The sequence below is a fragment of the Oncorhynchus keta genome, chromosome 16 (assembly GCF_023373465.1).
Source record: "Oncorhynchus keta strain PuntledgeMale-10-30-2019 chromosome 16, Oket_V2, whole genome shotgun sequence".
Classification (NCBI taxonomy): Eukaryota; Metazoa; Chordata; class Actinopteri; order Salmoniformes; family Salmonidae; genus Oncorhynchus; species Oncorhynchus keta.
Genome location: NC_068436.1, coordinates 4,571,072 through 4,643,160, shown reverse-complemented (window position 1 = coordinate 4,643,160; position 72,089 = coordinate 4,571,072). Strand labels below are relative to the sequence as shown.

The 72,089-nt window shown below is 42.1% G+C and overlaps 4 protein-coding genes and 2 long non-coding RNA genes across 10 annotated transcripts in view; 2 read left to right on the top strand and 4 right to left on the bottom strand.

Annotated features, from left to right (window-relative positions):
* Positions 1 to 809, bottom strand: part of LOC118395517 (hepatocyte cell adhesion molecule-like) — an 8,344-nt gene extending 7,535 nt beyond the window's left edge. Inside the window, exon 1 of the mRNA XM_052464336.1 lies at positions 794 to 809. Within this exon, the coding sequence (XP_052320296.1) occupies positions 794 to 809 (16 nt within the window). The remainder of the gene's footprint in view (positions 1 to 793) is intronic.
* Positions 810 to 25,929: 25,120 nt separating this feature from the next.
* Positions 25,930 to 31,203, bottom strand: LOC118395381 (uncharacterized). Of its 5 annotated transcripts, none has more exons than XR_008065536.1 (6): positions 30,708 to 31,203; positions 29,642 to 29,962; positions 29,098 to 29,400; positions 28,062 to 28,163; positions 27,920 to 27,970; positions 25,930 to 26,834 (listed from the first exon to the last, which is right to left on the bottom strand). XR_008065536.1 is itself a non-coding variant. In XM_035789147.2 (6 exons), the coding sequence occupies exons 1-5, from the start codon at positions 30,465 to 30,467 to the stop codon at positions 27,939 to 27,941; spliced, it is 801 nt and encodes a 266-aa protein (XP_035645040.2). In that variant the 5' UTR covers positions 30,468 to 30,686; the 3' UTR covers positions 25,930 to 26,830; positions 27,915 to 27,938. The 5 variants fall into 5 exon arrangements, 4 of the variants coding, with proteins under 4 accessions (XP_035645040.2, XP_035645038.2, XP_035645039.2 ...); XM_035789147.2 differs by lacking the exon at positions 30,708 to 31,203 and adding an exon at positions 30,425 to 30,686 and having other exon boundaries at positions 25,930 to 26,830; positions 27,915 to 27,970; XM_035789145.2 differs by lacking the exon at positions 30,708 to 31,203 and adding an exon at positions 30,425 to 30,685 and having other exon boundaries at positions 27,915 to 27,970.
* A 4,479-nt stretch (positions 31,204 to 35,682) lies between these two features.
* On the bottom strand, positions 35,683 to 36,706 carry LOC118395386 (uncharacterized). The gene is made up of 2 exons (XR_004827950.2): positions 36,436 to 36,706; positions 35,683 to 36,109 (listed from the first exon to the last, which is right to left on the bottom strand). It is a non-coding gene; the product is annotated as an uncharacterized LOC118395386 (long non-coding RNA).
* A 12-nt stretch (positions 36,707 to 36,718) lies between these two features.
* Positions 36,719 to 40,476, top strand: LOC127907916 (uncharacterized). The gene is made up of 2 exons (XR_008065537.1): positions 36,719 to 37,873; positions 38,289 to 40,476. It is a non-coding gene; the product is annotated as an uncharacterized LOC127907916 (long non-coding RNA).
* Positions 40,477 to 66,220: 25,744 nt separating this feature from the next.
* LOC118395375 (SLAM family member 5-like) overlaps positions 66,221 to 72,089 on the top strand; it is a 261,843-nt gene continuing 255,974 nt past the window's right edge. Inside the window, exon 1 of the mRNA XM_052464437.1 lies at positions 66,221 to 67,955. Coding sequence (XP_052320397.1) covers positions 67,883 to 67,955 — 73 coding nt within the window. The 5' untranslated portion in view covers positions 66,221 to 67,882. The remainder of the gene's footprint in view (positions 67,956 to 72,089) is intronic.
* LOC127905955 (uncharacterized) overlaps positions 68,418 to 72,089 on the bottom strand; it is an 8,878-nt gene continuing 5,206 nt past the window's right edge. The window contains exons 2-6 of the mRNA XM_035789141.2: positions 70,466 to 70,786; positions 69,881 to 70,183; positions 69,284 to 69,385; positions 69,118 to 69,173; positions 68,418 to 68,858 (exon numbers count right to left, since the gene is read on the bottom strand). Of these exons, the coding sequence (XP_035645034.1) occupies positions 68,727 to 68,858; positions 69,118 to 69,173; positions 69,284 to 69,385; positions 69,881 to 70,183; positions 70,466 to 70,786 (914 nt within the window). The 3' untranslated portion in view covers positions 68,418 to 68,726. The remainder of the gene's footprint in view (positions 68,859 to 69,117; positions 69,174 to 69,283; positions 69,386 to 69,880; positions 70,184 to 70,465; positions 70,787 to 72,089) is intronic.

Below are 72,089 nucleotides of genomic sequence, written 5' to 3'. Positions count from 1 at the left end.
AAAAACCTTCTCGCGGGCCGGATGTGGCCCGCGGGCCTTGACTCTGACATATGTGACGTAGATGCACAAGTGAACTGTAGTGGGTCAATTGCCACAACCTGGTCCCGGTTTCCCAAAAGCCAAAGAAAGGTATAACCTTCATAGGAACATCTTTAAATCTCTGCGTTGTTTCCCAAAGTAATCTTTATTAATGTTGCACTAGAAAAAGCTCGTAATCTAACACTGATATCTTCAAAGTCGACTACAAATAGTTACCACTATCTTTGCAATTGATACAAACCAGCAATATGTAAAAGTATGCTTCAAATTAAAACCGAGATGACTGCATTAAAATATAAATACAGTGGGCTAATAATATTGAAATACATTTCATGTTCAATCAATTTAGTTATATTTTGATACTTGTAGGCTCTGTAATTTGTCTCAATATATTACGTGATAATGTAATTATTATAGATTATTATAGAGTAAGCATTATAATAAGCCGCCTTAATATTTGAAGCCATACGTGATAATATCTTTCTTGGAGCATCGTTAAACCATTCTTAAGCATAAATTCCATCACTATCGGGAAACCGGGCCGTGTAGCTTTGAAGCTCAAGGCTAAACTCTCTGCTGTTTTGGTCCCGCAGCTACCACTTTTTTTTAGCAACCTGAAGCAATCCCTTGCACATGCGCAGATACCTGGTGAGAAAATAAGTGTTGCGTTGTGCTCATCTCAATGGGCGCGTTCGAGCTGATCCCTTTTGTCAAGTCTAAATGTTTTGCATTCTGGGGATACACATTTTCTGACTTGCATCTATCTCCATGTCAACTGCATGAACGTTACAAAAATCCTGTGATCAAATGTCATGAAGTTTTGACTGCAGTCGACCGCAAGTTTCTGCATTTGCTCTTTACAAACTTCATCCTGCAGGCATCACATTGTAGGTGGCTCTATTGTCACCCAATCATTAGGGTGCTTTAATTTGACCCATGCGAAACTTTGAATATATGCAAATAAACGTGATTTGAGTCTCTCTCACTAAGTGATTGTACAATGTAGCCTACGCACATTGGTCTTTTAGTTTGAGGGTATGTGCAGCCCAGCCTCACATTCAATTCGCGCATGTATGTACAAAATGTATTTCAGCAGATTTCGTGCGTTGTTGTGCATTTTTGTGTGGTTCAATTCGTTCGAAAAGACACGAATTTATGTGCTACTTAATTCGTGCGAAAAGACACGAATTTAACCAGTAGGCGACACACAAGCCTTTGCAACAACGTGTGTGATATGGGGGTTTAAATGCATGTTTATTTTGACATTTTAAATTACCTTTTATAAACAATGCCAACACTGTAATGTTGATCTGAGCCTTGCTGTTTGACAACTACTTTAATGTCCGGCTGTCGCAGATGCACCTCCCCTACTTACTTTTTCTATCCATTTAATAGTTTACATTTTTATTTATTAACACCAGATACAAACATACACATATGAACAATAACTTAGACACGCACAAACAACGACTACATCTCATCTGCCCTGACGCGCATGCTCACAACCCCATCCCTAGTGCCTGCATTGTTTGCCACATGGCCTAAAAGTGTAAAAGAAAAAAAAAATCTCAGTAGTCCATGAACCAATTCTGTTCATGATGGCTGACAGGTTGATTTCCACGTTTTTAGTATTGTTTTTTCAAGATGAGGGATGAGATAATTATCCAACCCTTCGAGTATCTCACCACACCCAAATATACCAGGTCTAGAAAGAGACAGACAGACGGATTACAAGTACGTTTACATTGTAATAGGCTACTTCTGACAGCCAACGTTCTGGTTCCGCTATTCATTTTTGGACTTTATAGCATTCCCAGAAAGCATGAATTATTGAGTCACTGTTAGCTTTACACTTAGGATATGTTTCTACCATTGTGCTGTATAATTAGTGAATGGTGTATCTTGTATAATACATTATGTACATTGTTTTATACTGTAAGCGTAGCCTACATTTTCGTTATCTAATTTTGTTAGTTATGTGCCGAGTCATGCTAGTAATTGTACAAAGCAGGGATGGAGAGTGCGCTAGTGAGGTAGGCTACAGTGGGTTTGCGGGTCAATACATATACTGAACATGTAACCACAGTAATGGTGGCCAGTAAATCAAGTAATAAATATGTAATATTGACAAATTTAATCAGAAATTGTAGACCATTAATCTTTTCCAACATGTCAACAGACACTTAACTTCAAATAAGTATGAAACATTTTCAGTGTTAACTTTCTCTTTATCAGAGCCCTTGTGTTGATATACATCTCAGAGCCTCTTCAGTGTGTGTTCTTTATACAGTTTGTTCTTTATGTTCTTTATACAGTGTGTGTTCTTTATACAGTGTGTGTTCTTTATACAGTGTGTGTTCTTTTACAGTGTGTGTTCTTTATACAGTGTGTGTTCTTTATACAGTGTGTGTTCTTTATACAGTTTGTGTTCTTTATACAGTGTGTGTTCTTTATACAGTGTGTGTTCTTTATACAGTTTGTGTTCTTTATACAGTGTGTGTTCTTTATACAGTGTGTGTTCTTTATACAGTGTGTGTTCTTTATACAGTGTGTTCTTTATACAGTTTGTGTTCTTTTATACAGTGTGTTCTTTATACAGTGTGTGTGTGTGTTCTTTATACAGTGTGTGTTCTTTATACAGTGTGTGTTCTTTATACAGTGTGTTCTTTATACAGTTTGTGTTCTTTATACAGTGTGTGTTCTTTATACAGTGTGTGTTCTTTATACAGTGTGTGTTCTTTATACAGTGTGTGTTCTTTATACAGTGTGTGTTCTTTATACAGTGTGTGTTCTTTATACAGTGTGTGTTCTTTATACAGTGTGTGTTCTTTATACAGTGTGTGTTCTTTATTTGTTCTTTATACAGTGTGTCTTTATACAGTGTTGTGTTCTTTATACAGTGTGTGTTCTTTATACAGTGTGTGTTCTTTATACAGTGTGTGTTCTTTATACAGTGTGTGTTCTTTATACAGTGTGTGTTCTTTATACAGTGTGTGTTCTTTATACAGTTCTTTATGTTCTTTATACAGTGTGTGTTCTTTATACAGTGTGTGTGTTCTTTATACAGTGTGTGTTCTTTATACAGTGTGTGTTCTTTATACAGTGTGTGTTCTTTATACAGTGTGTGTTCTTTATACAGTGTGTGTTCTTTATGTGTGTTCTTTATACAGTGTGTGTTCTTTATTTGTGTTCTTTATAGTGTGTGTTCAGTGTGTGTTCTTTATACAGTGTGTGTTCTTTATACAGTTTAACTATTTTGTCTTCACATGGAACCACCGCTGGCATGCAAAACATTCAATCTAAAACAAAACAAAGCATAACACGTTATAAATAATATAAAATATCAATGCAGTATGACAAATGACGAATTAGCCATCCATTGTGTTATATCACACATTGTCCTTACACGCCGTCACTGTTGTCAAAATATTATAAACATGTTAAATAAAGTTACTAACCCAGTCAGTCTTTGGGCCACATCCAGGTTCTTTATCAGTGGCACACATGAAGCAGTTATTGGCTTTGTTGAACTCTGAAATCATAGGTATGAACTGATCTGTCTGACAACTACATAAAAATAGAGAACCCCTGTTCAAGTCAAGAGCTACCCTTCCCCTTTCAGTCTGCTCTGCGCATGTCTGAAAGTGACAGAGCCAGCAGCCAAGAGTTTTTCAAAGTTTGTCATAAAAAATGATTACACTTCCAGTACAATGGAATAACTAAGACCTGAATTTGAATGCAGCGTGTTCGATTCCTCCTTCTCTTTCTGTCCAGCAGCGTCAACCAAAAACACTTGGCCTGATGGTTCATGCAGATACTGGGGAAGCAACATAGAAATGTATTGATCCCTTAAATGATTGTACTATTAAATGACCCATATCACAACCCTCATACCTCGTCACAAAAATGTACCTAAATACATTTTGGAAAAAGGATTTTACTCACAAAAGACATAGGAATGTATTTTTTCCAGTTAGAAATAGTAGGCCATGCATCAAATAACTATTTTCATTCGAAAAACAAACCCTCAAATGCACTATTGCATTTTGTAAGTTGTGTGCAGGTGGCTTGTTGTGAATGCACTCAAATATCAAGTCATTATCAGGTTATGGAAACTGCATTCTAATACTCAACATAGAAGGATTTGTCTTAATGTACAATATATGAAAGTGATGCTATGAAAATGATTATTTCACCTTATCAAGCTCACTCTGACTGACAATTTCCTGCCTGTTACTGTGATTGAAAAGAGCATTTGAAACAGTTTTCACGAGGCCTACCTGTGCCCCTTCCTTTAAGCACCTCTGTTCGAACACCTCTGAAAATGGATAAACCAAAGGGTGTGCAATGTGTAGGCCCATTCAGTGGACATTCTGAACCTCATTTGAAGTCACTAGGTCACATGACCAAGGAGCTATGGACATTTACGTTTTTAAAAACTAATGTAAAGTCTTGTGAGATGAAAATGGACAAACTAAAGGGTGTGCAATATCGAAGGGTAGTCAGTGGACATTCTGGACCTTGTTTGAGTCAAATAGGCCTCATGACCAATGAGCAATTGAAATTCGAATGTAAAAAAAAAGCTGGTACTTTGTTTACACTCCCTAACTAATTCAACTAGGAATACAAAATGCTGCTCACATTTCCACGTGTTTATTAGCTCTGGAAAGCAAATTAATGTCCAACTCAGGAAAATAAGACCTGTGCAATGTTGTGCGCAATTTTTCCAACATAATGACATTTATTTGGATTCTGTGTCTCAAGTGGTTTGAAAGCGCGAAAATCTGTTGAATATCCAACTTGAAACGGTCTTTACCTCAGTCGATATTCTTCCCTTCTGCACACACTTGACCACATCTTTTACATGCATGACACTGAAGAGGCTTGTGCACAAAAGCTCTTACAGGGTATCTCATGAATCCAAACGTTATATGATAAGGGAGAGACTCTTCATCAAAGAGTAGCATGGATGAAGCGAACTTGTCCACCATACAGGTCAATTGACCTTGCACCAAACATTCCACTCTGATCTTTTGAGTCTTTAAAACACGCTTCTTCTGCTCCGCAGACACACAAAACAAATTTAAATAGGACCAATTTCGTGATTGGAGACGATAAAGCCCGCTTGACCCTATCCCCTCCTCTCTTCTCCAGACCATTTCCGGAGACCTTCTCCCTTACCTCACACTGATCATCAACTCATCCCTGACCGCTGGCTACCTTTCCCTTCCAGCCTTCAAGTGAGCGAGAGTTGCACCCCTTCTGAAAAACATACAGCGATCCCTGATGTCAACAACTACAGACCAGTATCCTTCTCTCTTTCTCTCCAAAAATGGGAGCGTGCCGTCCTTGGCCAGCTCTACCGCTATCTCTCTCAGAATGACCTTCTAAATGATCCAAATCAGTCAGGTTTCAAGACTAGTCATTCAACTGAGACTGCTCTTAAATCTGTATCACGGAGGCGCTCCGCACTGAAAAAGCTAACTCTCTCTCCTCTGCTGTACATCCTTCTAGACCTATCGGCTGCCTTCGATTGGTGAACCATCAGATCCTCCTCTCCACCCTCTCCGAGTTGGGCATCTCCGGCGCGAGTACCCACGCTTGGATTGCGTCCTACCTGACAGGTCGCTCCTACCAGGTGGCGTGGCGGAGAATCTGTCTCCTCACCACGCGCTCTCACCACTGGTGTCCCCAGGGCTCTGTTCTAGATGACCCCCTCTTATTCTCGCTATACACCAAGTCACTTGGCTCTGTCATAACCTCACATGGTCTCTCCTATCATTGCTATGCAGACGACACACAATTAATCTCTCCTTTCCCCCTTCTGATGACCAGGTGGCTAATCGCATCTCTACATGTCTGGCAGACATATCAGTGTGGATGACGGATCACCACCTCAATTTTTTGCTGAACCTCAGCAAGACGGAGCTTTCTTCCTCCCGGGGAAGGACTGCCCGTTCCATGATCTCGCCATCACGGTTGACAACTCCATTGTGTCCTCCTCCCAGAGCGCTAAGAACCTTGGCGTGATCCTGGACAACACCCTGTCGTTCTCAACTAACATCAAGGCGTGTGTCCCGCTGCGGGTCATGTAGGTTCATGCTCTACAACATCCGCAGAGTACGACCCTGCCTCACACAGGAAGCGGTGCAGGTCCTAATCCAGGCACTTGTCATCTCCCATCTTGATTACTGCAAGCTGTTGGCTGGGCTTGCCTGTGCCATTAACCCCCATAGAACTCATCCAGAACGCAGCAGCCCGTCTGGTGTTCAACCTTCCCAAGTTGTCTGCAACGTCACCCCGCTCCTCCGCAAGGCTCTCCACTGGCTCCCAGTTGAAGTCATCCGCTACAAGACCATGGTGCTTGCCTATGGAGCTGTGAGGGGAACGGCACCTCAGTACCTCCAGGCTCTGATCAGGCCCTACACCCAAACAAGGGCACTGAGGTGCGTTCATCCACCTCTGGCCTGCTCGCCTCCCTACCACTGAGGAAGTACAGTTCCCGCTCAGCCCAGTCAAAACTGTTCGCTGCTCTGGCCCCCAATGGTGGAACAAACTCCTCACGACGCCAGGACAGCGGAGTCAATCACCACCTTCCGGAGACACCTGAAACCCCACCCTTCAAGGAATACCTAGGATATGAAAGGGTAAGTAATCCTTCTCACCCCCCCTAAAAGATTTAGATGCACTATTGTAAAGTGGCTGTTCCACTGGATGTCATAAGGTGTATGCACCAATTTGTAAGTCGCTCTGGATAAGAGCGTCTGCTAAATGACTTAAATGTAATGTAAATGTAAAGCAGGAAACCAATAGACAGGCGGAAGGCACAACACAAGTTGAGTTCTCGTTTCCCTTTTTCTTCGCCACTGTAACCAACTCATTCTCACTTCCTGTGAAAGGAGTCACAACTCGACTTCCAGCGCGTTCAAACAAAAGATCAGTTTCCGCCATATCTTCCTTCTATCCCCCACCTCCGTTCTCGCAGGTCCTCGGTTTGTTTTCTGAAAATTGGATTTGGGGCGAGGGTGAATATAATTGGAACCAATCATATTGGTGGTTGGATGGTTAGTTGAGACTGTCTCGCATTCCCATTGGCTGACATTGTCATTTCACTTAGTTGAGACAGAGACGGATGTCCTCCAGAGACCCAAATGTAAAGCAAGTGAAGAGACATTTAAAGTCCCAGCAGTAGACAACTGGAAAATGACAACGCTTCAATATTTGGGAATATCAGTACTTCTCATCATAAGTGAGTAGGCTATTCCTATAGAAGTTGTACTTCGCGTTGGCGTTTGTTACTGCTGTAATATACAGGCAGGTATAGACCTATGGTTATTAATGTATACCTTTAATTCAAATCAAAATCAAATCACATTTTATTGGTCACATACACATATTTAGCAGATGTTATTGCGGGTGTAGCGAAATGCTGGCGTTCCTAGCTCTGACAGCGCAGTAGTATCTAACAATTCACAACAATACACAAATCTAAAAGTAAAATAATGGAATTGAGAAATATATAAATATTAGGATGAGCAATGTCAGTGGCATTGACTAAATACAGTAGAATAGAACACAGTATATACATATTAGATGAGTAAATTAGTATGTAAACATTATTAAAGTGACTAGTGTTCCGTTATTTAAAGTGGCCAGTGATTCCATGTCTATAATATATGGGGAAGCAACCTCTATGGTGCAGGGTTGAGTAGCCGGGTGGTACCCTGTTAGTGATGGCTATTTAACAGTCTGATGACCTTGAGATAGAAGCTGTTTTTCAGTCTCTCGGGCCGAACTTTGATGAACCTGTACTGACCTAGCCTTTTGGATGACAGCGGGGTAACCCGGCCGTGGCTCGGGTGGTGGATGTCTTTGATGATCTTTTTAGCCTTCCTGTGACATTGGGTGCTGTAGGTGTCCTGGAGGGCAGGCAGTGTGCCCCCTGTGATGCGTTGGGCAGACCGTACCACCCTCTGGAGAGCCCTGCGAGACATAGGTGTCCGCGACGTGGCTGGTTTTCCCTTTGTAATCCGGAATTGGTTTTAGCTAGAGTGAGTTTGCTAGTTAGCTTCAGTGTTGTTAGCACCTGTTAGACATGGCAGCGAACATTCCCCCTCCCGCCGCTATGAAGTTCAGCGGAGATTGGAGCACGAACTGGGATACGTTTAGAGGTGAATGGGAGGACTATGCACTAGCCACGGGACTTCTGGAAAAGGACGGTGAGGTTGTGGCTGCCACTCTGAGGACTATAATGGGATCTGCATGCCGAAACGTATACAAACACAACCTGAACCTAACAGCAGCTCAGCAAGAAATCTTCTTCATGTGGTACCCTTCCTACAGGCTCATTTGGACATGACCCTCCATCTGCAGCAGTTTGGCACCACAGCAGCGTACAGCTTTAAGGCCACTCCATCCTCTCCTGCTGGTTCCAGCTCCGTGACAATGCAGTTGGACAGTGAAGATGATTTCCTTGCCAATCTATGATTCATCATATTTACAGTATGTATGCAAGGAGCATACTTTCTGGAACTTGCGGAGACACAGCTGATGGTGACAGTGTGCACTGCAGTGTCAACGAGAACAGTGGCAATATCTGGAGGAAACCATTAAGCAGCTAGCCAGCCAAGCAGCACAACAACCTGGAGAGAGCTGCCTAGCGCACACATCATTATTTGGGTTAAGTTGCTTGTTCAATAAGATAGCATATATACCTTGTTATTAGCTTGTACCTATAATTGTCGATCAGTTAGGCAGCATGTTAACTAACTACCAATAGACTGCTTCAAACTATAATTGTTCAGAGTGTGTCGGTTTACTAGTTAAAGAGAAAATACATCAAATGTAATTGTTCAATGTGTAATGTGTAAATGTTCAATAATTCAATGTGTTGTGTAAAAAATCTGATCATATAAAACGTGTTGTTCATTTGACTTTTACAAATAAAAATATGTGATAATAAACAAACAAATCTAAACTAACAAATACAAGTCATATTTTTCACGTAGATGGCCAGTCAATTTGAGTAACGTTATTGTGGATTCTACGTAATGACGCGGTTTTAGGTTATTAGGTAATGATGTCATCCCAATGTAATTTGGCTACTTTTAGCAACACATCGACCTGCCCCTAGCAACTTCCCCTGACAATTAGTTGGCAACACTGGGTCGCTAGTCTTTTCAGTTCGCTGCAGCTAGCGACTGGAACGAGCGACAAACACTCGAACTGGTCCGTTTTATCTCCACCTCTTCATTAAAAGACTCAATCATGGACACTATTACTGGCAGTTTTGGCTGCTTTGCGTGATATATTGTTGTCTCTATCGTCTTGCCCTCTGTGCTGTTGTCTGTGCCCAGTAATGTTTGTACCATGTTTTGTGCTGCTACCATGTTGTGTTGTCATGCGTTGTTGCCTTGCTATGTTGTTGTCTTAGGTCTCTCTTTATGTAGTGTTGTGTTGTCTCTCTTGTTGTGATGTGTGTTTTGTCCTATACTTATATTATTATTATTATTTTTTAAATCCCAGCCCCTGTCCCCACAGGAGGCCTTTTGGTAGGCAATCGTTGTAAATATGAATTTGTTCTTAATTAACTGACTTGCCTAGTTAAATAAAGGTTAACTAACTAACCAACTGATCATAACACAACAACTCTATCACCAAGTGATTTATTTAGGCCTAGCTATAATTTCCACGAATCCGACACTTAAAATTAAGCATAAAATAATGTCCGTCAGTCATGTAAAATGTTGACGTTGGCTTGAAATATGTGCTTGAAATACTTTACTCACATTCATAACATCACCCTGTTGTTTACACAGCACAAATCACTCAGGTACTGGCTTATCCACGTTACAGCAACGATTATATTTGGAATAGGCCTGAACAGAAAGACAGGTTAGGCAGTCTAAGTAAGAAAAAAGAAAAATAGTAATGATAATACTAATAATATCATGGTATGCTATTTATCACTCATATTCATAAATAGGCTACATATTTATTGTAATTGTTTTTATTGTATTAAAAATAATGATAATAGGCCTGTTGTTATTGTTAGGCTATCAACAGAAAGGCTTTCATTTCACACAAAAATCCTTCCAGCTAAGAATTAAGCAATTATAATGAATGATGATTTCTTAATTAGGTCGATGTAGGCCTATTTATATAAATAAAACAATTGTATTTCAGATAGGCTAATCGGATACTATTTATGTGAAAGGCCAAATCATAAATTGAGATGTACGCACAGCCATTTTGTAAAAAGTATATTGACGAAAATGTATCTCAGTTGTCGCCCTTCATAGGTGCAATGTTTATTTTCTATACTTATGATGTGAGGATCAAGTTTTCAACAATTGTATTGTCTCTCAATATGTAGACTATGACCTGTGTAGACTATGACTTGTCTATTGCCCTGTCATGATATAGGCCTACGGCATGTTTCTTTGTCTTTTGCTTATGACGCGCTTTGAGATTTCTATTTGAAAAGCGCTGTAGAAGCTTAATCAATTATTATTAATGTTATTATATGCTTTATCTGTCTGGGATCATTTGGCCCTCGTGACCAACTCCATTTGTTTGATAACCCACACGAAAAATAATTGCGCCTTGAGATGACAAACCGCAGAGGTAATACAATAAGAATATGTCTCGTAGGTTTAATATAATTTACTCATATATGTAAGTTTGCCCAGCAATAATATATTTAAAATAATCTGATCCTGACAGATAAACAATACTGAAACGATTACTCGACAGGAATGGCGAGAATAGACCTATAGGTTAATTGTTGTTGCAGTGTAGGGCTTCATGAATGTCATTATGCTATAACACAAAGTAAATACAAATGCTGAGTGCGTGTGTAAATCATGAAGCATACTCTTAATTGCTTCTTTAGACGCCTACATTTCAATATTGATAAATTGAAAATGACTAGGCTAATGGATGGCAATGTTTCGCTGACACATTGAAACCCGTGATAGTCTGCAGTGGGATAGCACATGGGGTTGACCGGCTGCGGAACTCCTTTTATGGTGGGGTAAGAGATCGGTTTCTGTGCGACTGCAGTAGCCTGCCTGGTGTCAGTCTGTCTGCTCTCTTGCCCATTTATGGAATTCGAGAGCTTGGGACTGACTATAAGGTCCGATCTACAAAAATATTATTCTGGGTTATTTAGCTATGAAGTTGCTAAGTCTCCTTGGTTTGAATGCTGAAAGCAATTTTTTATCTTGTTTTCTTTTTAATTTAACAACAGGAATTGATGGATTTTGCGTATTAAATAAGTAGAGAACATTGATTAGAAAAGCTACATTTGGACAACAATTCAGTTATAACCCTATACCCTTTAGAGACAGACGTTACCTTAAGTTGCCTGTGAAAAAAATAAAAAATAATCAGCCAATGTTTTTTTATAGCCCAATTCATAGTCCCATTTTTACCACGTTCTTCCCGGGGTAAGCCTTCTTCTATATCTCTTGTGGGAGTGCACATGCCGGTAAGTGTAGGAGGGGCAAAAGAGGGCAGATGTGGGTGGACGTGTATTTTAATAAATCAATTGAATATACAATGTCACAAATAAATCCAGTATTAATTCGTTTTAGTCAGGACCTAAGAAACATTATAACACTTTTTTTTCAAAGAATAGAATGGCATATTTTGAGTTAAATATGGTTACTGGTTTGTGCAGCCTATAAATAGCTGCGCCATGCACATGAAATCAAGTTATTTTGTTAATCAAACACACACTTAGACTACCCTGATCACAGTCAACACACACAGGGTATATTTACCCTGATCACAGTCAACACACACAGGGTATATTTTATAGTAGGCTAAGAATATAATGAAATAAAACAGAATAAAATACGAAGGATATTTTTCCCACACAACTTGTCCAGTTTCAACTGTTCTGCCTTATTATTATTCAACCATGCTGGTCATTTATGAACATTTGAATATCTTGGCCACGTTCTGTTATAATCTTCACCCGGCACAGCCAGAAGAGGACTGGCCACCCCACATAGCCTGGTTCCTCTCTAGGTTTCTTCCTAGGTTTTGGCCTTTCTAGGGAGTTTTTCCTAGCCACCGTGCTTCTACACCTGCATTGCTTGCTGTTTGGGGTTTTAGACTGGGTTTCTGTACAGCACTTTGAGATATCAGCTGATGTACGAAGGGCTATATAAATACATTTGATTTGATTTTGATTTGATGAACGTGTGAAACCGCTGTCATAATATATATATATATATTTTTTTTGAAACAGCCGAAGGCAAGCCCATGCCTTTTCGATCCACGTTTAATCTCGTTCCTACCCTCACTCTGCTTTGTTAGGGACCCGGCGTAGGGTCTAACATTGACAGTATCTTCATCATGATACCGATAATAGGAATCAATATTTTCAATAGCATTTGAGTCCCGTGTAAATATTTCAACCTCCATAGGCTTTTGGAGTTGCCTAATGCGACCGAGTAAAACTAATAGTCCTACTGTTGATTTAGGCTACATTAGCCTATTGCATGTGTAACAGTTGTTAAATTACTATGTGAATTTCACCAGGTTCATATAATCAATATGTTGTGTTGATTTGTTATGCATGCCTGCATCCTGGGAGAAGGGGAGTGTGTACTTACGTTTTGCCCGGCGTGCTCGTTCTAAAATAATTTTGATGCACTGAGAGATGCAGAGAGTCAGTTCTGCTTGATTAAAACTACCTGCTCTCCAAAGTCCACGTTTATAGTCTCAATCAACCACACACAACGCAGAGTTACAGCGGTGCAGTATAGCACCGGCTACATTGGTGCCTTCTAGACCCGGATTCATCGTTGATCGACGTCAGCTCAATCACCGCGGCGCTGCTGCTCTATAGACTAATTATATCATTGAGGTACTCTTGCCGCCTTGTGGCAAAAATCGGAACTACAGTCTTTTTTCCTGTTATTTTTTTCTTCTGACAACGATGTATTGAGAGCGCTGTTTATCGTTAACCAACATAGAAGTGTGTTCATCAACAGACATTTTAACGTAACTTTAGTGGCATGGCATCTTATAATGGTGATGAACCCAAATTCACTGCTGGGAGGGGGAGGTTTTTCTCATACTCTGATCAAACCCCTGTAAAGTGTGTAGGTGCAGGAGGTTCCCCCATGTTTTGCTCCACAAAAAAAATTGGATGTAAGCCCTTCATCTAGTGTTAATCCAAATGCCCCTGTAGATGGTCTAGCTGAGCTGGTCACTCAGCTAGCCCGGGAAATAGGGAGCTCTATTAGGGAAGAACTACAGAGTGGCAGGTCCAGTACTTATGAGCCACCAGTAAGTACAGAAAAGATAAGTGATCATCATTCAGAGTCAGTAGGATATGTAGATCTCAGTCAAATTAAGTTCATCATGCAATCAGACATAAAGGAACCTCCTACATATAGAGGAGATGGTACAGACAAATGCTCCATTCATGAATGGGAGGAGTTGATGAGAATATACTTGAGGAGGAAGGGAGGTCCTGTTGGGGAACAATCAGATGAGATGATTAGTCGATTATCTGGCAAAGCAAGAGACATGGTAAAGATATTTCAGCGAATTGGCCTATTCCCTTGGCTGATTTTTACAATACTAAACCTGTACCCGGAGAGGCTGTTATGGAGTACTGGGTTCGGTTGAACAAGGCCGTAGATGTCGCTGACGAGGGCCTTACGAGACAAGGTAAGAAGATTGACAGCTCCAACTCTGATGTCGTTAGGATGTTTGTAACATACTGCCCTGACCCCAAACTGGCAGCAGTATTCCAATACAAGTCTGCTGAGAAATGGACTGCGAGGGAAGTACAGGAGAGAATCTATGAACATGAACGCCGCAGGAAGGCCACCATGTGTCAATCTACCGCTGTATCCTCAAAGCAAGTAACAGTACATCCCCAGATAACTCCATGTGAAGGCGGGGTCAATGCTGGTGCGTGCAGTGACACTTCTCTCACATCAAGCGCCAAACAAGATGGGCAGAGTGCAAGTATCGAGAGACTCATTCACCTGCTTGAACGGACCTTAGAGAAGAGCATACCACTCGTTATGGTTTCACAGACACAGGCCAAGGCACCATCTTTCCCCACCCAGCCCTCCAGGCGTAGGGAATGCAGGGTTTGTGGCTCAACAGATCACTCCACTGTGATGCACTGTAGACATGAGAACCTGTGCCTCTGGTGCTTTTCCCCAGATCATTGGAAGTCAAATTGTCCTAAACCGGGGGAACGCTATGCCAATCCCGGTGGTGAGAGACGCCCACCACAACAGCAGAGAAACTCACCACCACAGCAGCAACCGTTAAACTGACACGCCCACAGGTGAAGAGGGAAAATGTGGGTGTTCAACTGTCTACCCCCAAGAAAGAATTTGATGATCTCGAGAAAACGTATGAGATTTTGTGCTCTGATGCGAAAGAAGGAGAGAAAAGTGTTATGTTAGGTTCACAAGAAGTTGAGGCTTTTTCAGATTTGTTTTACACCTCTGTGTCTGTACATGGGAAAGTGCAGCTTAAGGGCATGCTTGACACTGGGTCTATGGCCTGTACATTGAGTGAACATGCGGAGCAGAGACTTTTGGAAGCAGGTGCCCTTCCTCAGCATTATCAGCCTCCCACAGAGTTAGTATTAGTGGGGTGTGGGGGGGAAGAAGACCGCAACAAAGTGTTTCTATGATTTGGAGATGCAAATCTACGGGATTGATGTTAAAGTGCCCACTCTAGTTGTTCCTGGACATAGTGATGATCTCATCCTGGGATCGAATGTCATTAAGCATCTATTGCATGAGATGAAAGGCACTGACTAATACTGGAAGCTCGTCCTCAACATGGATGGCCAGTGTCACAAGATGGAAGGGACAGCAAGTCGATGGCAAGATTGGGACAGTGAAGCTCACTCAAGCTGTGACTCTTTCGCCCAAGACTGAACACTTAGTTTGGGGTAAACTTCCTAAAAATGTGGCTTTGTCTCCAGGCAGCACTGTAATAGTCGAACCTACCAGGTCAAAGGTCATGCCCAGAAACATACTCGTGGGTAGAGTTATTACACCCATGTGGGGAGATGGCTGGGTCCCTTTAAAGGTTCTGACAAACATCTCACCCTAAGACGTAACATGAAGTTGGCAGATGTGTCTACATGCTTGGCTGTTGAGGATGCAACAATCTTTCAGGGCCTTCGTGAAGTGAGGAAAACCCCAATGGAACAGAAGCAGGATGACAATGGCTGCCACAATCTGAAGCAAAGACTGTCTGATCTAGGATTAGTAGACATTGACATTGATGGATGCCAGGTCCAGTGGAAGGAAAAGCTTTTGAATACCATCACAAAATATGAAGACATCTTCTCGAGACATAATCTGGACTGCGGAGAAGCCAGGGGTTATGTTCACCGTATCCACCTGGTTGATGACAGACCCTTCCGGCTACCATACAGAAGAGTTCCGCTTGCTCATTACCTGAAGCTGAGGAAGGTATTGACAGATATGGAAGAAGTAGGTCTTATACGCAAGTCAGTTAGTGAGTATGCCTCCCTTTTAGTCATGGTATGGAAGAAAGACGGGAGTCTGAGGTTATGCACTGACTTCAGATGGATGAATGCACGAACGGTGAAGGACGCTCATCCCCTTCCTCATCAAGCAGATTGCCTCTCGCAGCCCTTGGTGGCAGTGCATTTTTCAGCACCATGGATTTGACCTCAGGATTTTATAACATTCCAGTTCACGAAGAGGACAAGAAGTACACAGCCTTTACCACACCAATGGAACTTTGAGTACAATCGCATGCCACAAGGTCTGTGTAACAGCCGGGCCTCTTTCATGAGAATGATGTTGAGTATATTTGGGGACCTAAACTTCTCAAATCTCCTTTGTTACCTAGATGACTTGTTGGTCTTTGCACCCATCGAGGAACAGGCTCTACAGCGACTTGAAGTTGTGTTTAGCCGTCTAAGAGCCAACAATCTCAAGCTAGCACCCAAAGAATGCCACTTTCTACGAAGAACAGTGAAATTCCTCTGACATTTCATTAAAGAGGACGGTGTGTCAGTAGATCCTGAGAAGGTGGAGGCCATTGCCAAGATGAGCCAAGCTCAGCTGATGGAGGCAGATGGATGCACTCCCTCTGCTCGGAGACTGAAATCCTTCTTGGGTATGGTATTATATTACCAGCACTTCATTCCTGACTGTTCTGCTATAGCCAGACCTTTGTTTGCACTCACTGGGGGTCAGAAGAGAAGCGGAAGAGATGGGAAGAAGGGCGACAGTGGGATTTTCCGGAAACTGACGCTATCGGATTGGACTGAGGAGTGTGTCGTTGCATTCCAGAAGCTGAAGGATGCTCTTTTTAATTGTGTCGTGCTAGCTCACCCTGATTTCGAGAGGCCGTTCATTCTCTTCACTGACGCTTCCTTGGATGGTCTTGGGGCTGTGCTTTGCCAAGTACCTGAAGGTGAAGATAAGGCAAGGCCCATAGCATTTGCGAGCAAGACCCTGAGTAAATCGCAGAGAAGGTATCCGGCACACAGCCTTGAATTTCTAGCACTGAAATGGAGTGTGTGTGAGAAATTCAGTCACTGGCTTAAGGGGCACGAGTTCACTGTCTGGACAGATAGTAACCCGTTAATGTACATCATGACAAAACCCAAGCTGGACGCTTGCGAGCAAAGATGCGTTGCCAAGCTGGCACCGTACAACTTTGATTTGAAGCGTATCCCAGGCAACAAGAATACAGTAGCAGATGCACTGAGCCGCGACCCCTTTGCAGTGACTGTCACGCAGAGACTGATGAGGGAGCCCTACCTAAGCACTTCTGTCTGAGGCTGTTGGGACGCTGAATGATGATGTCCAATATGCCTTCCGTTGGGCTTCTTATCCCCAGGAGATAACCTGTTTGACCACTGCTGAAGTGAAGGCCATATGTCAGCTCCATATCGACTGGGAATGTTCAACGGAGATGCAAGCAATCCAGCTTGGTTCCAACACCCAACGGCTGCTTTCTCCTGGTATTGACACTTTGCCTGAACTCTCGCACGAGGAACTTCGAGATCTCCAGCTGCAAGACTCTGTGACTTCCAAGGTCATCCCTTTCGTCTTCAATAAGAAACGGCCCACCAGACGAGATCGATACAATGCTTCTTCTAAAGTGTCGTTGCTGACGAAAACAGTGGGATTGCTTGATCCTAAGAGTAGGAGTTCTGTATCGAGTCACACAAACCGGAGAAAGTTCCAGTATGTCTTGCCAGAGGTGTTGAGACTCAAAGCGATGACTGGCATTCACGACCTTGCAGGACATCAAAGCCAAGCTAGAACTCTAGCTCTGGCCAGACAGAGATTTGTCTGGCCTGCAATGGAGAGAGACACCAAGGAGTATGTGCGCTGCTGCCAGAGATGCGTTCTAGCAAAGACTCCAGAGCCAGTGGCTAGAGCCCCGTTAGAGAGCATCAAAACCTGCTCTCCCATGGAGTTTGTGTGTTTGGATTTTTGGACAGCGGAAGACAGTAAGAAGAACTCAGTTGATGTTCTGGTGGTGACTGACCACTTCACTAAACTTGCCCATGCATGGCCATGCAGAAACCAGACAGCCAAGCAAGTAGCTCGTAAACTGTGGGATCATGTCTTCTGCGTCTATGGCTTTGCATCAAGGATCCATACTGATAGAGTCAATCCACCAGAAGGTGTAAGTTTAACATAGTACAGAGAGATGATTTTGTGACTGTCTTGGATGTCAAAGTGCTGGTGGTATTAATTTCAAGATACTTTAGGTTCAAGTTATACTTATACTACTTAGTCCTCTTCGTCCCGGGTGGGACATAAAAGCCTGCAAACAGTCTTCTACCCACTGGAGCCTTTGACCACAGCTTACGTATGATATTCTCCATAAACTCCATCATTATCTACTTTATCTACAGCTATGACATGGTGAAGTTTCTTGTCACACTGTCCCGGTGCAGACCACGTTTAGATCTCTCCTCCAGATCTGTTTTGCTTTGTCCCAAGAGCACCTATGCAATAGTACCATGTTTTCCATAAAGTAAACCGCCAGACTTCAACACCCTCTCTGGAAAAGAGAAAAGCTCTCCCATGATGGATTGTACCTGCTGAATGTCAGATTGGTAGAAATCACAAAGTACTGTGGTGCGAAGGAGAGACTCAAGATCAACCCGCTGTCTTAAATATCACAGTTGTTCTCTGATCACATAGCAATGTAGCAACTGAAAGTCCTGATGTGAAGGTTAGGAAACAAATGATAGGACTGGTAGCTCTATGAATATGTCTGTATACACACTGAAATTAAGCTCACATGGTAATAAAGATTACCTGAGCATATGGAGCTGGAGAAATGATGGGGCTGGAGAAATGAAATGGATGGGGCCGGAGAAATGAAACCACTGTCAAATTAGACATTAACATATCAGATAACCACATCATATGACATAGCAATTGATTCTCCTTGCCACGACACTAGCAATTATTGCAATACTGCCCTAACAAAAGGCCCATTTCAGGTTAAGGGGAATTTAGAGAATAAGGATGATGAGGTCACCTGCATCAGCAGATGTTAACAAGTCGTTTACATCTTAGAGCTCTACAGTAGATGGCGCCAAACTGCCATAAAAGTGTTGGTACAGTCCTGCAGAATCAAAGAAGCTAATGATTCAAAGAATCAAATATGCTGAAAAGCCTCTATATATTTATGACAGTGCTGTAAACAAACCTACCTCCAATGTAGGCCCCATCCTTTTCATTCTACAGAGGAAATATATAATATTCGTTGTTTATGTGTCCCAGTGGGCACTAATACACATTAAAGTGAACATAGAGAAGACTTGTAGATGAGATGTGATTCTCCCTTCCTCTTATACCACACATGCACTATACACACCGAGAAGACACAGAATAATTCAGCTTTTGCACCAGTTTTTTTTGTGGCGGGAATTAAAAAGGCCAAGAAGGTAAAGTCACGTTTGAGATAAAGAATATACAGAGGAAATATAAATACGTTTTCCATTTAGATATATATGGTGAGTGTGTTATTGTTTAAATATTATATTAAAAACACAGCAATTGTGTAGGTTTTAGTACTACACAATGACAACCTTGATGGTCATCCTACTCTGGTTGTTTTTGTATAGCTGCTTGTTTCTCTTGTTTTGCAGTTGGAGTCCCAGCCCCCTACATTAGGAGCCCAGGTCAGCTGTTAGTCCATCAGTATTGAAAGCTATTCAGTGGTGTGTTCTGTGGAGAACTGAAAAGACGTTACCCTGGCCTGGTACAGAGGAGAGGGAAGACTGGATAACACAAATAGTCACACACACACACACACACACACACACACACACACACACACAAATTTGTCTCTACCCTCTGGAGAAAAAAGAAGAGGATAATGAGTCGTGGCCAAAAGTTGAGTTTTACCACTCCTCATCTGCTGTTGTCTGACTAAGATTTCCTTTGATCTCTCAACAATTTCCCAAAGCGGACAAGATTACCGGTACATTCTTACTTGCCAAACCCACATCCTGACACAATGTCAACAGAGTGCTAATGTGTTAGTATTTTGCATCTGGCTGGTATAAGGCTAATCAAGGTAATTGTAAACACAGACATTATATCAGTCTTATTTCTATATATAATATTCAGGCTGCGGTACAAAATAGAAGCCCTACTGTATGAACAAAGCTTTCTCTCAGGTACTTGGCAGTCAGTTATCAGACTCGGAGTCAATAAGATTTCCAGACAAATGGGGCAGCAATATACAAGTCCATACGTGTTCATAAGATGAACAGGTTCAGCCAGTCAGTTGATGGCAGCTTTCTTTAAAAAGTAAATAAGCAATCTTGCTTTAGGGTGTGTATGTGTACATATTGTACATGTATAGTAGCTGCGAAATATCCCAAGGTTTAAAGTTCTGTTCCTCAGAAACCTGATTACAAGGCAAATTACAAGGCATACGGGGATTAGGTTCCATTCAGCCACAACAGCATTGTGTTGGGCGATTAGGCCTGACTGGCAGTCAACATTACAATTCATACCAAAGGTGTTCGATGGGGTTGAGGTCAGGGCTCTGTGCAGGCCAGTCAAGTTCTTCCACACCGATCTTGACAAACCATTTTTATATGGACCTTGCTTGCATTGCTTACGGGGGCATTGTCATGCTGAAACAGGAAAGGGCCTTCCCCGAACTGTTATCACAAAGTTGGAAGCATAGAATCATCTAGAATGTTATTGTATGCTGTAGCGTTCCCTTCACTGGAACTAAGGGGCCTAGTCCAAACCATGAAAAACAGCTCCAGACCATTATTCCTCCTCCACCAAACTTTACAGTTGGCACTATACATTCGAGCAGGTAGCGCTCTCCTGGCAATCGCCAAACCCAGGTTCATCCATCAGACTGCCAGATGTTGAAGCGTGATTCATCACTCCAGAGAACTCATTTCCACTGCTCTAGAGTCCAATGGGTGAGGAGCTTTACAACACTACAGCCAACACTTGGCATTATTCATGGTGATCTTAGGCTTGTGTGCGTGCGGCTGCTCGGCCATGGAAACCCATTTCATGAAACTCCCAACGAACAGTTCTTGTGCTGACATTGTTTCCAGGGGCAGTTTGGAACTTGGTACCGAGTGTTGCTAACGAGGACGGGCGATTTTTACGTGTTAAAATTGCAGCACTCAGCTGTCCCGTTCTGTGAGCTTTTGTGGCCTACCACTCTCCGGCTGAGCCATTGTTTTGCTTCTAGAATTCCCACTTCACAATAACAGCACTTACAGTTGGCCAGGGCATCTCTAGCAGGGCAGAACTATGAATAACTGACTTGTTGGAAATGTGGCATCCTATGCCATTCTACTAATGTTGTTATGGAGATTGCATGGCAATGTGCTCAATTTTATACACCTGTCAGCAACGGGTGAGGCTGAAATAGCCAAATACACTAATTTGAAGGTGTGTCCACATACTTTTGTATATATAGCGTACGTAGTGCACTTAAAAATACATGTTGTGGTTAATTACCATGTACCAAATTTTAAAAAACAAGTTAAATGTGTCGCATTTTAAATTCTAGGCCTACTTATGGTTTTGTGACAGAAAATGTTGCGTAGGTATAGCGACTGCTCTCTAGTATTGGCACATGCGCTCTAGCCAACAGCTAGCAGATAGTGCGGGTATAGCCTACATGATGAGAATATTATGGACAAAAGTGAGAGAATTTTTATTTGTCATGTTAAGCATCGTTCATCATGTGGCCAGAATAAGGCCCTCAATATTTATTAAAAAAAGGAGCATCAAGCTCATCACCTTAAACTTTCACCACCCTGTTAAATTCATTATATTTTATATATTCCGCAACCTAATAAACTGCATGCAAATTAATTACTTAAAAATCATACAATGTGATTTTCTGGATTTTTGTTTTAGATTGTCTCTCACAGTTGAAGTGTTAATTTTTTTTTTTTACAGACCTCTACATGCTTTGTAAGTAGGAAAACCTGCCAAATCGACAGTAATGTAACAAAATGTGGAAAACCTTAAGGGGTCTGAATACTTTCTGAAGGCACGATAGGTTTAGCCTCGTATATCCATCCTAATCTCATGAGCTTTAGAATGTGTTTTGCAATTTGTGTAGCAAAACACTTTGTAAGATCAGGAGGGTTATAGGAGGCTAGTATAGACCTTCTTAACATTATGAAATCGAATGTCTGGTATTAACTTACAAGTGGTTTGTTTAAGAAGTCCAGTGGTTATGTTGGCAAAGCATGCTTAGTGGAGTGAAGTTCTTCCCAACTTAGATTTCCCAACTTCATTGATTGTTCTACAATAGTTGGGTAACACAGGTTACACATATGTATTCTTGCAAATGAAAGAAGATAAATGTGTTTGACATCTTGGAATATAGAGTTGATTATAGAACCCATGGGTAGAAGATCACCAAAGGTGGCCAATCCATAGTCTTGCAAGGCTGAAGTTCTGTCACGATTGTCATATAGAGACCAAGGTGCAGCGTGATATGAATACATTCTTCTTTAATTAAAGGAAGACCACTAAACGAACGTGCCGCTATATCAACCGAGTGCTGACATGCAACTACACATAGACAATAACCCACAAAACCAAAATGGCAACCTAAAATAGGATCGCCAATCAGAGACAACGATAAACAGCTGCCTCTGATTGGGAACCAATTCAGGCCACCACATTACCTAGACATACAAAAACCCCATAGATATACAAAAACCCTAGACAGGACAAAAAAACACCTAGACAAAACAAAAAGTAAACCAACTACCCTCGTCACACCCTGACCTAACGAAAAATAATCAAGAAAACAAAGACACCTAAGGTCAGGGCGTGACAAGTTCATGCATGTTTTTGTTCCAGCTCAACCTGAATGAATGAATCATGGTTCTTTTGACTGAAGACCATAATAAGTGAATCAGTTTAATCAGTTTGTTTTATTAGTGCTTCACTGGAACAAAATCCTGCTGACTTCAGTCTTTTGGAGTAAGTTTGGCCACCCCTATTACAACCAGTTTATGTTTAATGCTGACTTGTCATAACATGATGCAGCCACCTCCATGCTTGAAAATATGAAGAGTGGTAATCAAGTGATGTGTTGTGTTGGATTTTCCCCAAACTTAACACTTTGTATTCAGGACATTGAGTTAGTTTCTTTGCCATATTTTTTTTGCAATTTGTCTGTAGTGCCATATTTTCAAACAGGATGTATGTTTTGGAATATTTTTATTCTGACAGGCTTCCTTCTTTTCACTGTGTCATTTAAGTTAGTATTGTGGAGTATCTATAATGTTCTTGACCCATCCTCAGTTTTCTATTATCACAGCCATTGGCCTCATGGTTGAAATCCCTGAGTGGTTTACATTTACATTACATTTAAGTCATTTAGCAGACGCTCTTATCCAGAGCGACTTACAAATTGGTGCATTCACCTTATGACATCCAGTGGAACAGCCACTTTACAATAGTGCATCTAAATATTTTAAGGGGGGGGGGTGAGAAGGATTACTTTATCCTATCCTAGGTATTCCTTAAAGAGGTGGGGTTTCAGGTGTCTCTCTCCGACAACTGAGTTAGGAATTTTGCATGTATCTTTATAGTAACTGTGTCTCTTGATTACATCATCCAAAGTGCAATTAATAACTTCACCATGCTCAAAGGGATATTTCTAAAAATATAATTACACTTTGACATTATGGGGTATTATGTGTAGGCCAGTGACACAAAATCGCAATTAAATACATTTTAAATTCAGGCTGTAACACAACAAAATGGGGAAAAAGTCAAGATGTGTGAATACTTTCTCAATGCACTGTAGATCTCAAGTCAGAATACCTACCACCCATTATGCACATACGGGTATTTGATAGTACCATTTAAAAAATGTTTTGCATGTGCCTTGTAATTTACAGTATGTACACTAAAAGGTAGTGTACTCTCCCTAAAGCAAACATTGCTCATTTACTTTCAAAAGACAGCAAACATCAACTAACTGCCTGATCCTGTTCATCTTATGAACAGGTATGGACTTGTTGAGTTGTTTCCCCAATCCTCTGAAAGTCTTACTGACCTGACCAGTCTGGTAACTGGCTACCAAAAGCTTGAGTGAAAGCTTTGTTAATTACAGCAGTGTTTCTATTTTGTACCACATACTGGATTGGACAGGATGTCATTATACTTACAAATTAGACAGAGTGATGTAATGGCTGCATGCTATTAAATAAGTTAGCCCTACACCAGGCAGATACAGAATACTAACCAACGAGCTCACGGTCACATGTCAGAATTAGACGTTCATCCATGTTTCTCAAACGTCAAATTTCGAAGTTGTTCCAAACGTCAAATTTCCTAATGTTTAAGGTTAAGTTTAGGCATTTAACTCTGAATTTATAAGGTTAGAGTGACGTTTAGGCATTAACTCTAAATTCGTATATTTTAGGCATAAAAATCAGAATGCTTAAGGTTAGGGTTGAGGTTTGGGATAGGCTTAATTAAAACAGAAATAACTTTCTATCGCTGGTTTCGAACATGCAACCTTTGGAACCAGAGGCAGATGAACCTACTTGAAGTTAACGGTTCTCTCTTTTATCCCTAGTGGCCGGTTTTTACATAATCTCCTGACATCCTCAAACATGGATGGATTTATATACAGTACCAGTCAAACGTTTGGACACACCTACTCATTCCAGGGTTTTTCTTCATTTTTACTATTTTCTACATTGTAGAATAATAGTGAAAACATCAACATTATGAAATAACACATAAGAAATCATGTCATAACCCAAAAAGTTTCTTCTTCAATGTAGCCACCCTTTGCCTTGATGACAGCTTTGCACACTCTTGGCATTCTCTCAACCAGCTTCATGAGGTAGTCACCTGGAATGCATTTCAATTAACAGGTGTGCCCTGTATAGAAGTTAATACATTTGAGACTATTTGTTGTGTTGTGTCAAGGTAGGGGTGGCATACAGAAGATAGCCCTATTTGGTAAAAGACCAAGTCCATATTATGGCAGGAACAGCTCAAATAAGCAAAGAGAAACAACAGTCCATCATTACATTAAGGCCAGCCAATGCGGAAAATTTCAAGAAAGGTGAAAGTTTCTTCAAGTGAAATCGCAAAAATCATCAAGCGCTATGATGCAACTGTCTCTCATGAAGACCGCCACAGGAAAGGAAGACCCAGCCCAAATAAATGCTTCACAGAGTTCAAAAAACAGACACATCTCAACATCGACTGTTCAGAGGAGACTGTGTGAATCAGACATTCATGGTCAAATTGCTGCAAAGAAAACACTACTAAACTACTAGACACCAATAAGAAGAATAGACTTGATTGGGCCAAGAAATACGAGCAATGTATATTAGACTAGTGGAAATCTAATGAGTCCAAATTTGAGATGTTTAGTTCCAACCGCCATGTCTTTGTGAGATGCAGAGTAGGTGAAAGGATGAACTCCACATGTGTGGTTCCCACCGTGAAGCACGGAGGAGAAGGTGTGATGGTGTGGGGGTGCTTTGCTGGTGACACTGTCATTGATTTATTTAGAATTCAAAGAACACTTAACAAGCATGGCTACCACAGCATTCTGCAGCAATATGCCATCACATCTGGTTTGCACTTAGTGGGACTGTCATTTGTTTTTCAACAGGACAATGACCCAACACACCTCCAGGCTGTGTAAGGGCTATTTGACAAAGAAGGAGAGTGTGCAGCATTCCATCAATCACCTGACCTCAATGCAATTGAGATGGTTTGGGATGGGCCGGACCACAGAGTGAAGAAAAAGCAGCCAAAAAGTGCTCAGGGTATGTCGGAACTCCTTCAACTGTTGGAAAAGCATTCCAGGTGAAGCTGGTTGAGAGAATGCCAAGAGTGTGCAAAGCTGTCATCAAGGCAAAGGGTGGCTACTTTGAAGAATCTAAAATCTAAAATATATTTTGATTTGTTTAACACTTTTTTGGTTACTACATGATTCTATGTTATTTCATAGTTTTGATGTCTTCAATATTATTTTACGATGTAGAAAATAGTAAAAATAAAGAAAAACCCTTGGATGAGTAGGTGTCCAAACTTTTGACTGGTACTGTATTTATGCTAACCCATGTCTTTTTCCCTGTCTTATCTCACCTGTAATGTGTACTTTTCCATTGTCTTATCACTACTCCTATCTGCTCATTTCCAAAGAGTTCTCTGTAATGTATAGAGTTGTACATTCCTCACTGCCAAACATCTTAATCCTGCATCAATTACAGTATACTGGTAGTAGTGTGCTGTATCTGGTTGATATTCAATAATGTTAAGCTAACTTATTGACTTTCTATTAAGTTAATGACTATGACACTTATGTCCAATGTGGTTAAGAAGACTACAGAAACCTTCCTATCAGGCTTTAATGTCATTTGGTAAATAGTGGAGAACATAACAGAGACTCTCTAGAGCGGAGATACAGGTAGGACAAACCTTCGTGAAAACATTCTCCACAAGTTTAAACATGCCCATGAGATCAGCAGGTTTGGGAAGTCGGTTACAAGCATTTTGAAAATAAATGGTAAAACTGTTTCAGGGAGTGGATGTGGTGCCATGATATAACTAATTTGCTTGTTTAAATACTACTAATCCTGGTTTTCAGACAAATGTTATGACCTAAATAACAATAATATAATATTTTTACCAAGTAAAGTACACCACAATGAAAAAGTACACATCTAAAATAACACTAAAGACATACACATTATGCAACAGACAAATAAATAGCGGTGCTATTTGTATGTGAAATGACACTCAATTATACAATAGTGGCAATGAAAGGTATAAATGTGAGATCGGTATAAAATCTTTATGGCTTTTCTTTGTGTTTTTTTGGGGTGGAAATGTAATTTGCTGAGCTGGAGCACAAGGACCAGGTCAACTTTGTGGTTGACAAATGTTAAGACTTAAACAACAACAATTAAATTGCATTTTTATCAAGCATATTTCTTGTAAAGTAAAAGGTACAATACTATGAAAAAGACATGTTTAAAATGACAGTAAAGACATAAACAGTATTTAACATTGTCAGAGTGTTATGGTTGCCAACCTATAGCACCATCCCAACGTGAAACATGTAGGACCAATGCTGTCGTTGGTCTGGCCCCTGACCTAAGACCAATCCGGAATGGCTAAACCTACCAGGGGCCCAAGCCCCCTCCGGCGTAGCTCTCAGGGTCATTGAGACACACAAGCCTCTAAACCACGCCAAGGTCACAGCTTTGAGAGAGGAGTGATTGAATCCAGTCCTGTCTGAACAAAAAGGTAAGATTCTGACATCCGAGTACAAAACAGACTCTTCTGGTAAACAGACGCCTCCGGTGCCAGATACCAGTATATACTCAACCTGTAAAGTCAGCACTTAAACAAATAGAAACAGAAACCTGTAATTCAATAAGGTCCAAATCTACAGAGCAAAAATATCAACGCAACATGCAACAATTTAAACGATTTTACTGAGTTACAGTTGATATAAGGAAATCAGTCAGTTGAAATGAATAAATTAGGCCCTAATCTATGGATTTCACATGACTGGGCAGGGGCGCAGCCATAAGTGGGGCTGGGAGGGCATAGGCCCACCTACTGGGGAAATTCGCCTCAGTTTCATCAGCTGTCCGGGTGGGTGGTATCAGATGATCCTGCAGGTGAAGAAGCTGGATGTGGAGGTCCTGGGCTGGCATGGTTACACGTGGTTTACATTTGTGAGGCCGGTTGGCGTACTGCCAAATTCTCTAAGACAACGTTTTAGGCGGCTTATGGTAGAGAAGGGAGCATTCAATTCTCTGGCAACAGCTCTGGTGGACATTCCTGCAGTCAGCATGTCAATTGCACTCTTCCTCAACTTAAGACATCTGTGGAATTGTGTTGTGTGGAAAAACTGCACATTTTAGAGTGGCCTTTTATTGTGAACCTGTGCAATGATCATGCTGTTTAATCAGCTTCGGGATATGCACACCTGTCAGGTTGATGGAATTTTTGTTGGCAAAGGAGAAATGCTCGCTAACAGGTATGTAAACAAATTTGTGCCAAAAAATTGAGAGAAATAAGCTATTTCTGCGTATGGAAAAATTCTGGGATATTTCAGCTCATGAAACATGGGACCAACACTTCACATGTGGCGTTTATATTTTTGTTCAGTATATTTGCATTCTATGCTTGTTCTTGTGTATTCTGTATTTTCACATTGGCTGGTATGTTATACAACCCAACAACAAGTGACCACTTCCTTCCTAAATGTGTGTGTGTGTGTGTGTGTTCACAGATACAGAGGTTGCATAGAAAACCAAGTAGCATAATATGCATGCACATATATTCACATCCATAAACACTGACCTTACCAATCTCTGAAAGTTCACATCAGGATCCTTCTTCTTCTCTTTGCTTGCAGGCTGCATTGAAATAAAGGGAAAAGGCATAATATTACATGATTACCTTCAGGGTGCTCTGTATGATGTCAACTTTAACACAGATTGTACTTACCTCCACATTTGATTATTTTAACTGCCCAGAATATACCACCACTTATTATCCCAACTGATAGCAATGTGACCAGTGCGATTGGGACAGGATTGCGACCAGACCCTGTCAGGAGTAAAATGGGGGGGTTAATCAACTGTATGTTGTATGTGGCCTTGCCCTGTATTCACCTGAAGCCTATATTCTTCCTGTCTAAATTAAATTCAGCTGTTCAAACCCATGCCATGTGCTTTAGTCAATACTAATGAATGACATTGATGAAGGTATTATAAGGTTGGCTACACGGCTCATAGGAAAATAAATACAGAAATCAGCTGACTGTAATACAGAAGTTAAAAAATATGATAATACGCATTTTGAGGGATTTTGTAAAAACTGCCCACAGGTTTTAATGTTAAAAATACAATTTGTTAGTTTTAAACTTACTATCCTACAAAATAAGTTGTTAGTGAGCTTCAGCTGGTATTTATCTCCCCCTAAAATTAGAGGAAACGAAGAGTAGACAATCTGTCTGGGGTTTGGCTCTGCCCAATTGTCACGACTTCCGCCGAAGTTGGCTCCCCTGCCTGTTCGGGCGGTGCTCGGCGGTCGTCGTCACCGTCCTACTAGCCACTACCGATCCCTTTTTCGTTTGTCTGTTGGTTTTGTCTTATTAGTTTCACCTGTGTGTATTTTAGTTTAATTAGCATCCTTATATGTAGTAGGTTGTCCCGCCCTTGTTTTGTGCGGGATTGTTTTTGTATTCCTGTTATTTGGTGGTGTTCATGAGTTTTATTCTCCGGACTATTTTGGTCCTGCGTTGGATTATTCACCCTGTGTGTTGGTTTGACCTTTGTTTTGTGCGCCGGAGAATAAACTGTCTAATAACTGAAACCTGCTCTCTGCGCCTGATTCCACCCACCTTAGTAATTCGTGACACCAATGAAATCTCTGGTGAGCTCATTATAAACAGAGCTTGCTATTTAGTGGTCTGCCATTACAGGGTCCCAGTACTGACCCACAAAATGGAAAAACAATACTATATGCAGTGTTGACATACCTTTGAGGGCAGAGCGTGAGGACAATTGAGGGCAGAGCATTTCAATGTTGAGCGGAGTTGGTTTTGAGTCAGCAGGGTTGGAAGCCTCACAGCTGTAGGTGTCAACATTTCTTTTGTTTAACTCCAGAGGGAGAGAGAGATTGGCGAGAAGATCAGGGCTGCTGGTCTGGTTGAGTATCTCCCCTCCTCTGTACCAGGACAAGATCACCTCTCTCCCGTTCTTCACAGTGCACACCAAGGAACAGCTCACTTTTTCAAATGGACTGTCCACTGAGTGACTGATGTGAGGAGCAGACACTGAGGCTGGGATAGCAGAATGATTTAGCAGTGACTCAATGACAAACAGAGATTTAAACTAATGTGTTTACAGTAAAACTAAGATGTCATAAATGAGACCTAAACATATATGAAGAAGTGGGCTATTTCTTTTTCAAACTCTAAATACAGAGGTATGTTTTTTGATCTTCATTGAAAACAACTCTGGGTAACAGACTAAATGAGAGAATGGAAAAAAGTGAAGTAAAACAAGAAGCCAGACACGCACCATAGACAGTTAGATTTGTAATCTTAGATGAACTCTGTGTATTGATGATAAGTATTTTGTAAAGTCCAGAGTCGCTGATGCTGAGGTTTCTGATGGTGAGAGATCCAGTCTGAGTATCCAGCTTCAGTCTGTCTTTGAACTTCCTACTGTAGTCCGTTGTAATCACACCTGCATTCAGCAGCGCTATGTTATCAAATGAATCTGAACGACTCAATGGGAAAGACCATGCCATAATAGTGCCACTAGGTAGGTCATTAAGTCCAGTTGGTAAAGTTACTTTCATTCCCTCTTTTCCCGACACATTTACAGCATCAATCAGATCTGAAAATAAGAAAGAAAACATTGGCTAAGGGCAGTAGCTACATCAATACAAGGCATTAACAGGACTAAATCCTGTAGGCGATCCTGGATCCAAGCCAAGCACATGATAGACTAGGATTAATTAATTTATACTTTTACAGTACGCAGTGACCTACTTACAAACAAAAAAGTATTGTCTTTGTAAACATGTGTTCCACTGAGTTGTAGTTATGGCTCCTAGGTGTAGCCTAGTTCACATTTCTAACTCTTTAACACTAAATAACACTATTTTACCTTTATTTAACCAGTAGAGAACACATTTTCTCTTTTACAAAAACAACATGACCAAAAAGCAAATTTATAACAGCATTTCTTTCTGCACTTTTGTAATAATAGCCTATTCACATAATTTACACAAGAGTTATGTAACATGATAGTAGCCTACTTTAGTAATTAACTCACAGTTTGGCAAGACAGACTTACCACTTTCGAGCAAGAGTAATATCCAGAGAACGGAGTTGATCATTTTACATTTCAATAGGGTACTCAGATTAAGGTTAATTCAAAGATACATTGTCTGTCTGTTTGTGGGCGGGTATATTTTGTGGAACGGGGTGGGTATAATTTGTTCAACGGTCCATCAGGAATGCGTTCCAAAAACGTCGTAAATATCAATTTTGATAACAAAAAACGCATATAAAGTCGTATAGCGGTAAAATGAGATACCTTGTAAGGGGTGAGCTATGTAATTACGTTTTTCACTCACCACGTTTATTTCGGGAAAATGTCTCTCTTCATTCTGGTAGGCTCCACCATTTCTCATTCCTTGGTTTAGTTATTATTTCTGGTGTTCCGCATTCGCATTCGCGGGTGAACTCTGTTGCGCCTCAATTAGGCTATCGCTATGGTTGAAATGTAACTAATGGCCGCTAGCCCCAGTATGTTAATTAGCTAGGTGGCTTGTAGTCAATTGTTTCCTATGATACTGTATAAACCAGCCTACTCGTACTACAGAAACGTACATTGTACTTTTTACTCCATACACTTTCCATGATGTAAAAACACTTGAAAGTACTACTGAAGTCAGTTTTTTGTGTATCTGTACTTTTACTCTTTCTATTTCTTTACAATTTTTAAGTTGACTTCATTTCTAAAGAAAATAATGTATTTTTTTTACTCCATACAGTTTCCCTGACACCCAAAAGTACTTGTTGCATTTCAAATGCTTAGCCAGACAGGAAAATGGTCCAATTCACACACTTAATAAGGGAACATCCCTGGTCATCCCTACTGCCTCTGGTCTAGCGGACTCACTACACACATACTTCGTTTGTAAATTATGTCTGAGTGTTGGAGTGTTCCCATGGCTATTTATTCAATAAAAAAGCAAGAGAATCGTGCTGTCTAGTTTGCTTAATATAAGGAAGGTCAAATCATTTATACTTTTACCACTGATACTTAAGTGTATTTTAGCAATGGCGTTTACTTTCACTTGAGTCATTTTCTATTCGTATATCTTTACTTTTACAACCACTGTTCAAGACATTTAGCACACAAGACCCAACATTCACTTAGTGGCTTGAAGTAAGAGTGCTAAACTAGGATATGTTTAGTATTTCTGAGTAGAATGAATAACATTACTTTGACAGGGGGTGGGGGGAGACTGATTCCAGTTCAGCATTCTTAGCCTGAGACATTTCATAAATGTGTACAGAGGAGTACTGTTCTATGATCAGCATTGCCTAGATCATACTGAATCAGTTGTCTCTGGAACAAGATTATATGGACAGGGGTGGGTTTGATTGTAGCTCAGCACGCCTACTCAACACCAGTTGCTATAACCTAACATTTTATAATCCAATTTCCCTTGCTGTCTAATGTCCTTCCAGAACCCCACCTCAACATTGTTCGGGCAAGGCAACAAAAGCAAGTTGGCATGCTCTTGCAAGGATTTTAACTCACAACTTTGGGAATTCACCACCTTAACCACTGCTACAACTATTTCTAAGCTATCTTAACATGTGGGTTTCTTTAGGGGGACCAATATTAGTTACACCTTTGAATGGTCTACAAAGCATGCCCCCAGGTAAAAGTAGGCTTTTGCAGAAAAGGGTTGTATGTTATCACAACTCTATTATAAGGACATTCTATACAAGGTGTCACTTCTTTCATCCTATTTGATAGCCCCTGTCCCCCTACACACCTCAAGTTTGCTCTTTCAGGCCCACAAAGGCAACAATAAAAATGTTGCTCTATTAATTGCTCCTCTGGGATTTGAACTCTCAAACCTTCCATTGGAGATCAACCACCATAACCACGACTCTACTGGTCAGACAGAGTCAAAATGTTATGGGGTACTTAAAAATGCACACACCAAAGACAAGATTTCAGAGGTTGGAGAATGATGTGGGGGCTTGTACTTCTTGGATCCATCAACCGTTCCTCAATCGTCTTCTGATAACTACAGGCGTAGATTACGAACCTTCAAAACCTACATTATGGGATGGATGTGTTTAGGAATGGGGGAAGCTATTCGAAACTTACGTGTTTCCAATTACCAACAAATAGACGGCAGAAATGTTATACCATCATCCTGTTATTGTACCGTTTTCCCTTCATTTGCCTACTACTGTTTCTAAGCTATCATAACATGTGGTTTTTTTCAGGGGGACCAGGTATCGGAACACCTTTGAATGGTCTACAAAGCATGCCCCCAGGTAAAAGTAGGCTTTTGCAGAAAAGGGTTGTATTGTTACTCCACGGCATAATATCTTATCACAACTCTATTAAAAGGACGTTCTATACTGGGTGTGACTTCATTCATGCTATTTGATGGGACTAGCCCCTGTCCCCCTACACACCTCAAGTTTGCTCTTTCAGGCCCATAAAGGCAACAAGAAAAATGTTGCTCTATTAATTGCTCCTCTGGGATTTGAACTCTCAAAAAGTCATTTGAGGATCAGCCTTATTCTAAAATCGATTACATTTAAATTTTCAGACAGAGTTAACACAGAGCATTTGGATGTATTGAGACTCCTTCCCTTTTTTTTTTACATGCTATTACCTTACAGCCTTATTGTAAAATCGATTACATTTGAATTTTCCCTCAATCTACATACAATACCCTATAATGACAAAGCGAAAATCGGGTTTATACATTTTAGCAAATTCATTACATATAAAAACCAGAAATACCTTATTTACATAATGAGTCATCCCCTTTGCAATGAGACTCAAATTGAGCTCAGGTGCATCCTGTTTTGATTGGTCATCCTAGAGCTGTTTCTACAACTTGATTGGAGTCCACCTGTGGTAAATTCAATTGATTTGACATGATTTGGAAAGGTACACAGCTGTCTATATAAGGTCCCACAGTTGACAGTGCATGCCAGAGCAAAAACCAAGCCAAATCAAATTTTATTTGTCACATGTGCCGAATACAACAGTTGTGGACCTTACTGTGAATTGCTTATTTACAAGCCCTTAACCAACAATGCAGGTCAAGAAATAGAGTTAAGAAAATATTTCCTAAGTAAACTAAAGTCCTAAAATAAAATCCATAAGTAACACAAGAAAATTACATAACAATAACGAGGCTATATACATGGGGTACCAGTACCGAGTCAATGTGAGGGGGTACAGGTTAGTTCATTTGTAAAGTGACTTTGCATAGATAATAAACAGTGAAGAGCAGACGTGTAAAAACACTGGGGGGCCATTCCTCTGACACCAATTAGTATATAGGTCCTTGATGTCAGGAAGCTTTGCCCCATAAATTTACTGAGCCGTACACACACTCTGTACACACAGATTAAAACATCAACACAAACATTGAACCAATTATATTAATTTGGGGACAGGTCGAAAAGCATTAAACATTTACGGCAATTTAACGAGTTAGCTTGCACTTGCTCGCTAATTTGTCTTATTTAGCTAGCTTGCTGTTGCTAGCTAATTTGTCCTGGAATATAAACATTTGAGTTGTTATTTTAACTGAAATGCACAAGGTCCTCTACTCCGACAATTAATCCACACATAAAATGGTCCATCGAATAGTTTCTAGTCACCTTCCAGGCTTCTTCTTCTCTTGACTTTATATTGCGATTGGCAACTTTCATACATTAGGTGCATTACCGCCCCTGACCTCGTTCGTCTTTCAGTCACCCACATGGGTTTAACCAATGAGGAAATGGCACATGAGTACCTGCGTTTATAAACCAATGAGATGGAAGAGGCAGGACTTGCAGCGCGATCTGCGTCAGAAATAGAACTGACTTCTATTTTAGCCTTTGGCAAGGCAGACGCTCGTTGTCGCGCGCCAGCAATAATTGAATGATATAGATTTCTAGATCTATTTTGTGACGCGAGCGGTGTAGTCAGCCTGTGAGGATCAACTGTCATCAACAGGCTAACGTTACTCTTTCTGTCTGTGACGGCTACTGGAACACAGAACCTAAACCAGCTACATGCGTGCGCCATCGTGCATATATTTATATTGTCCCCCTACACCAAACGCGATCACAACACGCAGGTTAAAATATCAAAACAAACTCGGAACCAATGACGTTAATTTGGGGACAGGTCGAAAAGCATTAAACATGTTTGGCAATTTAGCTAGTTAGCTTGCTGTTGCTAGCTAATTTGTCCTGGGATATAAACATTGAGTTGTTATTTTACCTGAAATGCACAAGGACCTCTACTCCGACAATTAATCCACACATAAAACGGCCAACCGAATTGTTTCTAGTCATCTCTCCTCCTTTTCATCTTTGAACTTATATGGTGATCGGCATCTAAACTTTCATAGTATTACCACGACCACCGGCAAAACAGTCTTTCAATCACCCACGTGGGTATAACCAATGAGGAGATGGTACCTGCTTCTATAAAACCAACGAGGAGATGGGTGAGGTAGGACTTTAGGGCGATCTGGGTCAGAAATAGAAAGAAGTTCTATTTTAACCCTTGGCATCGCAGACGCTCATTGGCGCGCGCGAGCAGTATGGGTGCAATAATTGAATAACATGCATTTCTAAATTTATTTTGCGACGCTCACGCACGCAACTTGTCCAGTCTGGACCGCATGTAACAGTTATACTGAGAGACGGTTGTGAGTTTTCACGGGTTGTGGTAAAAGAGATTTCCAGTGGTCCCATTTTAATTGAAGAGGACTGTTTTGTTTTTGAGGTTTTCACAAAAGGAACCGTTGAGCAGTGTTGCCAACTTAGTGACTTTGTCGCTATATTTAGCGAGTATTCAGACCCCTCTAGCGACACATTTTCAAAAAAGAATAGACTAGCTACAAATCTAGAGACCTTTTCTGGTGTTATTGGAGACTTTTGAGACTCTGACGTGAAAGCACGTATCGTTCTTACTCTTCTCGACCCCCGTTGCAAAGCACTCACAGGTGGCCCAGTCCTTGCGCAGCAGTCCCTCCCAGCTGCAGTCCGAGCAAGAGATGTTCACCCCTCCGTGTCCAGACGGCAAATTAATTGCTGATCCCGACCAGGCTAACATTCAGGGCGGGTTGTAAAATGTACTTTGTCTAAAATAAATCACTGTGCAAAAATAAATCACTGCATTTGACTCACACAGCCTCAGTCACCTACTCACCTTGTCCACTGTATGTGTGCCTCTCTGTGACATAAGCTAAACATCTAGCTGGCTAGCTTATCATGTCTCAGTCTAAACTGTACACTCAGAAATACAGAACGGAGTGTGAATCAAACCCTGAATTCAAAAGCTGGTTGAAGCCGTTTATTGGAGATGATACAAGGGCATACTGCCTGTATTGTACGGCTGATTTCTACACCAAACTTAGTGATGTAAAAAAACACATGACAACTCAAAAACATACTCAAAATGCAAAAAGCCTTCACAGTTCCACCCAAAACAAGCTGCCATTTATGGTTAAAAAATTTGACTCTGCATAAAAGGCTAAGGCCACCATGGCATTAGCTATCGCTGAACACCGGAGAAGCATGTAGAGCTGCTTTCTCAGATTCCACTACTGCTGCTACCCACCACAAAATGCACAGGACAAAGTGCACAGAAATGATTAATGGTGTTCTAGCACCATACTTTCTGAAAAAGTTGGTTGCAGATGTGGGTGACCAGCGTTTCAGCCTCCTCCTCGATGAGTCCACGGATGTAAGTGTTTCTAAGTACCTGGGGGTTGTGATAAGGTACTTTAGTGACACCAAGCAGACAATTGTATCAACATTTCTGGGGCTTGTTGAGTTGGAGTGAGGAGATGCCAAATCTATAGCCCGTGCTGTTGTGGCTTTCCTCGAGAAGTGTTGTCTTAAAAAAGAGAAACTCCTGGGGATAGGGACTGACAATGCCTCTGTTATGCCGGGGATTAACAATGGGGTCCATAAAGTGCTGAAGGAGGAGTATGGCCTCAAATATCTGCTTCTTATTCGCTGTGTGTGCCACTCTCTGCAGCTTGCTCATTTGTAGTTCGAAACATATGTAGGGTGTTTTTTACTCACGTTTTGTCTCTCCCACAACGTTATTCCTCTCTCCTACAGCGTCCATCACAATTACATGCACATGGCCAATTATGCAAATTAGGTGATGACAACATTTAGCGACTTTTAGGACAGCCAATAGCTACTTTCCTTACTGAGGAGTTGGCAACACTGTTGTCGAGCCATGTTTCATTGGGACACCCTCAGGTCCATTGACTACTGTCGTGGTTTCCATTCACACGCCGGACCTCAGTTCACTTGCCAGTAAAGCCTGGAACATATTCTTGGACAAGGGACCGTGAGTTTATTTGGGACAGAGTGTTTTTCATTTTTATTGTCTTGTGTTGAAGGTGATCCACATTTAAAGAATCTATGAGCTCTCTGTGGTGTCAACCTTGGTGCCAGATCAGAACTAATTAGTGTGTATATATCTGCGATTCAAAGGGACTGATAATAATTGTTGGGGTATTTTCAACTTGAGTTGTTTATTGAAACTGAATTGCAGGGTTGCAAACTAGTCACCTTTAGACGAAATTCATAATTTTGAATCCAAAATAAGTAACCTAGGTAATTTGTGTAGATCCGACGAGAACTTTTGGGGGGCTTTGGATCACTACTGACCGTAAGGGGACGAGTGATGCGCGTTTGGAGCAATACTGGCTGTATCCAAGGCTCAGCCAATCATTCACATAACAACAGAATATGGGGGGTGATAAGGGACATATATAAGCCTAGGCAACCGTACCACCTGACATGATACCAATGCCTTTACTAACGTCTGCGTGACGCCTGCCTCGCGTGTTAATGAAAGTCATAATGTGCATAGTTTATATGAATTAAATCTCAACCATAAGTGTTAGAAACGTACAGTTTTTCCCATGCAAGCAGACATTCCGACGCCACCTTGAGCTATAGTGTAGTTATAGTATAGTTTTCCCTCAGCACCTCATGGCATGGTATGTTATCTCACTGTATACAGATCTAAATGCTGTTAGCCAATCACAGACTGTGTTCCACATCAGACAATCAATAAGAGTTGTGTCCATGGCTTTCAGAGGAGTTCATAGTTTCTATTTGGGATCCTTGGGATGTCCTGCTGTTAGGGATCCTTGGGATGTCTCTTCCGTCGAATAGAGCAGTTCATAGACTTTCCCAGAGGGTCCGTGCTATTCGGGGTCTTTGGGATGTCCACAACGCTATCAAGTATAAATGTATAAAATGGTTAGGCTTAGTGTTAGTTTAGGGTAAGGACGTCCCAAGGAATATGGATTGCAGTGACCGTTCATAGAGTTAGAGACTGGCACGGTATTTGAGAGCTCCGTGGCGACACAGACGTTCATTAAAAAAAATATATGTTTTAACTTGCGGCAGAAGCAATTTTCGAGTGTCTGCCCCAGATAGTTTCCTTTTTTCGAGACGGTGAAAAGAATTACCAAGATGGCCTTGATCCAATTGAGGAGTAAGTAGTCTGTATTTAAGTTGTTTAAGTTGTGATGTCGAAGACCTAAAATCATGCCTGACAAAATCACAACGGTATCCTATTATACAGCAATGTTACTATGTGCTAGTAGTATTTATCTAATTGATCAATTAAATTGTAAATGTGGATGGGTACGCTATTTCATTCAATGATTACGTTATTGTACAAGGTAGATAAAGGAAGTAGTCTATAGTCTACAATAATAATGTAATTGAATGTGTTATTGTATCATTTATTTCATTGATTAATACAGTTGTAAATGGGGATGGAAAGGCTACGTCATTCAGTGAATACTGAATATATTGCTACTGTATCTCTGGGAGTATGTTAAGGATGGGTTTTCAGCTGTTGAACTATGGCAATGACAAACTAATTTCTAAATCTCTTTCTTTAGTCAAGATGTGACGAGCCAGAGCAACCAATCAGCTTCACTGCAGCTGCTCAACCCACCACCCTCACTGTTTTCCCTCCACAAGTAACCACATCCTCTTCTCCTGTTCAACTACTTTGCCACCACACCAAAAATGACTGTACATATACCCCTGTGCCATCTCAGTGGAAGATGATCCACCCAAGGCCTCAGCTGAATGCCTTTAATGTGAGAAATATAATCAAGATTCCATAGTGTGTGTGTGTGTGTGTGTGTGTGTGTGTGTGTGTGTGTGTGTGTGTGTGTGTGTGTGTGTGTGTGTGTGTGTGTGTGTGTGTGTGTGTGTGTGTGTGTGTGTGTGTGTGTGTGTGTGTAGTTCCAAGTAAAGACTTGAGAAGAGGGCAAAAGGAGATAGTGAGAGCATACAGTATGAAAATAAAGACCCCTTGGGATCTAAAATAAGTTGTGGGGTGCCTCTTGTCTCCATTAATGTCCGTTTGAGGATACTACGGTCACCCCTGTTGGATGTTCTTGGAACACTGCAGTTTAAGTCTGAGCAGAGGTTGACGAAAACCTTCAAAGGTGGTGGTGCTATGTTGCATGTTATATTGAGTACCAGGCAGATGTTTGAGTACAGAATCAAATGGTGTAAACTTAACAGGCTAAACTCGTTGAGGACACTCTTTGAGAAAGGAGTTCCGACAGGGTTCTTTGGCTGTCACCAAAAGATAACTTTTTGGTTCCATGTAGAACCCTCTGTGGAATGGAGCCCAAAAGGGTTCCACCTAGACACAGAAGGGGTTCTACCTGGAACCAAAAAGGGGTCTCCTATGGGGACAGCGGAAGAATCCTGTTAGTTTGTAGAAAGCACCTTTTTATCTGAGTGTAGGCCTATATTTCAGTCGTGGTTCCATGGATATCCGTGAAAAATAACCTTCATTGGTAGTGAGTTAATCATTAATACTATGAAACCTTCCCATTTAGAACACATTTGCAAGCAGACAAAGTAACCTATCCTATGCTGAGGCATATGTGATCACTCAACATTGACAGGACCAACATAAAACATATGCTTGGGACTCCTGAGTGGCGCAGCGGTCTAAGGCACTTACATCCCAGTGGCATCACTACAGACCCTAGTTGGTTTCCAGGGTGTATCACAACCGGCTGGGTGACCGGGTGTCCCATAGGGCGGCACATAATTGGCCCAGTGTCATCTAGGTTAGGGTTTGGCCGGGGTAGGTCGTCATTGTAAACAAGGATTTGTTCTTAACTGGCGTGCGTAGTTAAATAAAGGTTCAATAAAACAACATATAAAAACATGCAAACAAAAGATGACGTGTCTATCTTGCACCGTTATGCAATTATTAGGAGACGAGATACGTTGCTACATTGCCCCCCCCCCCCCATTTGTTTTGTACAATGCTGCTACTCGCTGTTTATTATCTATATCTATGCATAGTCACTTCACCCCTATCTACATGTACAAATGACCTCAACTAACCTGTACCCCTGCACAATGACTCGCTAACCTGTACCCCCTGTATATAGCATCGTTATTGTTATGTTAGTTTAAAAAATATATATATTTTTTTTAATTTTTACTTTATTTTGTAAATATTCTCTTTATCTTCTTGAACTGCACTGTTGGTTAAGGGCTTGTAAAGTAAGCATTTTACGGAAAAGTCTAGACTTGTTGTATTCGGCGCATGTGACAAAGTTTGATTTGAAATAGATAATCCTGGCTACCAATGTTCAAGTATTAATTTATTGAGGCATTCAATCAGAGATGTCAAGGTGGTCCTCAAGCATATGCCATGTGTATGTAACACACACATGTATGGTCATATTTTTAGTTTTGTATATTTTGCCTCCGAGGTATTTGCATTTAACGTATGTATATAATTACTGCCGCTAGGGGGAGCTGTATCATCAATGAAGTTTTTTTTTAAGCGTTTAAACAAATATATATTAACAGTAACATGCAAAACAACAGCCAGAGGTATTCCACAAAGAAATGTTTAAAAAATCAAAACTAATCCACATTATATCAATTCAAATACAGACATGTAGCGAATACATTTTTTAAAACATTTTGTTTTGTATACGTTTTAATGACTCTAAAAAATTAAGAAAAGGGCCTTTTTCTTCATAAATTTTTATTTGTGTGTGATGTTTTTTTTCCCAATAAAATAAAGAGATTCATGACATACTCACGTTCAATTGTGTAATCAGTGTAGTAAAATAATATGTCAAACTTAGACATTCCAATGGTTGTATGCATTTTGAGGCCAAGATATAGTTTTACATTAGTCCAGAACACTACACTATATAAACAATGACAGAATAAGTGTTCAATAGATTCAGTTTCTAGTTTACAAAACTGCATTCACTGGTAACATCAGGTATATATTTAGAAATCATGCTATTACACGGATAGAATCTATGGATAATCTTAAAGGAGATCTCCTTTACTTATTGGTCACCATAAATATGTGTCTAGTGAGCCAAGCACGGTGCCAGTTTACATCAAACGATGAAGCCCAACAAAATATCACAGAGGGAATAGACTTCCTGTAGAAAATATCCCTTAATAAACGATTGTTGAATTTCGTATCTAGTAGACCTATGCCATTCACCTGGATATCGCTTACAATCTGAAATATTCCAAAATATGCATTATTCTGAAGTAAAGTTTTTATCCCACTAGGTATAGCTTAAATAACAGTGTCATATGCTTGAAACCTCAAAGTATCTTTCCATAAATTCTCTCCGCGTAAATAGATTCCCACTAATATTAACTAATTGGCTGACAAGGACAATGATTTTCGAGAACCATTTATGCTAAAATAACATATTGTTTCTATATAATATCGACCCATTGTTCCATATAAAACATTTATGAGGTGAAAAGTTGTGTTTTATACAACAAAGCCCAGCACATTAAAGCCTGCTTGTGAAAAGCCAGTAGTTTCACAGGAACTTTCCCCACAATATATGGAGGTTGTAGTAAAAAATTAAGCCCTCCGAACTTCTGAAAAACAAAATGAGGTATAATATTCCAGAAAATATGAGGATTTTTTATGTACCTTTTAATCCAGTTGACCTTTGATATCTGATTGAAGAGAGTGAAGTCTAAGACATTTAGACCGCCATCACAAACCCTGTTGGTGGTAACATCTCTTTTAATCTAATGTGGCTTGTTTTTCATATGAAATTGTACAATAGCCTAGCTAAGGTACAGCAAGTGGATTTGGGAATGTCAATAGATGAAAAAAGATAGGATACACAAGATAGCCCCTCAGCTTTGGATAAAAGCACCCTTCCTTGAAGACTTAAATCCCTCCCTAACCATGAGGATATGTTTTTTTGACAGATTCAGTTACAGGGTTCAAATGAAGATAATTCACAGCCTTAAGATTTTTGGTGATCTTTACACCGAGGTAGATTACAGTTTCTTTTTCAGAGATGTTACAATCTGCTGGATTGACATCTCCTTTCAAAACAAACATCTCACATTTGCAAAGATTTAATACCAAACCTGAGATTTTGGAGAACTGCTTCACGATATCCAATGCTAATCTAGCTTGTGACACATTTTTCAAAAAAAGTGAAGTGTAATAAGAGATAATAAGAGTAATAACCCCTTATAACCCCTTGCTTCAGAGAGGCAGGTAGTTCTCCCTTCTTTATAGCCCCCTTAAAGGTTTCAAGTAAAAATTGTGATATTTCTTCAGAGAAGGTTTTGTAAAATTCAGAGGTTAATCCATCACAACCTGGAGATTTGTTATTTTTTAACTGAGCATCCCCGTACTGGATGTCCATAATGGATCAATCTTGACAACAAGACCAATTGAATTCTTCACTAACTGAATTAACATTCTCTATAGAATCAAGGAGATCCTTAGAGTCACTCAAATTGTTATCTAAAGAGTAAAGATTCTCATAAAACTTAGTGGTAAAGTCTGATAACAACTCTATCCTCAGTGGTAACCCCCATTAATCTTAAATTTCCGAAGTGTGTTGAGTTCCCCTTCTCCTCTTTTCCAAATTAAAAAAGTATCTACAGTTCTTTTTGCCCTTTTCAAGCCATTGTTTTCTGGATCTTATGAAAGCTCCTCTAGCTTTTTCCTCATACAATGTATCTAGTTGATTCTGTAATTCATTCAATTGAGCTTTCTCATTAAGATCAAGATGCTCAATCTCTGTGATATCCACAATTTGGCTTAGAGAGTTCAGCTACCTCACATCTCCTTCTTAAAGCAAGCCTTTTTCCAGAAGTAATACAGGCTGAGCGGATTTTACATTTCAGCAGTTCCCAATATTTCCCTTATTCTGCATTAGACGTAGCTAAACTCCAGTAAACAAAAATTAGATTCTTAATCACATGTTTTAACTCATTATGCAATAACAATGAGTTATTTAACTTCCAATAACCACCAGAGTATTTCTTACCATCATTACTGCACATTCTTATAGTCAATCATATGACTTTATGATCCGTCAGGACTGCAGGCAGTATTTTTACCTCTACAGTTTTGGGCTCAAGACTAGAGGTTATCACTCACAAATCATTTTTTGATTGTAGAGAACGATCTCTATTACTCTAAGTGTATTGTTTCTCTCCGGGGTTTTTAACTCTCCATATGTCAATTAAGTCCAGGCTTTGGCAGAAATTCACCAACTTGTTCACACCAATGTTAGGCCTATGGGTCAATCTATCAGTCTCATTAGAATAAACCATATTAAAATCTCCAACTATAATCTGACTGGATGGATATTTTCTCAGAAGACTTAAGAATTTCTTCAATTTCCCCTAGAAGTAAGTTATATGGAGGACTAGAACAGTATACATATACATTACACAACACAAATAATCTGTCCATGTGGTTGATGACCGCTACTAGCCAATGGCCATTGGTGTCCATTTGAGTAAACAAAAATGTCCCTTTTTTGAGTGGGATAAAAGTTAATGTTACTCAGACAAGCTAAAATCTCGTCTGCACTCGCCACCATCTTCAGCTCCCCCTTGACATCAATGAAGTGAGTTAGTGAGATATTTAACATTTGTTCTTCATTATGGAGAATGACTAGCTCTCAAAACAAACATTTCTCCGTCTCATCGTTTTACCCTATTAATTCATATATTGCATTTTTGAACATTACATACGACTCAATATTGAGGTTACTTGGTTAATTACATAGTCCATGAGTTTGATGTTTGAAGGCAGTTTTAACTGACTGAAAAAATGGTTAGTATTTTCCACATTGTAATTCAATTAATGGAGTTAGGCTAGGTTGCTAATGGTTTACATGAATGAGAAGGGATTAACATGGCATTCAAACTTTTCTTTTCAACGCAGATCCAATTTGTTTTATTTTCTATGAACAAAGGCTCAGTTTACTTTAAGTAATATATGTAAATATGTGATGTCACAATGTGTTAGTGTTAATATTTGTACAAAAATGGAGTTTAACAGTATGCTAGCTTGATGCTAACCAAATGTAGCTTGGCTAAACGCTATAGCGCTATAGTTGGCTCTAGCCTAGTTGGTTTTAGCCAATGTCCGTTTTTAATGTAATGGTTGTAGTGTAATGGTGTAATTAAATTGTTATATTCCTGCATAGAATGGGTATTATGCCACCTCCTGGTGGATTAGTGTGTTTACATTGTCTAAAATACACTCAGTGATAAAGTATGGTATTCTGTGTAATTGTAACGGATGTGAAATGGCTAGTTAGTTAGCGGTGGTGCGCGCTAATAGCATTTCAATCGGTGACGTCACTCGCTTTGAGATGCTATTAGCGCGCACCACCACTAACTAATCCACAGCAGATCTATGGAGAATTGCGGTGGGTGAGTTGAAAATTGAATGGTCCCGGGATATAAATGTATGAAGATGACATTACATCAAAAATGTATGCTATTAGTAACTGATGTTGTCGGTTTGGCGTCAAATAAGCAACTCTCTATATGTTATTTGCCGAATCTCAGTTTGCCATGTAAGGTTTTATGCTAGCTAAAGTTCCGTCTTTGAAGTTGGTAGCGAACTTAAACATGCATCTTCTTTAGGAGTGCTATTTATATCCCGTCGACAACTAATCATTCATCCATACTGTGTGTCCCATGATTACAGGTAATTTATGACAAATGTATAAAGTATATGTTTTATAAATTTATGAGCACCAGCTAGCAGCATGTTAGCCTGGTTTTGTTAGCTTAGGAAAATATGTGGTACATTTGAGGTATTGTAATGACCTGACTAGATCATAAATGAACAATTGTCCAGACAGAGGCTTGAGTTTGCGAATTGACGTTTATTAAACCAACTTTACACAGGCTACTGTTTGGGCCGTAGCACACGCCAAATAGATGACAGATAACCCACAAGCCAATCGTGACCTTCTCTTGTGAAGCCCAGACGTAAGAGAGAGAGAACAAAGGCTGAACCTGGTCTTAACTTCCAATGCTCCACCCCCCTGCCCAACCCCCCTCCCCGCCACTCCGCCAACCACCAGGATGCCCGGCATCAGAACATTCCAGGCATTCCCGTGATTGGTAGATAGCAGGTTGATTGACATGTCGGACCCCGCGAACACCGGGTACTGGTCAGTACAACACAACCACCTCCTAGCCTAACCCATAACACACAGCTGTCTGTGCGGGTCGCTACACAGCCCCCCCACCACAAAGTCCCTCGTCCCCGAGGGAACAAACAAAGTCTCTGAAGCGACCCGGAGGTCTCCTTTGCCTGCGTGGCCGTGATGGTCGCAGAGTGCCCCTCTGGGAACCAGGGGATGAAGGCAGGGATATGGGGGACAAGGAAGCGGGAACGGGTAATACAGTTTGTGGCTCTGGGGAACCACGCGGTGACACAGGGGGGGGAGACAGGGGGAGTGGGCTGTCTGGAGCCTTGTCTGCGGCACCTGAGGGTGGGTGCCTGGAGAATGTCATTGCCAGAGAGGGGAATTGTGGGGGTTCCTGGGGTTTGGGGAGAAGAGGCCCCTCTGTATGGGGCTAACCTGTCCCGGTGCAGTGCCACCTTTCTCCCCCTGGGAGGAAGCTGCACCCGGTACACAACCTCCCCTACCCTCTCCAGGACACTGCAGGGTCCCACCCAGTGACTGTCCAACTTGGGGCATCTGCCTTTTTTCCTTAGGGGGCTGTAGACCCAGACCAGCTCCCCAGCCACAAAGTGCCTTCCCCGGGTGTGCACGTCATAGTTCCTTTTCTGCCTCACACCTGCATTCACCAGCTGCGCTCTGGCGAAGGTGTGGGCTGTCTCCAGGCGGTCCTGGAGTCTCCGGGCATACTCCGGCCCCGGAGGAACATGAGGGCTATCCAGGGGCCGACCAAACGCCATCTCCGCAGGGGTGCGGATCTCTCTCCCCAGCATGAGGAGGGCAGGTGTGCAGGAGGTGGAGTCTTGGACAGCGGAGCGGCATGCCATGAGGACCATAGGCAGGTGCTTGTCCCAGTCACGCTGGTGTTTGGAAGAGACGATGGCCAGCTGCTGTCCAAGCGTTTTGTTGAAGCGCTCCACAAGGCCATCATTTTGAGGATGGAGAGGAGTAGTGCGGGTCTTGTGCATACCCAGCCTCTCACACATGGTGGCGAACACACGGGACTCAAAGTTTCTGCCTTGGTCGCTGTGGATGGACTCTGCAGCTCCAAACCTGCTGAACATCCCCGCTGTCAGGGCGTCGACGATGGTCTCTGCCTCCTGGTCAGGCAGAGCATAGGCCTCGGGCCATTTCGTGAAATAGTCCATGGCCGTGAGCACCCAGCGGTTTCCACTGTCTGTGGTGGGGAACGGCCCAACTACATCCACTCCCACCCTCTCCATGGGAGCCCCCACTGGGAACTGTTGGAGCTGAGCATGAGAGCGGCCTGGGGGGCCCTTTCTCGCTGTGCAGTTGTCACAGCGGCGACAAAAGTCCTTCACATCCCTCTTGTGCTGCCCCCAGTAGAAGCCCTGACGGAGACGGCGCAGTGTTTTTGTGACCCCAAAGTGTCCAGTCCCCACCCCCCCCATGAGTACTCTGGAGCACAGCCTCCCGCAATGCTTTTGGGACCACCACCTGCCACCTCTCCTCTCCCGTAGCTGACTCCTTCCATGCCCGCTGTAGCACGCCATCAGCCAGCCGCAGTCTCTCAAACTTCGACCACAACCCTTTGGTCGCGAGTGAGAGCGCTGTCACCTCTTCCCATGGTGGCCTCACCTGCGCCTCTACCCACTGTAGCACTGGCTGTAGGTCTGTGTCCCGTCCCTGCTGCTGCCGCCATTCAGCCACGTTGACAGTCTGCAGCTCACAGCAGACAGGCCCGCTCGCCCGACACACTGTGGCACAGACACCCTCCTCTGCCCGCAGCTCTCTCTCCCGTCCCTCTCTCCGTTCACAGTGGCGGCAGCCGTCTGCAGTACAGGGCCGACGGGACATGGCGTCGGCGTTGGAGTGGCGTGCCCCTGCCCTGTGCACCACCGTGAAGTCATACGGCTGAAGCTCCTCCAACCAGCGTGCCACCTGCCCCTCTGGCTCTCTGAAAGACATGAGCCACTGGAGAGCAGAGTGGTCAGTCCTTACAGTAAAGGGCAGACCACCCAGGTAGTACTTGAAGTGTTTGACGGAAGCCACAACAGCCAAGAGCTCCCGCCGGGTGACACAGTAGCGGCGCTCATGTTTGTCAAATGTTTTGCTGAAGTACGCCACCACTCTCTCTCCCCTCTGGCCCCACCTGGGCCAGCACCCCACCCATGCCCACATTGCTCGCGTCTGTGTCCAGGATAAAGGGCAAGGTGAGGTCAGGGGGCGAGCACGGGGCCTCGATCAGTGCACGTTTGAGGGTGTTGAACGCCTCCTCACACTCCACTGTCCAAGTGAAAGCCTTGTCCTTCGGCAGCAGGCGGTTCAGTGGAGCAGCAACGCTTGAGAAGCCCCGTACAAACCTCCTGTAGTATGAGGCCAGGCCCAGGAAGCTCTTCAGCTGACGCTGGTCGGTGGGGGTGGGCCAGTCTCTGACAGCCCCTACCTTGTCCTCCATGGTGCTGATCCCCTCCTTCCCCACTCGGTGGCCCAAGAAGGACACCTCTCTCCTCATGAAGTGGCACTTCTCGGGGTGGAGCTTCAGACCTGCGGCAGCCACCCTCTCCAGCACACGCCGTAGCGCCCCCAGGGCTGACTGGAAGGAGCTGCCATGGGCCAGGATGTCATCGAGGTATACCAGACACTGCTGTCGGAGGATGCCATCCAGCACCCTGTCCATCAAACGCTCAAAAGTAGCTGGAGCGTTGCACAGGCCAAAGCACAGGACCTTGAACTGCCAGTGTCCTCTGTTAGTGGAGAACGCAGTTTTGGCTCTGGCCTCTGGGGAGAGGGGCACCTGCCAGTAGCCACTGCGGAGGTCTAGTGAGGAGAACCAGGAGGACCCCCTAACCAGGTCCAGCGACTCATCGATACGTGGTATGGGGTATGAGTCCTTCCTGGTTACCTCATTCAGCCGCCTGTAGTCCGCACAGAACCTCGGCTTGCCCCCCTTCTTCGGAACCATGACGACTGGCGCCGCCCAGGGGCTGTCTGAGGGCTCAATGAAGTCTGCCCTCTGCATCTCCAACACAGCCTTGTCTGCCGCCTCCTGGCGTGCCAGCGGGATACGGCGGGGACGCATCTTGATGGGTCGAGCTACACCTGTGTCGATCTCATGCTGCACCAGATGAGTCTGACCCACCTCTTCCTCACTCAATGCAAAGCTGTCTCTGAATTCAAACAGCAACTGCCACAACTGTTCCTGCTGCTCGGGGTCAAGACCAACACAGTTCCTCCCCCATATCTCCCTCACTGCAGACAGTGTCCTCTCCTCTCCCATCTGGGGTAGCTGGGCTGGGGGGTTGCGGCCCGGGCTCACAGAGGGCTGTGTCATGGAGGTAGCTGGGGGAATGTAACACACCGCCGTAGGTGACAGGGGGACTGGGGAAAAGTCACACACAGCTGTGGGGGAGGGGGCGCAGCCATGAGTCTCTGCTGCTTTAACTGTTGGAGTAAAGGGTTTGTTGGGTTGAGTGAATGTGACATTAGGGGGGGCCATGGTGACTTCCGTCCCTCCCTGGAAGCTCAGTGTGCCCCTATTTCGGTCTAACTGGCAGCCTGTGCTCCTAAGAAAGTCCAACCCCAGGATACAAGGGTCCTGCACAGCCGCCACCCACACAGGATGACGCACAGTCCTGCCCCCTACTGTCAGAGTCATTATTCCCTTCCCTTTCATGGGTGCCAGCTCACCTGTGACTGTGCGAAGCTGCACAGTTGTAGGCTCACACTGAGTCCAACCTGGCACAATATCTGGCCTCACCAGGGTTACTGTGGACCCAGTGTCCACCAGGGCGGAGCAGGGCACCCCTCCACAGTGACAGGGACATGACAAAAGTCCCCAACACAGGTCCGGCCCACCACAACAACAGGCTCCATCCGCTTGCCCTCGTCTGCTTCTGGGGGAAGTGGAGCCTTGCTTCCCCGTCTGTGCCGGTGGGCTCCTCCTGAAGATGATGGTGGTTGGGATAGAAAGCCAGGGGTCCGCACTACCCGGTCTATGCGGACCCCGAGCCGTTTCCCTGAGCTCTGGGGGACATGGGGCAATCTCGGCGCAGATGGCCTGGCTGGCCACAACCCCAGCAGACCCTGGGACCAGGGCTTGTGTTTTGTGCCGCCTGTAGCGACACAGCCCGAATGAGTTTTGTCATTTCGGCCACCCAAGCGGGCTTTTCCGGCTCCGGGCTGCTCTGCCCCCCAGCTCGCACAGAGGGTGTGTCTCCCTGCACCCCCACCAAAGCCCCAGCTGAAGCCCCAGCCCACACCAGCTCCCTCTCCAAAGCCATCTCCAAGGCTGTCTGCAATGACTCAGGATGAGCCAGCTGGGTCTGTATGCGCAGCTCCGTAGGAGAGAGCGCCTGTATGAACTGGTCCCGTGCTAGCTCGCTCTGCACGGAGGGGGGCATGTGAGCATATGCCCGCCGAGAGAGGCTCTCAATGTCATTAGTTAGCACCCGTAGAGGCTCTCCAGGCTGCCTGCGTCTATTACTCAGTTCGGAGCGCAGTAGCCAGGGCTGTACACACTGTCCATAGCGCCTCCTCAGTGCTCCCACTAAAGCACCATAATCATGCCTGTCCTCGGGGCTAATCAATATCAAACAGGCCAGAGCTTCATCCGTGAGGCATAAAGCCAACTGCAGTGCCCTTTCTTCATCCGACCACCCCCTAAAATGAGCTAACAGTTCAAACTGAGCATGAAAAGCTTCCCAATCCGCCTTACCGGAATACTTCGGGGTCTTAACAGATACGGACGCATTCGGGAACTGGGCACCGCCATGTTTGTTTACATCCTGAGCCCCAGATTCCTCGTCACGCCGCGTCGACGTCGCCACTTCGGTCCGCCCACCAGAATCCGCGCGAAATACAGTCGACGAAGCACTCATGCCCGCTTCAGCCGCCATCGCTCTAACGTCCTCCCTCAAGCGGCCTCTGCGCTCCGACGCCCTGGCGATCTCCTCAGACAGAACCCCCGACGTCCATTCACACGCACCTCCTTGGCCATAATCGTCCCCTACCTCCACCTTCACTTTCGGATTCCCTCGAAGCATTTTCAATCCCCGTTCTCACCTACGGTAGCTAGCCACATAAGTCAGCTAGCTAGCTGGCTAACTTGTATCAACGTTTTTACTTCTGACACCAATGTAATGACCTGACTAGATCATAAATGAACAATTGTCCAGACAGAGGCTTGAGTTTGCGAATTGACGGTTTATTAAACCAACTTTACACAGGCTACTGTTTGGGCCGTAGCACACGCCAAATAGATGACAGATAACCCACAAGCCAATCGTGACCTTCTCTTGTGAAGCCCAGACGTAAGAGAGAGAGAACAAAGGCTGAACCTGGTCTTAACTTCCAATGCTCCACCCCCCTGCCCAACCCCCCTCCCCGCCACTCCGCCAACCACCAGGATGCCCGGCATCAGAACATTCCAGGCATTCCCGTGATTGGCAGATAGCAGGTTGATTGACATGTCGGACCCCGCGAACACCGGGTACTGGTCAGTACAACACAACCACCTCCTAGCCTAACCCATAACACACAGCTGTCTGTGCGGGTCGCTACAGTATATTGTATTTCTTCGCCACAAGAGTGTAGCGGTGACTAATTTCTCAGGTTAATATGATATATTTTGAATACTAAAATGAAAGATAGTTTTGTCTGATGTTGTGAATATGAGATTACACATGGAAAGAATATTTCTTTTTATTATAGTAAATGAGGAATTATTAGAAATTGCGAAATCCACTATACGATCATAATGACTTTGAGACATTTCAATTGTTCTTTTGTTAGAGCACATCTGTGGAGAATTGCTGTGGGAGTGCTATTTATATCCCGTCAACTACTCATCATTCATCCATACTGTGTGTGTGTCCCATGATTGCAGCTTTGGAAATAAATAAACTATACATCCATTACTCCTTCCTTTGTTGACTCACTGACTTCAGGGACGGAACCAGGAAGGTCACAGTAGCATTGTTTTGCATAGGCATCCAGTAATTTAGAGTTCTCTTGAAATTTACATGGATAGTACAGTGAGTTTTATATATAATGTGAATGTGTAGATATATGGTGACTCCACGTTTGGATGAATGGACCAACGGGAGTGCTATGGGCAAGTCCCTTGATGGGTAACAGGAATGGTGGAAGGACAATCTGAAGGTAATTATCTTTTCACACAACACAGCAGTGTCCAGGCATCCAGAGTATTCACTCTATCGCCTGCTATATAGAGGGGAGCCGCAGCCGTTAACTAACGTAAACAATGCAATTGTATATAACATTATTGCATATACTGTAGTATATATATATATTTTTGATTCACTTAGTGTTTTTCTTTTGCTGTTTTTGTATAATGTACTTTGTCACTGATACTCTACCTGATGTGGAAGTTGTCGAGCCAGATCAGAAGCCTTCGAAGACCACCTTCATTGTTTAGGAAGGATGTGGAGGATTTTGACCAGGTAAAAATGAGTGTCTGCTGTCAATTTATTTTTTGGCCTTCCAAGAGATATATACGAGATGTATTTGTAATAATATGAAATATAATTGCATTTCTCTATTATCAATTTCCATTATCAATTGTTTCTGGCCTATTTATTGCCTACCTCCTTACTCTTCTACATTTGCACACACAGTACATAGATTTTTTTATTGTGTTATTGACTGTACGTTTGTTTATGTGTAACTCTGTTGTTTTTGTCACACTGCTATGCTTTATCTTGGTCAGGTCGCAGTTGTAAATTACAAATTGTTGTCAACTGGCCTACCTGGTTAAATAAAGGTGAAATTAAAAATAAATACAAAAAAAGGTGAGACAACATGGACAGGGTGCATGAGGAGAGCGTGCTTCGATGTGCTTCGACATCTGGGTGAATGACTTGGCTTGGAAGAAGGATAAAAGGAAGGCGAGACCCAGGAAAGCTTGGTGCTCTTTCAGTCCTAGCTGGGATCAACATCCATTAAGGTGAATATAAACATCTCTGTGGATAACTATTTGCATTTTCTGCCTCGTGGTGGGCGGCGTCGCCATGCTGTCAGCAGTACCAACACTGGCCCAGGGGTTTCTCCAAATAGTCAATCTCAAGACTAATCACTGGGTCACGTTAAGTAACCACCACTACCAGGTAGATACTGTTAAGGTGTATGACTCCAGCGGTCATGACACCACCCACAACTCATCTCTCTATCTTTTCCAGGGACCATCCCTTACCTCCCTCATCAACCTCACTGACATCAAAAATTAGACGGGCATCCTTTATTTTCTGTCTGCCATTAACATTATTGCATGTCTAATCAAACATTTAAATTAAATCATTCAGTATTTTGACATACCTGATAATCATTTAACATGTGTGTTTATGTCTGTTCCCTTTACTCTGCTCCTGTTCTTCAGGACCTAGGGGGTTCTGCCTAACACCCAGACATGGATCCACCTGATGTTCTCCATTATCAACCACCCTCCAACTTTTCATTACATCATCTACTGTTATTGTCAAATTGTCATTATCTGCTAAGAAAGAGCAATACAATTATCATACTGGGAACATAATGTGAGCTGCACAGATTAGCTAAAAACACTAGCACTGCAAACACTCAGAACAAAGAGGGCAGCAGCGCCTGGACTTTGCACATTCCCTCTTCGGGTCCACTACCTGTTGAAATCCCTTGACGGTATTTGTTAGTTTGTTAGTTCAACCTTATTAATTGTATCATTATATTTTTTTATTTATATATATATATATATATATATATATATATATATATATATATATATATATATATATATTCAACCACAAGGGTGTACTAATGAGCTATGATTTGTTGTTATCATAATTGAGGACTAAACTTATTTCAGTGTAGATAAGGGAATGCCTGTTTAAAATGAAAACATGCCCCCCAGACGAACTTTGTTGCCGGTCGTCGTGGTAATACAATGAAAGTTTAGATGCCAATCACCATATAAGATCAAACATGAAAAAGCCTGGAAGGAGGAGAGATGCCTAGATACAATTTGGTTGACCATTTTGTGTGGATTAATTGTCGGAGTAGAGGTCCTTGTGCATTTCAGATAAAATAACAACTCAATGTTTATATCCCAGTACAAAACAGAACAGCAAGCTAGGACAGGACAAATTAATGTTAGCTAGCAAGTGCAAGCTTACTTGCTAAATTGCTTTACATGTTTAATGCTTTTCAACCTGTCCCCAAATTAATGTAATTGGTTCAGAGTTTGTTTTGATATTTTAACCTGCGTGTCGTGATCGCGTTTGGTGTGGGGGGACAAAATAAATGTATGCACGATAGCACACGCGCGCAGCCAGTTTGGGTTCCGTGTAACATTGAATAACAAGTTATTTTGCAACACTTGTGCACGCGACGCAAGCGGTGTGGTCAGCCTATAAGGATATGCGTAAGAACGCAACTGCACTGAAACTATTAGCCTGATTCAATGGAATTCTCCTTAATAATACATGTTAAGCTGTTTGGTCGATGCATAGACCCATATCTGAATAGCCCCTTGTGTGTATTGATGGTCAGATACTGTTCTGACTCTGGATCCAGCTTAAGTTGCTGATAAGCGAATGCCAGGTCCAGTTTACTGAAAACATTCCCACCAGCTAGAGTGGCAAACAGATTTTCAGCGTTTGGTAGTGGATATTCCTCTGGTAGTATGCAGCGATTTACTGTGACCTTGTAGTCACCGCACATTCTGACGTCTTGCCTTTCTTTGGGACTACAACAATCGGAGCGGCCCAGTCGCTCCTCGCTACTTTCGTGATTATGTTATTCTTCTGTAGGCGGTCCAGTTCCTTCTCTACTGCTTCATTAAGAGCATAGGGAACTGGATGTGGTTTGTGAAAGATAGACTTGGTTCCTTCTTGCACTCTGACTTTTGCTGTGAAGTCTTGTATTTCACCGTAGCCATCTTTGAAAAGTTATTTGTGCGTCTCCAGCATGTTAGTGAGTGTAGCCTGACTCACTGGTTTGTCATTTCTCAGACTAAAGATTTCTCCCCAGTTCAACTTGATCTTTTGTAGCCAGTTTCTCTGTAACCAGAGATAGAGACGCTCCGGTGTCCAGCTGCATTTTTACTGGTTTTCCCGCTAACTCCATGTTGAGATAGATTCCATCTTTTTGTTGTTGAGCTGTGTACACTGTGAACAATTCCACTACTGTTTCAGTTGTACCTTCCTCTTCTTGTGCTGCGTCTGACACTTTGTGTGCTCTTGCTGTGCGTTTCGAAGCTTTACACACTCTCTGTACATGTCCAACCTTTCCACAATTGTGGCACTTTTCATTTTGGAATCGACATTCACTGTGCTGATGATGATCTCCCCCACATCTGTAGCAACTTGGCTTAGACCTTTGAGATGTGGGCTGCTTTGTTCTTGTGTAACCTTGAGGACGGGACTGAGAAAAGTGTGACTTTTGTGAGCCTTTTTCACCACGTTCTGCATGACCCGCTACCTCAATAGTATCCCTGTGGGCAAGCTCGAGTCCAAGTGCTATATCACAGGCTTTCTTAAAGGTCAGGTCCTTCTCTGACAGAAGCCTTCTGTGATATGCTTCACCGGTGAGACCACATACAAACTTGTCTCGGAGAGCATCATCAAGAAATCGTGCAAACTCACATGTACATTCCAGCCTTTTCAAAGCAAGGATGTAGTCAGCCACGGTTTCCCCTTGACTCTGGTGACATTGGTAAAATCTGAAACGTTCTGCAATGAGAATTGGCTTAGGCTTAATATATGCCATTTAGCAGACGCTTTTATCCAAAGCTTGAAATACCTTGAAAGAGTTTCAGTCAGTTCTGCATCGTTCAACTCCACTGCTTTTATTGGTTCAATGAGACCTTTCAGCAATCCATACTCAGTTGGACCCAAAACACTGAGAAATACGTCTGCTTTCTTTTCATCTTTGATTTCATTTGCAGCCAGCCAACGCTCAAAACGCTCCAAATAGGAATCAAAAGTTTCTGCAATTACTTCATTCACTGGACTCATTTGTAATAATGTACACACCGTGTTACGTTCCTTCTTACTTTTTTTTCTTGACAATATTTCTCCACTGAGATTGCCGAATTTCAATGGGTTCAATGACAGTTTAAAAAAAAATCGAACCACCAGAGGGCAGTGTCGCTATTCTGGACTTGCTACTTGGCAGCTCCTGAATACTGTACCTACTAGCCTTCTTTACTGGTGAAAGAAAATAAAAATAACTGACGAATTACATAATTATTTTGAGTTTCATTACACACGCAACATTCTTCCCTTCAAGCAATCACTTTTCAATTCATAATCACCTCGTCGCCACTGTAATATTTGTGTTGTGGAGAAATGACCAGGCAAGAGACGGGAGTACAGTTAGTTTTCGTTTAATCAAACCCCTCGTGCTCTACAGTTCCCGGGACCCTAGTGCGCATGTGCATTTCCTATTAGGTGTAGTAACATAACACTGATGTAATACATTACTGCTTAGTAACAGCATAGTAACTAATATAAACCGATGTAGATCACAGATACTACAATCCAGATGTTAGTTCAAAATTTTAAATTGACATATTGGCTGACAACGTTCTTATCCTTTGCTTGCTTGCTAGCCAACTACGGCTAACTTACATTCACGTCAAACAGTGCAGCCAGAATAACAACAGTTTCTGCATTTGCATTTGTTTAAGCTGTTTTCTAGTGACATTTATTTTGACCCATCCATACAAATGAGCTAATGTGGTGTGATTTCACCTGGCATAGAAAATGTGCTCTCTCATCAGGGCACTGTTGTTCAGAGGAGCTAGCCAACCACACAGCTAACACATCACTTCAAACTGAAGCTGAAAAGACTGAAAAACTAGCTGCACTTTGTTTCGTTTGACCTGTTTTCTATTGATTGCTCTTTGTATATATCCATAAAGTTTATGCCGATTCACGATTTCGACTGGCTGAGAAAAGCTGTCTCTAGCTACCTGTCTCTATGACCAGTTAATTATTATGGGACAGTTGTAGATCGATTTTGAATATTGAAACAATGTTGCAAATGTCGGAGAGACAGACAGCAAGGTTTATAAAAAATCTCCAAATGTTATTATCTAAAATGTATTTTAGACTGTCGAGCTCGTTTTTTAAAGTGGAGATCAAATGTATACATTTCCTGGCTGATGAGACAGTGGATTGCACAGTCAGTTTGAACAGCGTAAAAAGGCATTTTAACTTCATAGATTTAGCCGGTGGTAATTTATTGAATAGACACTGGCTGGAATGTGGTTTTAACCAATCAGCATTCAGGATTAGACCACCCGTTGACCAAACCCGCATTCCAGCTGGTGTCTAATCCACAGGTTTGACTTAAACCTACTTGAGAAAATGGTTGTCTAGCAATCATCAACAACCAATTTGACAGACCTTGAGGAAATGTGAAAAGAATAATATGCAAATGTTGCACAAACCAGGGGTGGAAAGCTCTTACATGCTGAACAGACAGCACACGTCGCGTGCACGAGCGTTGCAAAAATAAATCCATGTTATTCAATTACTCGCGCGCCAATTGAGTGTCTGTGTTGCCAAGAGCTAAAATAGAAGTCATTCCTATTTCTGACGGAGATGCACTGCAAGTCCTGCCTCTCCCATCTCCTCATTGGTTTATAGAAGCAGGTACCCACGTGCCATCTCCTCATTGGTTATATCCACGTGGGTGATTTAAAGACAAACTGTTTTGACGGTCGTTGTGGTAATAATATGAATGTTTAGATGCCAATCATGATATAAGTTCAAAAATGAAAAAGCCTGAAAGGAGGAGAGATGACTAGAAATGATTTGGTTGACAATTTTATGTGTGGATTAAGGCACTATATCTAACACGCTGGAGGAAGGAAAATTGTAATATGGAAATTTATTGCAGCATATAAACACATATTTAATGTGTAAGGTACTAAATGTGTCAGTCATGCACAACATGGAAAGGAAAACATAGGCTGGCCGCCCCGTGCATTCACCAACAGGAAAGTACTGCTGAAGGGAAACCCTGCTGCTTATATAGTGTGGGGGTGCTAATGAACAGAGTGGGGACAGGTGAGGTGAGTGGCAAGGGAGGGGCGTAGCCAAAGTTAGTAGTGAAGACATGAGCCTTCACAAGGAAAATACTAGACGGACACTCCTGACCTGCAAACCAATATTTAATATCAGAATTGGTTAAAATGTAGTTAGGGTAAAGGGTTAGGGTCAGGGTTAAAGGTTTGATTATGTTTAGGGTTAAGGGTCAGTTTTAGATTTTAGTTAGTCGTTTGGCAGGTCAGCAGAGTCCTTATAGTCTACCTGTTCACAACAGACATACCAGTTAACATTCCTTGGAAGTGTTGACCCACCTTTCCTTGAACAAATAACTATTTATGATATTTTACCTTACTTCTTTGGCTTGCTAGGTAATCAATCCTCCGATGACATTGGAATGAGCAGATTTAAAAAATATATTTTTTTATTTAACCTTTATTTAACCAGACAGGCTAGTTGAGAACAAGTTCGCATTTGCAACTGCGACCTGGCAAAGATAAAGCCAAGCAGTTCGACACATACAACAACACAGAGCTACACATGGAATAACAGTCAATAATACAGTAGGAAAAGTCTATATACAGAATGTGCAAATGATGTAGGATAAGGGAGATAAAGGCAATAAATAGGCCATGGTGGCAAAGTAATTTCAATATAGTAAGTAAACACTGGAATGGTAGATGTGCAGAAGATGAATGTGCAAGTAGAGATACTGGGGTGCAAATGAGCAAGATAAATAAATAAATACAGTATGGGGATGAGGTAGTTGGATGGGCTATTGTACAGGTGCAGTGATCTGTCAGCTGTTCTGACAGCTGGTGCTTAAAGCTAGTGAGGGAGATATGAGTCTCCAGCTTCAGTGATTTTTGCAGTTCGTTCCAGTCATTGGCAGCAGAGAACTGGAAGGAAAGGCGGCCAAGGGAAGAATTGGCTTTGGGGGTGACCAGTGAGATATACCTGCTGGAGCGCGTGCGTGCTGCACACGTGCTGGTGGGTGCTGCTATGGTGACCAGTGAGCTGAGATCGGCAGGGCTTTACCTAGCAGAGACTTGTAGATGACCTGGAGCCAGTGGGTTTGGCGACGAGTATGAAGCGAGGGCCAGCCAGCGAGAGCGTACAGGTCGCAGTGGTGGGTAGTATATTGGGCTTTGGTGACAAAACAGATGGCACTGTGATAGACTGCATCCATGTTGAGTAAAGAGTTGGAGGCTATTTTGTAAATGACATCGCCGAAGTCGAGGATCGGTAGGATGGTCAGTTTTACGAGGGTATGTTTGGCAGCATGAGTGAAGGATGCTTTGTTGCGAAATAGGAAGCCGATTCTAGATGTAATTTTGGATTGGAGATGCTTAATGTGCCTGGAAGGAGAGTTTACAGTCTAACCAGACAACTAGGTATTTTTAGTTGTCCACATATTCTAAGTCAGAACCGTCCAGAGTAGTGATGCTGGACCGGCGGGTAGGTGCGGGCAGCGATCGGTTGAAGAGCATACATTTAGTTTTACTTGCGTTTAAGAGCAGTTGGAGGCCACGGAAGGAGAGTTGCATGGCACTGAAGCTCATCTAGAGGTTATTTAACACAGTGTCCAAAGAAGGGCCAGATGTATACAGAATGGTGTCGTCTGCGTAGAGGTGAATCAGGGAATCACCAGCAGCAAGAGAGACATCATTGATGTATACAGAGAAGAAAGTCGGCGTGAGAATTGAACCCTGTGGCACCCCCATAGAGACTGCCAGAGGTCCAGACAACAGGCCCTCCGATTTGACACACAACTCTATCAGAGAAGTAGTTGGTGAACCAGGCAAGGCAATCATTTGAGAAACCAAGGCTGTTGAGTCTGCCAATAAGAATGTGGTGATTGACAGAGTTAAAAGCCTTGGCCAGGTCGATGAATATGGCTGCACAGTAATGTCTCTTATCGATGGCAGTTAAGATATCGTTAGGAACTTGAGCATGGCTGAGGTACACCCATGACCAGAGCTGGTCGTGGCAGTATTGGAAGATTTACATTTTGTTTACTGTCCTGCGGTGTATAATGATGTCACATTGTAGAGTCTGTCTTTAAGGTACAGTATAGGGAGTTTTTCTGACAGGATTATGGTCTTTCTATAGACTAGGAGAGAGAGAGCATGAGCTGTACTCTCCTTCATCTTCAAACTATTGAGCAGTTTGCATGTGCTCTCATTGGTCAGTTTTTTTTCTTCAGGGAGGGACTTTTCAGAGCAGTCACTTACACGTCGCATGCAATGTCTGCTTCCCACAACCACAACATGTTTTGTTCTTTAGCTCACTGACCACTAGACAATTCTGTCATTTTGACACACTTCCCTATTTCTGCAGAATTAGTTTCAATAGAAGTCCAACCCCTCAGTTCATACCATGGAAAGAGGTCTGTCTATGATAGGGCATTGCTCTGCCTTCACATCTGTCAACCACACAGGTACCACAGCCCCTAGTTTTGTTGCACCTGGACTACTGCCCAGCTTTGTGGTCATGTGCTGCAAAGAGGGACGTAGGTAACTTGCAGTTAGATGTACACGGAGGGCAAGTGTCCGTAACATGCATGTCAATCTCGCCAGGCTCAAAGTTGAAGAGAGATTGACTGCGGCACTATTGGTCTTTGTGCAAGTTATTGATGTGTTGAAGGTACCGAACTGTCTGTTCAAGCAGTTGGCACACAGTTTGGACACGTATCAGTATAACACATGACATATAGCCAGAAGTCTCTTCACAGTCTCCAGGTCCAGAACAGAGGCTGGGAAACGCACAGTATTAAGTAGAGCCATGACTACATGGAACTCTCTGCCACCCCAGGTAACTCAAGCTAGCAATAAAGCCAGATTAAAAAAACACCTTAAAACACAAATAGACTGTGAAGAGACACAGCCACTTTCTATATCTTGTATTGTAATTTGCACTGTATTATGTACACGTATTAGACCTAGATATTGTGTGTATGCACTGATATGTAGGCTATGCTTGATGTGTTAAATGTATGTACGGTGTATGGTGTATTTCAGTCCTTGCCTAATAATATTCTGTACTATGTATTATGTCATGTTTAATTTGGACCCCAGGAAGAGTAGCTGATGCTTTTGCAAATAAATACCAATATAATGGTGATCTTGACCAAATACCCAGGATGTTTCTGCCACCATTAGAGCGGTGCGCGTTAATGATTGCACTTCATCTTTCAGACGATAATATTCAACACTGCCACACTTTCGTCCAACTCAGTGTGGAAAGGCATCTTGTGAATCTTGCATTACGTAACCCTTATTTCTAGTTATATCTACCCTTTTCAGTTTGTCCTCTGACACAGTTTAGCCTTGTCTTTTGTAATGTTCAGCCCCCCCCAAACACACAACATAAACGGAAATATCATAACGGAAATGATGACGAAAACTTCAGCTTGAGTTTATAAAGAACTTATCTGGCTGCCAAAAGACAGAATGTCTGGAAATCCATCCCACTCCCCTATTTTCATGGAGGTCCTCCCTGTTTAGGCCAGATGTGAAACCTACGAGTTTCGCACAGCAGCCGTCCCTAACTTCCACTAAGACTCCACCATGGTTAAGAGACAAATAAAGCACTTAGCATGTCCTCAAAAGATCATACTCTATACACTTTAAAGCTACTTTATTTGGCACTAGGCCTACTCTGAATCCCACATCTAGTTTCAACAGGTTTTTATTGTTTGTCACCTTGGCCGTGTGGTTGATGTTATCAGTCAAATATGGTGTATTTCTCCCTGCCCCCATTATCTATAATATATGTTTGTCAGCAGCCACACAACATCCTGTCTAGCTTAGAGACAGAGACCCTCACTACAAGTCTCAGTAAATGGAAATAATCGTCATTCATCATACCCCTCATATCTTTAAATTAGTCTATGAGCATTTAATCCAATTAAGATGCTGTTGGTGAGCTTGTCATTATGTATTTCACAGCAACAGGAAGATTGTGTTTGACCCCATCTCTTGCCCTCCTGTCTGTGCATGGCAACCCCACTTTCCAGTTCCGACTAAGCCTGGCAAATCATTATCACCACACAATTCAAGCAATTCAAAATGGTTTTCAATGGCTAAAGCATTTTTTATGATAATGATTGTCTCCACATAGAAACTTGTCATACTCTTAAATGCCTTACGATGGAGCTCTCTATATCTAACACTCTTTTTCCATCTCACATCTCACTCACTCACTCACATTCTCTTTCTCTTCCGTCTCTATCCTGTGAAAGTGAAATTAGGGGCCATATAATCAATCAAATATCGATCAAATATCTCTGGAGAGACCTGAAAATAGCTATGGAGCACCGCTCCCCATCCAACTTGACAGAGCTTGAGAGTATATGCAGAGAAGAATAGGAGAAACTCCCCAAATATAGATGTGTCAAGCTTGTAGCCCAAGAAGATTCAATGCTGTAATCGCTGCCAAAAGTGCTTCAAAAAAGTACTGAGTAAAGGGTCTGAATACTTATGTATACTTGAATACTTCTGCCATTCTTTAAAATGGCGCCGGAAGAAATGGCAGAAGTTATACGGGCGCCTAACCAATTGTGCTATGATGTGTGTTTTTTTGTACATAATGTTTCTGCCACCGTATTTTACGGCAAAAAAGAGCTTCTGGATATCAGGACAGGGATCACTCACCTCGGATTAGACAAAGATTTTTTTCTTCAACAAGCAGGACGCACAGGATGTACTTCAGACACCCGACAAGGCCAAAATCCCCGTCATTGGCAAGAGAAAGAGACGCAGGTACAGAGGACACAGAGTGGGGTGCCTCGTAAGGATCCGCAGAAGGTGAGTGGGAAAGCTACTGTCAATATTACTTGCCAACATGTAATCATTAGACAATAAATTAGACAAGGTACGATTCCGAATATCCTACCAACATGTTTCATGGAGTCATGGCTGAATGATGACATGGATATTCAGCTAGCGGGATATACATTGCACCGGCTAGATAGAACAGCAGACTCCGGTATAAGACGAGGGGGGGCGGTCTGTGCATAATTGTAAACAACAGCTGGTGCACGAAATCTAAGGAAGTCTCTATATTTTCCTCGCCGGAAGTAGAGTATCTTATGATAAGCTGTAGACCACACTATTTGCCAAGAGAGTTTCCATCCGTACTTTTCGTGGCTGTTTATTTACCACCACAGATGGATGCTGGCACTAAGACTGCACTCATTCAGCTGTATAAGGAAATAAGCAAACAGGAAACAGCTCACCCAGAGGCGGCGCTCCTAGTGACTGGGGAATTTAAAACCTGTTTGGGATAGGGGTTCAGCTAGCGGAACATTTCGACAACATCCGGTGATGTGCCGAGAGTGCGATTTTTAAATGTACTTTTATTACAAATATTTCACTTTCATACATTCACAAGTACAATACACCAATTTTAAGCTAACTTCTTGTTAATCTAGCCACCGTGTCAGATTTCAAAAAGGCTTTACGGGGAAAGCAAACCATGCTATTATCTGTGGACAGCACCCCATCAAACAAACACATGACAATCATAATTCTACCCGCCAGGCGCGACACAAAACTCAGAAATAACGATAAAATTCATGCCTTACCTTTGAAGATCTTCTTCTGTTGGCACTCCAATATGTCCCATAAACATCATAAATTGTCATTTTGTTCAATAAATTCCGTTGTTATATCTCCAAAATGTCAATTTATTTGGAGCGTTTTATTCAGAAAAACACCAGTTCCAACTATCGCACCATAACTACAAAATATATAATAAGTTACCTGTAATATTGATCCAAACATTTAAAAAAAGTTTCCGAATACAACTCTAGGTATTTCTTAATGTAAATAATCTATAAAATTTAAGATGGGATTATCTGTACAGGATGAAAACAAAGTGGAGCGAGATTTCAGGTCGCGCGCCCCAACAGTACACTAGACTTGACCCTAGTTCTGAAAAGCCATACTTCATCATTACTCAAAAGAAAAACATCAACCAATTTCTAAAGACTGTTGACATCCAGTGGAAGCGATAGGAACTGCAAGCAAGTGGCTTAGAAATCTAGATCCTCATAAAAAAAAACAATTGAAAACAGTCACCTCAAAAAAAAATCCTGGATGGTTTGTCCTCAGGGTTTCGCCTGCCAAATAAGTTATGTTATACTCACAGATATAATTTTAACAGTTTTAGAAACTTGAGAGTATTTTCTTTCCAAATCTACCAAATGATATGGATATCCTAGCTTCTGGGCCTGAGCAGCTGGCAGTTTACTTTGGGCACGCTTTTCATCCAAAATTCCAAATGCTGCCCCCTATCCTAAAAAAGTTAATGCAGGGAAATTTAAGTCAGTTTTACCTAATTTCAAAGCTCTCCCTCACCCTCCATTTGGTAAATCTGACCACAATTCTATCCTCCTGATTCCTGCTTACAAGCAAAAATTAAAGCTGGAAGCACCAATGACTCGGTCTATAAAAAAGTGGTCAGATAAAGCAGATGCTAAACTACAGGACTGTTTTGCTAGCAGACTAGAACATATTCTGGTGATTCTTCCGATGGCATTGATTACATCACAAGTCACTGGCTTTATCAATCAGTGCATCAAGGACTTCATCCCCACAGTGACTGTACATACATACCCCAACCAGAAGCCATGGACTACAGGCAACATTCGCACTGAGCTAAAGGTTAGAGCTGCCGCTTTCAAGCTTATAATAAATTCTGCTATGCCTTCCGACGAACTATCAAACAGGCAAAGCGCCAATACAGGACTAAGATTGAATCGTACTACACTGGCTCCAATGCTCGTCTTATGTGGCAGGGCTTGCAAACTATTACAGACTACAAAGGGAAGCACAGCCGCGAGCTGCCCAGTGACATGAGCCTACCAGATGAGTTAAATCGCTTCTATGCTCACTTTGAGGCAAGCATCACAGAGGCATGCATGAGAGCATCATCTGTTCCGGACAACTGTGTCATCACGCTCTCCGTAGCCAATGTGAGTAAACAGTTCAACATTCAAAGGCAGCGGGGCCAGACAGATTACCAGGAAGTGTGCTCCGGGCATGTGCTGACCAACTGACAGGTGTCTTCACTGACATTTTCCACATGTCCCTGATTGAGTCTGTAATACCAACATGCTTCAAGCAGACCACCATAGTCCCTGTGCCCAAGAACACTAAGGCAACCTTGCTAAATGACTACAGACCCGTAGCACTCAAATACGTTGCCATGAAGTGTTTGCATACTGCCTAAACAGATCCACAGATGATGCAATCTATATTGCACTCCACTCTGCCCTTTCCCACATGGACAAAAGGAACACCTATGAGAGAATGCTATTCATTGACTCCAGCTCAGAGTTCAACACCACAGTACCCTCAAAGCTCATCAATAAACTAAGCATCCTGGGACTAAACATCTTGTTCTTTAACCTCATCCTGGACTTCCTGACGGGCCCCAGGTGGTGAGGGTTAGGTAGCAACACATCCTGCACGCTGATCCTCAACAGTGGAGCCCCTCAGGGGTGCATGCTTTATCCCCTGCTGTACTCCCTGTTCACCCACGACTCCAACACCTACATTAAGTTTGCAGATGACACAACAGTGGTAGGCCTGATCACTGACAACCGTCTCGTTTGATGCATACATTCAATACATCCAACATATGCACCACAAAGAATGCACTGCAACTGCCTCTGCCTGCAACACAATGCTGCAATGCAAATGCAGTGTTCCTTTTGAAATTAATGTACGTCTTTGTCACATGCACAGAATACAACAGGTTACTTTACACTGAAATGCTTACTTTAGAGCTCCTAACCAGCAATGCAGTTTAAAAAATACAGAGAAGAATAAGGGATACAAGTAACAAGTAATTAAAGAGCAGCAGTGAAATAACAGTACCGAGATTATATACAGGGGGGTACTGATACAGAGTCAATGTGAGGGGGCAACGGTCATTTGAGGTAGTATGTACATGTAGGTAGAGTTATTAAAGAGACTATTCATAAATGACAACAGAGAGTAGCAGTGGTGTAAAGGGGGGGAGAGCACTGAAAATAGTCTGTGTAGCTCCATTTGATTAGATGTTCAGGAGTCTTATGGCTTAGGGGAAGAAGCTGTTTCGAAGCCTCTTGGACCTAGACTTGCAAATAAATTCGTTAAAAATTCTACAATGTGATTTTCTTGATTTTTTTCCCCCTCGTTTTGTCTGTCATAGTTGAAGTGTACCTATGGTGAAAATTACAGGCCTCTCTCATATTTTTAAGTGGGAGAACTTGCACAATTGATGGCTGACTAAATACTTTTTTGCCCCACTGTATTAGGCTTTTACCATATTCATACTATATTATCAAGTGCATGGAGTATGTATGCTGGAGGTTCCCTTGTGTTGAAGAACAGGCAGAACACATTTTCTAAGCAAATTATGTATGCAAATTACCGATTTGCATACATCATTCAGTTAGAAAATGTGAAAGCACTGTTGTATAAAAGTACTGTAAAGATACACTCCCAGGCCTACCCCCCCATGCAGAATTGCTCTACTTTTTCCAGTGTTACACTTTTTATCTTTTAGAAATCTAAAAACCCCTACAGGCCTAAATGGATCCGACCATTGTAAAACTGATGAGTAGACCTTTAGTATTATTGAGAACTATTTTGTTCGCTGCAGTGTAACGTATTCATAGCAGTGGTATTTCACCACATAGGTGTCAGATTGGACTCCTGTACGCAGAGAAGACTGTGTGGGGCTGCTTTTCAGTGGGGTCAAACCACAAGTAACATGTGACAGAAAAGCGCTGACCACGCAATGTGACGGACTGATGGGAAAGGAAAGGAGTCTTTGGTCACAAGCAGAGACAGTCACATATGTACAGAGGGGTCCGAAATGATTGGATACCTTGATAAAGATGAGCAAAAAATATAAATACTACACACCATTGGTGTGAGTGGCCAAAGACCTCTATTTACATGACATCTGACCATATGCATGCCTGGAGTTTGATAAATGGCATTGGAACCGGTACTATGGTCATATGACCTGAAAATAAATCTTGTTAGCCACACACAGCAGTGGTGGGTTTTGCCTATGAAAGAACAATGCATAACGCAGAAAATACCTCATCCCTACTGTAAAATATGGTGGTGGATCTTTGATGTTATGGGGGCTATTTTGCTTCAACTGGTCCTGGGGCCCTTATTAAGGTCACCGGCATTGTAAACTTTACAGTACCAGGATATTTTAGCCCAAAAACTTCAGACATGTTTGGACACAGGATGCAGATCCAATAAAGTGGCACTTCCTTTTTTTTAACCTGTCTGATTCACTTCTCTAAATGTTGAAAGAGCAGAATTAACACAAAAACACACACACACTCTCTAACAATGATTACTTGAATGGCTGGACTTCTCTGACGCCAAAAAGACTGCAAGCACAGACACAGTTAGTACACATAGTAACACATGACTCCTGAGTGTTTGCAGAACCTTTCCTGGAGGTGAGCATCTGTGTATCTCTGTCAGTTAGTCACACCCTCCCTAGCCATATATTTACTTTCCTTTATTTGTACTTCATCTGAAGAGTGTCAGTTGAAATTCAGTACACAGCCCTCATGGCTACAACTGTAGGCTTTAGCTCTGTGCCAGTGGGTTATTGTGGTCCTGAGTTGCACATCCCACCTGAGTTCATTTGTATTAATAAAGAAAGTTTGGAAAAGAAAAACCAACCCGTGTCGAACGGATACAAATATTGTTGATCTTTACAAAAAATATATTCTGTACCTGCTGTTTCCATTACATATGTCACATTTATTTTGTTGCAACATTGCTTTTATGGAATAAACCTGGGTCAATGGAAACCTGCCTACTGTCTTCACTTTTGTCTCCACTTTAGTATGTACAGTCCCCAGCACACTGAGAATTAAAAAACACAAAAAGTAATATCAAGTCTAAAGTCCACATGATAAGAGACCTGAACAAAATTGTTAAGAAATTCACCACTTGCTTTTCCTTGTATAAAAACTCAACTAACCGCTCCTGAGGAAGCTACTCAAGCAAACGCTGTATCACAGTTTTTAAGTAACCTCACTCCCTAGAGTTGGATAGAGAGCGCACTTTGCACATAACTTGAGTATGGTCAGTGCCTTTGAACATCGAAGACATACACCATTTTAAAGCAGTCAACTTGGTGGGACTTTCTATGGTTTGTTTCTTCAGCCCTATTCCTCAGCTTTATAGCAAACCAAGTGGCAGAGTTGCTGTCTTGTTGTTTTTCAAAGTAAGGAGTGGGGCTTTAGTATTTTCCCAGACAGACAAGTTCAATTAAATGCACGATAATTGCACCATTTTGTTAAATCTGCATATATTACAGAGCCTATGGCATAATGCTAACACAACTTAGTTCATTCTAGTTCTCATTTTATGGTGTGTGCTTGTAGCCTGGAGAAATCCAGTCTGTGCTACCATGCCAAATCCTTTTCACTCATTGTCATGCCAAACATGCCGGCGTTTGGCATGACAAGGACAGACAAGGAGTTGATATGCTAGCACAAACATACTGGATTTATCCAGGCTAGTTTGCTTGTTCCGCCTCCTCTTCTTGATCTTCCTCCTCCTCCTCTTTGTGCCGTGGGGAAGATCTTCGTGGGCTATACTCGGCCTTGTCTCAGGGTAGTAAGTTGGTGGTTTGAAGATAGCCCCACATAGTGGTGTGGGGCTGTGCTTTGGCAAAGTGGGTGGGGTTAAATCCTCCCTGCTTGGCCCTGTCCAGGGTTATCGTCGAACGGGGCCACAGTGTCTCCCGAGTCCTCCTGTCTCAGCCTCCAGGTGTTATGCTGTAATAGTATATGTGTCGGGGGGCAAGGGTCAATCTGTTATACCTGTTATATCTCCTTTCTTATCTAAAGGGGATTGAGAGTATGGTTTGTTGCTTGAGCTATTTTGCGTAAGAGAAGCTGTACAGTGCTGGAGGAAGGTACCACATCTCTCCTATAAGCAAGTGAGAATGAGAGTGACTGACCCATATAGGATACTGACTACAAAGAGAACAGACAGAGAAGCGATAACCACACGCTATGGTGAGAAAGAAGCTCATTTCTACACAGCATGCAATCGCGGATGCACACATGCATATGCATGCACACACATACGCACCGACTATACTATGGGGATGATGAAGGGGGTTGATGGAATCCACGTTGGATGACATGTTCATTTTGATACATGTATATTTGTAGTCTTAATTGAGCAACCATAAGAGTCCCACACTCTCACTCTCCATTTGTGGGTTTTGTTGTTAGACTAACATCAGGGGATTTTTCAAAGAACCTTGCAGATAGAACAGTGATGTACAGAAGGACAGAAGTCTTCTGTGTAGGCCTGTATACTGTAAAACACGTTCCTATCAGCTATGCTTCTGATCACATGTAAATATAATAACTACACCACAGTTTATTATAATTATAAGTGAAATAATCTGTCTGTAAACAATTGTTGGAAAAATGATTTGTGTCATGCACAAAGTAGATGTCCAAACCGACTTGCCAAAACTATAGTTTGTTAACAATACATTTGTGGAGTGCTTGAAAAAACGAGTTTTAATGACTCCAACGTAAGTGTATGTAAACTTCCGACTTCAACTGTACACACAGCATGTAACATTGTCAGAGTGGTATAGTTGTCTACCTATAGCACCATACCAACGTGAAACATGTAGGACCAATGCTGTCGTTGGTCTGACCCCTCACCGGAGACCAATCCGGAATGGCTAAACCTATCAGGGGCCCAAGCCCCCTCCGACGTAGCTCTCAGGGTCATTGAGACACACAAGCCTCTAAACCACGCCAAGGTCACAGCTTTGAGAGAGGAGTGATTGAATCCAGTCCTGTCTGAACAGAAGTTAAGATTCTGACATCAGCGTACAAAACAGACTCTTCTGGTGAACAGACTCCTCCGGTGCCAGATACTAGTGTATCCCCAACCTGTAAAGCACATAAACAAATAGAAACAGAAGCCTGTAAATCAATAAGATCAAACCATTTGCAAACTGTGCTTGTTCTTGTGTATTCTGTATTTTCACATTGGCTGGTATGTTATACAAGCCAACAACAGGTGACCACTTCCATCCTAAATGTGTGCGTGTGTGTGTTCACAGATACAGAAGTTGCATAGAAAGTAGCATAATATGCACACACATATATATACACAGTGCATGCACACATCCATAAACATAGACCTTACCGATCTCTGAAAGTTCACATCAGCATAATGTTGGGCTTCTTCTCTTTGCTTGCAGGCTGCATTGAGATTTAGGGAAAAGGCATAATGTTACACAATTACCTATGTTGTGTATTTGTTGCCTTCAGGTGCTCTGTATGATGTCAACTGTAACACAGATTGTACTTACCTCCACATGTTCTTATTTTAACTGCCCAGAATATACCACCACTTATTATCCCAACTGCTAACAACGTGACCAGTGCGATTGGGACAGGATTGGGACCAGAGTCTGTCAGGAGTAAAATGGAGGGTGGGTGTTAGGGAACTGTTCAGTCACTCATTTGGCATTGCTTGTCATATCTTTTTCATTAACTTCTTCTCATCTACCATATTTTTTTAATCAACTGTATGTCGTATGTGGCCTTGCCCTGTATTCACCTGAAGCCTATATTCTTCCCGTCTAAATTAAATTCAGCTGTTCAAACCCATGCCATGTTCTATAGTCAATACTAATGAATGACATTGATGAAGGTATTATAAGGTTGGCTACACGGCTCATAGGAAAATAAATACAGAAATCTGATTCCTGTAATACATAAGTTAAAAATAATTACAATATGATAATACGCATGTTGAGGGATTTTGCAAAAACTACCCTCAGGTTTTACTGTTAAAAATATTTCTCCCCTCACTATCCTACAAAATAAGCTGTTAGTGAGGAAATTAATAGCAGACGCTGTCTGGGTGTTGGCTCTCACTGATCCACAAAATGGGAAAACAATACCTTTGAGGGCAGAGCGTGAGGACAATTGAGGGCAGAGCGTTTGAAAGTTGAGTGGAGTTGGTTTTGAGTCAGCAGGGTTGGAAGCCTCACATCCGTAGGTGTCAATGTTTCTTTTGTTTAACTCCAGAGGTAGAGAGAGATTGGCTAGAAGATCAGGGCTGCTGGTCTGGTTGAGTATCTCCTCTCCTCTGTACCAGGACAAGATCACCTCTCTCCCGTTCTTCACAGTGCACACCAAGGAACAGCTCACTTTTTCAAATGGACTGTCCACTGAGTGACTGATGTGAGGAGCAGACACTGAGGCTGGGATAGCAGAATGATTTAGCAGTGACTCAATGACAAACAGAGATTTAAACTAATGTGTTTACAGTAAAACTAAGATGTCATAAAGACCTGAACATATATGAAGTGGGCTACTTCTTTTGCAAACATGTGTAGACTCAGATCTGCCATGGTAAATGTTAGTTTAAAAACATGTAACTAAATAAAAAGGTCTTTCTTGATCTTCATTGAAAACAACTCTGGGTAACAGACTAAATGGGAGAATGGAAAAAAGGGAAGTAAAACAAGAAGCCAGACACGCACCATAGACAGTTAGATTTGTAATCTTAGATGAACTCTGTGTATTGATGATAAGTATTTTATAAAGTCCAGAGTCGCTGATGCTGAGGTTTCTGATGGCGAGAGATCCAGTTTGAGTATCCAGCTTCAGTCTGTCTTTGAACTTCCTACTGTAGTCCGTTGTAATCACACCTGCATTCAGCATAGCTATGTTATCAAATGAATCTGAATGACTCAATGGGAAAGACCATGCCATAATAGTGCCACTAGGTAGGTCATTAAGTCCAGTCGTTAAAGTTACTTTCATTCCCTCTTTTCCCGATTCATTTACAGCATCAATCAGATCTGAAAATAAGAAAGAAAACATTGGCTAAGGGCAGTAGCTACATCAATACAAGGCATTAACAGGACTAAATCCTGTAGGCGATCCTGGATCCAAGCCAAGCACATGATAGACTAGGATTAATTAATTAATACTTTTACAGTACGCAGTGACCTACAGTACGTACATTTTTGTTTGTATTATCTTTGTATTATTATTATTTTATAACCCATTGAGTTGTAGTTATGGCTACTAGGTGTAGCCTACACTTTAGTTCACATTTCTAACTCATGAACACTAAATAAGACTATTTTGACCTTCATATAACCCAGAGCTGCCAACGCTCGAGCGTTGGCTGTGAGACACACATTAATTTCACACTCTTCATTAGCTTTCACGGCACACCTCTTACAGGGCTGAGAACTTTTGAAAAAATCTTAGAGTGCGGTCTGCTTGCTATGTGAATTTCATTGCCCCCTGGTGCAATCCCTAAACGGGGGACTGGGGGTCCCCCCCTCCCCCTCCAGCGAGATTTGCTGCTTGCTCTCCAGGAGGGTTTGCCCTCCCCCTGGTCGTTTTCCCAAGTGCTGGGTGTTTGAAAATGTTCTTGTTAAAAAATATCAAAAAATATCTTAATCACCCAACCTTCAATATAAATCAAATTAATATCAATATTCAGGTGGTTTATGCCTACTAGTTGAAGATCCTTGATCTTACACCTGCATTGCTTGCTGTTTGGGGTTTTAGGCTGGGGGTCTGTACAGCACTTTGAGATATCAGTTGATCTACGAAGGGCTATATAAATACATTTGATTTGATTTGACATCATCTTACTCTACACAGACAAAATATAACGTGTTCATCTCTGCACAATACTCAAATTTGAAAATTATTTTTGATTCCTGGAGCATTGAATATCTTATGCCTATTTGAATTATTCAAAACTGCCCATGAATGGCTGCAAAAATACATAGCCTCATGTCAGTCATTTTCAAAGACACAGGTAGGCATATCAGATTTCAAATATATGACTACAGTGGCAAAATTGTGAAGAAGTGGAATAATCAAATACGTGTGGGGAATAGTTAAACACAGTAATGAGCCTATATGTTTGCCCATTGTCAAGAATGAGAATTGTTCCACTGATCAGACTAAATAAAGTAAATAGCCAATTAAATCTCCTGAAGAATAGATGACATAAATCTGCCCCTGCACCCTAACCAATTATTTTTCTAGTTATTGTCCCCCCTCTAGAATACAATTGTCACTTTTGGGTTCACAATCTGTTTGACAAAATTATTTTCATAGTTACAAATCAGGTCACCC

What these genes read in the sequence shown, in the direction of transcription:
- LOC118395381 (XM_035789147.2), bottom strand. Translation starts at nt 30,467, where the DNA reads ATGATCAACTCCGTTCTCTGGATATTACTCTTGCTCGAAAGTG. An exon ending in TACAAATCTAACTGTCTATG is followed by an intron (nt 29,401 to 29,641) that starts GTGCGTGTCTGG and finishes CTGCTATCCCAG; the next exon opens with CCTCAGTGTCTGCTCCTCAC. An exon ending in CTCACGCTCTGCCCTCAAAG is followed by an intron (nt 28,164 to 29,097) that starts GTATGTCAACAC and finishes TACTCCTGACAG; the next exon opens with GGTCTGGTCGCAATCCTGTC.